The sequence below is a fragment of the Oryza glaberrima genome, chromosome 6, assembly GCF_000147395.1.
Source record: "Oryza glaberrima chromosome 6, OglaRS2, whole genome shotgun sequence".
Classification (NCBI taxonomy): Eukaryota; Viridiplantae; Streptophyta; class Magnoliopsida; order Poales; family Poaceae; genus Oryza; species Oryza glaberrima.
The window spans coordinates 18,593,828-18,665,916 of NC_068331.1; the positions used below are offsets into that span (position 1 = coordinate 18,593,828).

At 42.9% G+C, this 72,089-nt stretch overlaps 3 protein-coding genes across 3 annotated transcripts; 2 read left to right on the forward strand and 1 right to left on the reverse strand.

The window, feature by feature from the left end:
* Positions 1-20,674: 20,674 nt before the first annotated feature.
* On the forward strand, positions 20,675-25,979 carry LOC127775574 (zinc finger CCCH domain-containing protein 43-like). The gene is given in 11 exon segments (XM_052301833.1): positions 20,675-21,040; positions 21,589-21,684; positions 21,884-22,093; positions 23,000-23,071; positions 23,358-23,459; positions 23,602-23,796; positions 23,882-23,919; positions 24,030-24,110; positions 24,245-24,332; positions 24,429-24,776; positions 25,449-25,979. Coding segments are annotated over 11 exon segments (2,127 nt in total).
* Positions 25,980-56,421: 30,442 nt separating this feature from the next.
* LOC127776963 (uncharacterized) lies at positions 56,422-57,201 on the forward strand. Its single transcript, XM_052303505.1, has one exon. It carries the CDS (start codon positions 56,422-56,424, stop codon positions 57,199-57,201), a length of 780 nt encoding a protein of 259 aa, XP_052159465.1.
* Positions 57,202-61,777: 4,576 nt separating this feature from the next.
* LOC127777785 (cell number regulator 4-like) lies at positions 61,778-68,020 on the reverse strand. The gene is made up of 4 exons (XM_052304402.1): positions 67,820-68,020; positions 67,604-67,675; positions 67,238-67,459; positions 61,778-62,240 (listed from the first exon to the last, which is right to left on the reverse strand). The coding sequence occupies exons 1-4, from the start codon at positions 67,899-67,901 to the stop codon at positions 62,176-62,178; spliced, it is 441 nt and encodes a 146-aa protein (XP_052160362.1). The 5' UTR covers positions 67,902-68,020; the 3' UTR covers positions 61,778-62,175.
* Positions 68,021-72,089: the final 4,069 nt, after the last annotated feature.

The window sequence follows — 72,089 nt, forward strand, 5'->3', positions numbered from 1 at the left end:
TAGACAGTATGTCATGGTGTAGTGGAGGGACGGCGGCCTGACCCTGAGCGGTGGCGGATGTGGAGAAGCAGCCTCAGCCGTGGCGAGGTCTGACGGGATCTCCAGGGTTGGTGGGACTTTGGCCATAGACTGGAGCCAGAAGCAGCCAGTAGTGAGGAGTTGGTGGAGCGATGACCAAGCAAGCAGGTGGTTAATTAAACACTTGAACGAGATGTTTAGTCTTGCATGTTTTGTCGATTTCTCATTTTCCTCATCAGATGTGCAATTTATCTCTGATTTTCTTGTAGTATGGTTTAACAGAGAGACTAGAGGACGGGATCCCGTTGGAACAGGATACTTAAAGTGACACCTCCCCTTTCTTTTCTCTGTATAGCTGAGCTTCCACGTCTTTTCTCCTTGTCATACTAGCTAGATCAACAGAAGGAAAGGGAGGAAGCACGCTGAGGAGGGGAAGGAATGAGAGGATAGCAGATGGCAGCATGAGGTTCGTTGGCCGGGCACGACGACGATGGCATGCGCTCCCTCCTCACACCTGGTACCTATGGGTGTTCTGGCTGTCACCTGGTACCTTGGATACCGACTGGTATTTAGGTATCAGACCTTGGTACCTGGGTACCAGGCCTGATACTTGTGGGTATCAGCCATGATACCTCCCTCCTCACACCTGGTACCTATGAGTGTTCTGGCTGGTACCTGGTACCTTGGGTACCAGCTGGTACCTAGGTATCAGACCTTGGTACCTGGGTACCAGGCCTGATACTTGTGGGTATCAGCCATGATACCTCCCTCCTCACACCTGGTACCTATGAGTGTTCTGGCTGGTACCTGGTACATTGGGTACCAGCTGGTACCTAGGTATCAGACCTTGGTACCAGGCCTGATACTTGTGGGTATCAGCCATGATTCCCTAAGGTACTAGGCATGATACTTGGTATCAGCCGTGATACCTCCTGATACCAGTCAAGAATGACTTACTTCCATGGTGACCACCTCGTCTCCAATGTCGTTATCGCTCCCATCTCCCTCTTCACAACCTTGGCTCCCTTCTCCTCCTCCTCCTCCTCCGCCACCACCCCCTTAACTGGACGCTTCTCCAGGGCGCCCACGAGACCACCACAACCACCTCCGCCTCCCCCACCTTTGCCGGGAAAGACCCTCATGACCGGGGCCATTGGCGGCGACGCCGGTGAGGAAAAGGAGTACAGGCGGCGCGTGCAGGGCGCGGCCATGCGGAGTAGGAGGCGGAGCCGCCGGGGCCCTACCCCGACCCCGACGAGGAGTAGGGAGGGAGGTGGAAGATGGAGAGAAAGAATCGGAGAAAAAGGAGGAGGAGAAACTGATCTGGTGGAGAAGAAATGGATCTGGGGTGTATCCCGTCCCCACGGGATTCCGTCCACTAGTTTTTCTCATGGTTTAATCTAGTCATTTGGTTTGCATTGTTTTCTATGCCGTAATCCATCAATAGCATGCTCTTTATGTGATACCATACCAACATATGTGGATTTGTACGTTCTTTTTCTTTCTAATCTGTTAAACATTAAAAAGGCTGTGAGCTTTTGCACTCTTCATTATCTATTCAGATTCAGATGAACTTGCCTTCTCTACTCTTATGGCTCTTTGTGTCTTCAAGCTCACGAGCTAAACGAGCTAGCTTGAGCTTTCAAATGAGCCGAGCCGAGCCTGCCTTTTGGCTCGTTAGGATAACGAGCCGAGCCGAGCTAGCTTGTTATCTTAACAAGCTAGAGCGAGCCGAGCCGAGGAGCCAGCTCGCTATCCACCCCTAACATCAGTTAAATGTTGTACATAAGAGCAGGTTCAGTGCAGTTCACTGCTGCCTACATCTATCTCCATCCATGTCATTTTGCAGTTAAAATAATCAATTAGTAAAAAGGTTGGCTACTGTTGACAATCATTACTAATTCGAAAGTTGCATAAATCTACCAAAGCAAATTGGAAACCAAACACTTGTTGAATCTTGTGTCACATCCTGATTTTCGTTTTAGGATTTATAAATTATTTAATAAATTATCATTAGAATTTATATTAAATGTTCATTAATTTACTAGTGAAGTTAAATGTGGGAAATAAAATTTCCTAAATATAAAGCATGGATGGATTTAATTTTTATTGAATTCTCCATGGTTAATTATACTCTCCGGAATTTTCTCGGATTTTTCTGAGCTCAATTCTTAATTTTAATCATACAAAGAACATTTCAGTAATTACCCACATATTAAATTAATCATTAAATGGTCTTATTATAATCTTGTTAAGTACTTTGAGTGTCCAAGTATTTTCAGGATTTTTTCTTGAAATTATTTGAGCATTGGAAGTATTTTTTATAATTCAAAGATCATTTCAGTGATTAATTTAATTGGAAAAGTAAATTAAATCCCCTTTTCCTTTTCGGGCTGAAACTGGAAAAGTTCACCTTCAGTCCTCGGCCTATTCTCCCTTCCTTTCGGCTGGCCTTATCCCTCCTCCGAAGTCCATTTCAGGTCCCTGCTTCAATCCGACCGAGTAAAGGAGGCTCACAGAGAAAGTCTACTTTACGTCCCTGGTACTGTTCATCTTCAACCTCTGGCTGCCGAACTGAGACCGAGTTGGCTCGGTTTTTCCCCTCCAAATCCCACCATTTCTCTTATGTTTTCCTAAAATTAGTTGAGGGGAAATTATCTCTTCCTTATCCGCTTTCTTTCCCCTAAAGTTTCAGAGATCAATTTTGCCCGGATAAACCGAATCGAATTCGTTTTCGAGTTTATCTCTCCACCTAACTCTCAGATTTTCCGGTTAAAATCCACTCGTTTGGAGTCTGATCTCCCTCAACCATGCCTGTATAAAGCATCCCCTAGTCGTCGTCTTCCGTTTGCCCCAAGTCCCGAGCTCTACTGTTGCCCGTAGCGCCGCCACCACGTAGCCCTAGCCGTCGCCGTCGTTGTCGCCGCTTCAGCCGTGCCTCACCGCTGCTGTGGTCGTCACCGCCGCCTTCCGTCGCCACCGTCGGGTTCGTGAGGAGGAGGAGCACCCCGTCCACCCCTTCGCAGCCGCCGAAGACCGCCGGAGGGCCGCCGTCGACGTTGAGCCGAACCGTGCCGCCTTGGAACCTCGTCGCCGGCCGTCGTTTGTCGTCGTTCGTCGTTGTTCTTTGTACCAGTGAGTTCGCGTCGTCGTCCTCTTCGCATGGGAGTCCTTGGAAGACCCGGCCGAGTCCTCTAGCTCCGGCGACCTCATGGTTCAGAGCCTCTCGCCGGTGATGACATCATCGATGATGTCATAAAGCCCTTTTCCCTTCTAAAAATAAATCTTAAAATCAGATTAATTTTAGAAAATTCATAATTAATTCATATGAAGTCGGAATGAGGCCGTTCAAGTCTCTAAATTCATCTAAAATCATGATCTACATGTTTGTTTACTTTATATGTGAGATGCAGCATGTGGAGACGTGAGCGCCACATTGCCATGATGTTGATGACATGATTTGTGAAAGGAGAAATAAAATTAAACAACTGTTTTCGACTAGGGCGGACGGAGGATTTGGGTGGTATCTGGAAAAGGCTAGTACCGTCCCCGGTCAATTAAGGACCGAGCCATAAAGTTAAGCATGAAACGACCCCCGTACAACCGCACTTCTCGTATGGGTATAGACCTAGCGGATTAGATAGCCGAGCGGAGGCAGTATCCCTGCATAGATGGTTCACCCCTGAGTGAGGCAGGTGCGCTACGGTGGGACAGCCGTTGAGGTAGGGCCGAGAGGCGTGCCCTACATCGGTGTCGCCATTGGTAGGACTGCCATGAGTGTGTGAGAGAGAGAACTTAACTTGAACCATAATTTAATATGTGTGTGAGACTTCTCTTTCCCGGGAGCGCCAGAACTCCTCTCACTGCTAGAAACATGGATGCCTAGAGTGCATGAGGATTTAAGTTCATGGAGCGGGTACTGCCAATGCGAGGTTATCGAAAAGCTTTGCCGTGACGCGTCTCATGTGTTGGGACGAGGCTCATGTGTTGGGCAGTCGCGGAGTGCGGGTAAAGTGTACATCCACTGCAGTGTGAGTAAACCAAATCTATTCGAATAGCCGTGCTCGCGGTTATTGAGCACCGGGACGTGTATTACACTTGGCTAGACTCTAAATTCTTAACTTGTGTGGAGCCACTTGGCTAGATGGGATATTGCATGATGATTTTTATGCTGTTGGAGCCACTGCCTGAAAGGCGGGAAGGTGGACGTCCTCAGAAAACCATGACGACTCAATGGCGGGAAGCTATCCTTGGGATCACAATGGATGGTGGACAGAACCGTCGTTGTTTAAATGTGAACACTGGTACTAAAATTTGATTAGTCAATGCTAGGTCTTAGGTTTGTGAAAAGAATTACAAAACTGGCTTTGCGCAAAGAACCATAGCCATCCTTTGAATACCCCTATCATGTGCATTATTGCTGTGATGCCTTGCTGGGTACGGTTGGTACTCACCCTTGCAATAAATAAACTTAATCAGAGGCCGGAGATGAAGCTTCGGAGGATCCCTACGCGTACTACCAGGAGGGTGATGAAGACGATGGCGCTCAGTAGGTCTTAGTTACGGTCGTTGCCTGTGGCAATGACGTGCCGCTGTCTTAACTCCGCTGCCTTATCTACTTCTGCTTTTGGAATGTATTCCGGACCGCTCGGTCCGATGATCTAAGACTATGCCTACAGGCTTATGATGTAATAATTCGCACTAGACTCTCGTGTATGTGCATTTGGTATTTCAGCTATGTACACGTGTGTACCAGACTACTTGATCCAGGGAAATGGTACTGTTACACGATTGATTCCTGTTATAAAAACGGGGGTCCACAGACTGGTATCAGAGCCATACGACTGTAGGAAAAGACCAAATAGCGCCCCACCCCTTTTTTTTTAGTTGGCCAAGGGAGAAATTCCCACTTAGTAGTACTTTCAAAAAATAAAAACGCTATGTTTACAAAACTCTATACGATTTTCATCTTACTCTTAACTATTTTCTTCACAAAACGAGTTTTACTCTTAGCTGACTTTGGGTTTTTCTTAAAATTAGATGGCAGAACAGGATTCTCCCACTACCTGGGAGATGGGCGTACCCAGTTCAGAGGGATACGTCATTGAGCTACATCGGTTGATGAGGCGCCTATGGTACCCCAGATTTCCGATCTACCGAGTGAGACAGTGTGGACCCGTTTGGGAGGCTCGGGTTGAGGTTCATACACGAGTTCCTTCAGAGTCATACTACAGCTTTCCGACACGCCACCGCCGCGACTTACCGGAGACCACGATGCAGGACGCAGCCCGGGAGGCCTTCCTCCGACTTAGCTCTATTCACCGAGCTGAGTTGGCGAGTACCGAATTTGCTCACCACCCGTTTCGTGAGGAGAGCGACTCCGTCTACACAGTTCAGGACACACCTTGCTGCTACAACCCGATAGTGACTCGATTGTCCCGATGGTCTGAGGCAGTAGACAACTTCTACGAGGAGGCTCTGTTAGAGATTGACGACCAGTAGAGGCGTGTGGGAGAGTTAGAGACCGAGGTGACTGACCTCACAGTGCAGCAGCTTTAGCTAGAGGAGGAGCACCAGGCTTGGGGCAGTGAGATAGACTCACTGAAGGCACAGCTCCAGGTCCACGGCGACCAGTTCCAGCAGCTATCTGATCAGTACATTGATCGCCGCGGGATGATGGATACACTCGAGGAGCAGCTGAGAGAGAGCCAGGAGCACGTCAGCCAGCTTGAGGAGCAACTTCGAGCAGCTACAGTCAGCTCCACAGGAGCTTCTACTTCCACAGCGGTAGGGCGTGACCGCTACTTCTTCCTTACTCCGCCGTACCTACCAGCGTTCCACGCCCTTCTAGGAGAGGTTGGTATGCTAGCTATCGAGTCAGCACCTTACCTGGTGGACCCGACAGTGGCACAGCCACCTGCCCTAGAGATTGTGCACACTCCACTAATCCCTACCCCGTCACCGTAGCTGGGTTCCAGTATGGAGACTCCGATCCAGGTCGACTCCGAGACAGAGGGGACCGACACCGAGCCAGAGATAGAGCCGGACATCACTGATCCTTCAGAGGACGAGACTCCTGTCCCCCGCATTACCTTTATCGGAGGCCCTCGCACACTCAGCACTGCCCGCAAGAGCACACGACCCCCGGGCAAGAAGCCCAAGCCAGATCCAGAGGCCACTACTTCCGAGCCGTGGGGACTCAGGTTTGCACGAGCCAGTGACCACCCTCTTCCTGCCCCAGGATCCTGCGGATGGCTGGATGACTAGACTGGAGGACTATTGCAGTTTTGACCTTGCTTCAGATGGTTTTTGGATAGCATGCGAGACGCCCCCCCTACCTAGATTGACGAGTAGCTTGATGATTAGTTCGATGTATCTTTTGGATGAACTTTATTTGGACTGCGTATATGTGCAGTCGATTGCATCATGACTTATGTACTACCTGTAGAACTCTGTGATGTTATTTATGATATTATTACTGTTGTGTTATGAATGAGTTTATTCCACCATGCTTGCAAAACAAAGTTCACATCAAAACAACTCCTTTAGTGGGATAAAACCATAAGGGCTAGTTAGGAAATTAGGATACTTATCTAATCGGCCTACACAGATGGCAAGCTGACGTCGGGCGTCAACCAGCAATGAAGAGACCCAAGCACCCGACCTAACCACCCTAGCCGGAGTCATAGCTGCTCAAACCCAACTTCTGCAAGCCATCGCAAATAATCAAGGCAACCGTGGAGGATCAAGCTTTGGAGAATTCATGAGAACTAAGCCACCCACGTTCGCCACAGCTGAAGAACCTATGGACGCTGAAGATTGGCTAAGGATTATTGAGAAGAAGCTGACCCTTGTTCGAGTACGTGAAGCCGATAAAATGACCTTTGCGGCGAACCAACTGGAAGGACCAGCAGGAGACTGGTGGGACACCTACAAGGAAGCCCGAGAAGAAGATGCTGGAGAACCAAACTGGGAGGAATTCACTACGGCCTTCCGTGACAACTTCGTGCCTGCCGCTGTGATGCGAATGAAGAAGAATGAGTTCAGGAGACTATGACAAGGAAATACCACTATACAAGAGTACCTGAATCGTTTCACTCAACTGGCGCGTTACGCAACTGGAGATCTTGCCGATGAGGAGGAAAAGATCAACAAGTTCATCGAAGGCCTGAACGACGAGTTGCGTGAGCCCATGATTGGACCGGACCACGATAGTTTCCAGAGTTTAATCAATAAGGTCGTTAGACTGTAAAACGACCAGAAGGTTGTGGAGCACAATCGCAAAAGGAGGCTTGCCATGAACCGCCCGCCTCAGGCCGCACCCCAGCGTCCTAAAGGAACAACCTCCTCAGTATGGAAACCAACAGTGGTGACAACCAATCGTCCTGTCGTATCCAGCAATTTCCACAGGCCGGTTACCATTCAGAACCGAGCTCCTGCACCGAATCAGGCCGCTACTGGATCAGTGAGGCTAGGAAGTTGTTTCAACTGTTGAGAGTACAGGCATTTCGCCAACAAATGCCCCCATCCAAACAAGACACCCATTCGCGCCGGAGCTAATGCAACGGCTATTCATGGGACTGCTACCCCTGCTGCTGGACGAGGTCTATTCAGGACTCCGTAGACTAACAGGACCGCTACCGGATTTGGACGCGGGCAAGTGAACCACGTTCGAGCTGAAGAGGCCCAGGAAGACCAGTGCGTACTGATGGGTATGTATTCTATCAACTCCACTCCAGTCAAAGTTCTCTTCGATTCAGGAGCATCACATTCATTTATGTCTTTGAAAACAAGCCAACAACACAATTTGATCAGAGTTAAACTAAGGCAACCAATGTTAGTACATTCACCTGGCGGTGAAATAGCCGTGGATACAGCTTGCATTGACATACCTATTCGCCTTAGGGATGTGGTATTTCCCTCCAACCTTATGGTGCTGATACCTCAAACTCTTGATGTCATATTGGGTATGGATTGGTTAACAAAGCATAGAGGAGTAATCGACCGTAGACGTAGAGAAGTTACCCTGACCACACCCTGGGGATCGGATATGAGAGCAACCATGGATCAAGATCCTAGACTAACCGAACGTGCCGGAGGCATATTTACCATGCTAAGCCTAAAGGGAATGCTCGTAGTGCAGCGATTTCCCGATGTGTTCCCAGAAGATTTACCTGGAATGCCACCAGATCGTGACATAGAGTTCATTATTGACCTAATACCCGGAACTGCCCCCATATCCAAGAGACCATATCGGATGCTGGTCAATGAGTTAGAGCAACTTAAAAAGCAAATCAGAGAGTTGCAAGAGAAGGGATTTGTACGTCCCAGTTCATCACCTTGGGGAGCCCCAGTGTTATTCGTCAAGAAGAAGGATGGTAGCATGAGAATGTGTGTGGACTACCGCTCACTGAACGAAGTCACTATCAAAAACAAGTATCCACTACCACGGATCGATGATCTTTTCGATCAACTTAAAGGAGCTAAGGTGTTCTCTAAGATTGACCTTCGATCAGGATACCACCAATTGAAAATTAGGACCGGGGATATACCCAAGACCGCGTTCTCAACACGCTATGGATTGTATGAGTTCACAGTAATGTCATTTGGATTAACCAACACCTCGGCATACTTTATGAATCTTATGAACAAAGTGTTGATGGATTACTTGGACAAATTTGTGGTAGTATTCATCGATGATATTTTAATCTACTCCAAGGATGAGGAAGAGCATGCGGAGCACTTGCGATTGGTACTCGAGAAACTTCGGAAGCATAAGTTATATGCAAAATTTAGCAAGTGTGAGTTCTGGTTGAAGGAAGTCGCTTTTCTAGGCCACGTGATCTTAGCCGGTGGAGTAGTAGTGGACCCTGCTAAAGTGGAGGCTGTTACGGAATGGAAGGTACCCAAATCTATGACTGAGATTCGGAGTTTTCTAGGTTTGGCTGGATACTATCGAAGGTTCATTGAAGGATTCTCTAAGATAGCTCGACCAATGACTCAACTACTCAAGAAGGAAAAGAGGTTTGTATGGTCAGAACAGTGCCAGGAAGGTTTTGAGCAGCTCAAAGAAAAGTTGACCTCTGTGCCTATTCTAGTTCTCCCTGACAATAGGAAAGTCTTTGTTATATATTGTGATGCATCAAGGCAAGGACTAGGAGGAGTACTGATGCAGGACGGAAAGGTTGTGGCCTATGCATCGCAACAACTGCGACCGCACGAGGAAAATTACCCGACCCATGACCTAGAACTAGCAGCCGTGGTTCATGCGCTAAAGATTTGGAGACACTACTTGATTGGAAACCATTGCGATATCTACACTGACCACAAGAGTCTGAAGTATATTTTCACCCAGTCAGATCTCAACTTGAGGCAAAGGCGATGGCTGGAATTAATCAAGGACTATGATCTAGAGGTTCACTACCACCCCGGCAAAGCAAACGTTGTGGCCGACGCTTTGAGTCGTAAGAGCCATTGCAATCATCTGAGAATGGAAGGGATGGCTCCTGAGCTTAAAGAGGAAATAGCCTAGCTAAACCTACATGTAGTACCTCGTGGGCAGATAAACACCCTGGACATTCAACCTCTTTTGAGAACCCAAATAGAAGAAGCCCAGAAGGATAACGAAGAAATCCAAGAGGTAAAGGAACGCTTAGCTGCAGGGTTCGCGAAGGAATTCTCGACCGATGAGAAAGACGTCTTGTGGTATAAAAAGAGGATCTATGTACCCGAACGGGGTGGACTGAGAGGATTAATCCTAAAGGAAGCTCATGAATCGGCATATTCATTGCACCCCGGAAGTACGAAAATGTACCAGGATCTAAAGGAAGGATACTGGTGGCCCAACATAAAGAGAGATGTGGCAGAATACGTAGCGCTCTGTGACGTATGCCAGAAGGTGAAAGCTGAGCACCAGAGACCGGCAGGTTTGCTGCAACCCCTTAAGATTCCCGAGTGGAAATGGAATGAGATAGGTATGGATTTTATTGTTGGATTGCCCAAGACCGCAACGGGGTATGATTCCATTTGGGTGATCGTGGATCGACCTACCAAGACGGCGAGGTTCATTCCCATCAAGACAATTTATAGCGGTGCCAAGCTCGCCGAGTTGTACATGACCAGGATAGTATGTCTTCATGGTGTGCCTAAGAGAATTGTATCCGATCGAGGCACACAGTTTACCTCGCATTTCTGGGAAAAAGTACATGAAACCCTAGGAAGTTATCTTGCTTTTAGCACAGCTTATCATCCATAGACAGATGGCCAGACGGAGAGGACAAACCAGGTCCTGGAGGGCTGAGAGCTTATTCATTGGATTTCAGCAAAGACTAAGAGAGATGTTTGCCCTACGCCGAATTCTCCTACAACAACAGCTTTCAAGCAAGCCTAAAGATGTCACCCAATGAGGCATTGTTTGGTCGAGGATGTCGAACCCCACTGATGTGGTCCGAGACAGGTGAACAAGTGGTATTTGGACCTGACATTATCAAAGAGGCCGAAGAAAAGGTTCGCCTGATTCGAGACCGTCTAAAAGTGGCACAATCATGACAGAAGAGTTACGCCGACACCCGAAGAAGAAACCTGGAATTTAAGGAAGGAGATTACGTTTATCTAAAGGTTTCTCCGATGAGGGGAACGAAAAGGTTTAAGGTCAAAGGAAAACTAGCGCCAAGATATGTGGGACCTTTTCAAATCACGGCTAGACGAGGAGAAGTCGCATATCAGTTACAGCTACCAGAGAATAACGCTGATGTGCACCCAGTTTTCCATGTGTCTCAATTAAAGAAATGCTTACGAGTGCCGGAAGAACAAGCTCCGTTGGAAGAAATTCACATTAGCAATGATCTCACGTATCCAGAACACCCAGTCCGGATATTGGATGAAGCAGAAAAGAGGACTAGGAACAAAGTATGGCGTACGTACAAGGTACAGTGGAGTAATCACACTGAGGATGAAGCCACTTCGGAAAGCGAAGAATTCTTGAGGACGGAATACCCGCATCTATTCGAAAACTGGTAAGAAATCTCGGGACGAGCTTTATTTAAGGGCGGTAGGTTTGTAACACCATGAAAATTCGATCAACGAAAAATCAAAACTCCAAAAATATGGGCCTTCAAAAACTTTTTAAATAAATTACATCATGCCGATTCTCTTCGCCTATTTCATTGGAATTTGGTTTCGAAGTTTATCAGTCGCGAATAGGGGATAAATAATTAGGAATAAAACCTAAAATTAGATTGGCAAAAGAAATAATCAAGATATAATTTAAAATAAATATTAGGTGAGGATAGAAATAAATAAAATATTATCGCGACCATATTTGTATCAATTAAATTTAAATGCGATGGAATAAGAATTAAATATAATTAAATTCAAGTAAATTATATAAAAATAAAATATGGGTAAAATTAATCTTGAGTGAATCCATTGGTTAGAATAACACAAATATTGAGTGAACTTCATTTATGCAAAAACTAGGATTTATAGAATAAAATTCATATAGGAAATAGGCTAAAATAGGGTTAAATAGGAAAAGTCACTATTCATTGCCCCTAGGTGTTCGATTGCGGTCCCTAGCCCTAACCCCTCCTCTGTCGCGCAGTCTGGCCGCCCCGCGCCCCGCGCCCCGTGCCCTGTCGCGCGTCGCCCGTCCCGTCGCCGCGCGCCGTCCCCTCGCCGCCTCGCGCCCCGCGCCCGCCCGCCGCTCGCCCGTCCCCTCGCCGCCTCGCGCCCCGCGCCCTGCCGCGCCACTCGCCAGTCGCGTCGCCGTCTTGCGCCCCGCGCTGCTGCCGCGCCGCGTCGCCGTCGCGCCGAGCCCCGTGCCGAGCCGCGCCGAGCCCCGCGCCGCGCCGCCCGCCCGTTGCCATCGCCGCCTGCCGCGCGCCGCCCGTCGCGTCGCCATGAGGCCGCCCGCCCCTCTCCCGCGCCCTATAAAACCCCCAGCCCTCCTCTTCTTCCCCCACACCCATCCCCCTCCATCTTTCCCCTCTCCCCCGCGCCGCCGCCTTTGAGCCGCCGCGCCGCCGCCCTCGGTGCCGCCGCACCGCGCCGGGTGCCGCGCCGCGACTTGCGCCGCCGTCGCCGTCGTCACCGCCGCTGCCGCTGTCGGTAAGCCGCCGCCCCCCCCCCCCCTCGGTTCGCCGCCGTTGCCACCGGGGAGCGCAAGCCGAGAGAGAGAGGGAAGAAGAAAGAAGCCGGGGAGAGAGAAAAAGAAAGAGAGGAGAGGAAAAGAAAGAAAAGAAAAGAGAGAAAAAGAAAGAGAAAAGGAAAGAAAAGAAAAAGAGAGAAAAAGAGAGTGAAAGGGGAAATAAAAATAGGGAGATTAATAAGATAGAGAATTTAAAATAATTAGAATTTAATTATAGATTAGTTATAGTCGTAAAATTGCGAAATTTAATTATATTTTGGTAATCTCTATGAGTAATCAATTTGCGGTAGGAATTTAGATTTATTTAAGAACTAAATAAATGTGCTGAATTCTTAGGAATTTACTCAGGAGACCCAAAATATCTTACCTTGAGGAATAGTCCTATTTCGCGAATAATGTAGTTGATATAAAGTTAGCCTCTCGCGCTCGCTTTTCGATTTGGTTTTTATTTGGATTTTATTTGAATTCTAATTGAATTCAAATCATTTCATCGCACGTAATTCTAGAGCCCGAGGGAGTTGCGGATCCGAGCGAAGGTCAAGACCCACAAGACTTCGAGCAAGGCAAGTCATCACTATTCTTTGAACATGTTGATCCCAATTGCAAAATTGTTTTGTTTACAAATAAAATTGCATGCAATGATGAACATCCTACTTGTGATTATGCCATGCCTTGATTATTGTTTACCTCTTATTCCTTCGTAACCATGTTTACGTATGAGTCCCTAGTCAATTATGACAATTGCTTAGAAATGCTATTTTAGAATCATGCATACTCATATTTATCAAATGCTATATGCTTGGGCAATTACCTTTGGGAAGGTAATTGAGATGCGGCATGTGGAGACATGAGCGCCACATTACCATGATGTTGATGACATGATTTGTGAAAGGAGAAATAAAATTAAACAACTGTTTTCGACTGGGGCGGACGGAGGATTTGGGTGGTATCTGGAAAAGGCTAGTATCGTCCCCGATCAATTAAGGACCGAGCCATAAAGTTAAGCATGTACCGACCCCCGTACAACCGCACTTCTCGTATGGGTATAGACCTAGCGGATTAGATAGCTGAGCGGAGGCAGTATCCCTGCATAGATGGTTCACCCCTGAGTGAGGCAGGTGCGCTACGGTGGGACAGCCGTTGAGGTAGGGCCGAGAGACGTGCCCTACATCGGTGTCGCCATTGGTAGGACTGCCATGAGTGTCTGAGAGAGAGAACTTAACTTGAACCATAATTTACTATGTGTGTGAGACTTCTCTTTCCCGGGAGCGCCAGAACTCCTCTCACTGCTAGAAACATGGACGCCTAGAGTGCATGAGGATTTAAGTTCATGGAGCGGGTACTGCCAATGCGAGGTTATTGAAAAGCTTTGCCGTGAGGCGTCTCATGTGTTGGGACGAGGCTCATGTGTTGGGCAGTCACGGAGTGCGGGTAAAGTGTACATCCACTGCAGTATGAGTAAACCAAATCTATTCGAATAGCTGTGCTCGCGGTTATTGAGCACCGGGACGTGTATTACACTTGGCTAGACTCTAAATTCTTAACTTGTGTGGGATGGGATATTGCATGATGATTTTTATGCTGTTGGAGCCACTTCCTGAAAGGCGGGAAGGTGGACGTCCTCAGAAAACCATGAAGACTCAATGGCGGGAAGCTATCCTTGGGATCACAATGGATGGTGGACAGAACCGTCGTTGTTTAAATGTGAACACTGGTACTAAAATTTGATTAGTCAATGCTAGGTCTTAGGTTTGTGAAAGAATTACAAAACTGGCTTTGCGCAAAGAACCATAACCATCCTTTGAATACCCCTATAATGTGCATTGTTGTTGTGATGCCTTGCTGGGTACGGTTGGTACTCACCCTTGCAATAAATAAACTTAATCAGAGGCCGGAGATGAAGCTTCGGAGGATCCCTACGCGTACTACCAGGAGGGTGATGAAGACGATGGCGCTCAGTAGGTCTTAGTTACAGTCGTTGCCTGTGGCAATGACGTGCCGCTGCCTTAACTCCGCTGCCTTATCTACTTCTGCTTTTGGAATGTATTCCGGACCGCTCGGTCCGATGATCTAAGACTATGCCTGCAGGCTTATGATGTAATAATTCGCACTAGACTATCGTGTATGTGCATTTGGTATTTCAGCTATGTACTCGTGTGTACCAGACTACTTGATCCAGGGAAATGGTACTGTTACACGATTGATTCCTGTTATAAAAATGGGGGTCCACATAAACTGATTAGCTTGAACCTTATGTATTGGTTTGGTTCAGCTAAATGCTATATGTATATAATTGCTTAGCCATGCTTAGAAACATTGGCTCATTAATGGGATGAATCATACTACATTATTATTTATGATTATATTTAATGGTAGCTCACGATGGTTAATCGTGTTATAATAATTAATTGATAATTAAAACTCGTCAATGGTGGGTTGTGAGCACATGGTTTTGAAGGTCGTGCTCATGGCAATTAAGGACCGGTTCGCGAGCTATTGTTGTGAGACATTAACCGTGCCAACCAAAAGCCAGCGTGGGCAAAGGCTTTACCTTTTGTATAGCATGATTCATTGCGGGGCACCAGACTGAGAAGCGGCGAGAAGTCCGTGGTGGTCGCTGGGGAGTCCATGCCTCTGGTTATATTTATAGAGGGGGCGATTATGATCCAGGAACGGTGCACTGTGGTGAGTTGTGTTGTGCAGAGGGTATTGTCACAGCCTCTATTCGGGTACTTTCCAGTATCGCGACGCATGGTAGACATGATGTTGAGGCTGTGTCTTGTGGATACAGTGGTACACCTCTGGCCAGAGTAAAACTATTCGAATAGCCATGCCCGCGGTTATGGGTGGGTTGAGCAATGTTTTTCGTGATTAGTCTCACACCTCTCACAATATTTATTGATGCTATAATTGGTAATAATTTGTTTAGCTCCTGGTTTGGAGTTAGATCTGTACAGCCGGGTATGGTTGTTCAGGATGGTTGGGCCTAATCTTTGCTAAATGCTGCTTTTGCAAATGAGCCTATATTATGCCATCCTTTGGTATCCTTGTGCACTTGCATATTTGCTGTGTGGCTTGTTGAGTATGTCATATGCTCATTCTTGCAATAATCAATCAACCTCAGTTGAAGAAAAAGGATCCAGAAGGAGAAGACATTTGGCTTATATCCCAGTTAAGCTGCCTGTGGGAGTGGAGCTGAAGCCATCGCTAGATCGTTACTTCCGCTGCTGTTTTCTTTTCTATTGTACGTATGTAACGTTATTATTAAGATGGATTTGTATATTAAATTGTCTATTTGTGTACCTTGGCTGATTTTTGGATGAGGGTTTTATGCACAAATAAACTATGAATTTCCAGGCGTGACACCTTGTGACTCAGTTGTCAATCAAATTTAAAATTCCACTGCAAACAACGACACACATTGCTTTCTTAAAGTTCATGCCTATCATACTTTCAACATGAGGCAGCCGAGGCATTGGGACTCAATCTCGCTCTCCACCAGCAGCGATGACAATGTTTATAAATTAGAGCAAGTTTAATATTATAGCCAACTATAAACTTGAAATCATCTATAATAATTTAATAGAAAATATATATACATACAATACAACACTATTAATACCTAGTCCCACCTGTCATACGCACATCGCGTCTTGCAGTCAGTGATGTAGCTGGCTACAAATCTGCAGCCCGTTGCTCTTTTTTCTCCTTTTTTATATTCTCGATATATGTTTATAGCTAGATTATAATCTACTGTTGTACCTGCTTGCATAAGCTCCATCGTTAAATATAAACCAGAACCACGTCCATGCCCAGCTATAATTAATATTGGTACTTTTAGCTTTAGATTGTCCATTCATCTCCATAGACCAGCTGCACGATGCACGAGATTGGACACAGCGAACAGGGGCTGCTAGAGACGGAATCATGGAGATGGACATATGTGGCTAGTCGGAGGACGGAGCCTCCTAGCTCTAGCAGTTTGCTGCCTAGGGCACGAGACAACGTAGTGCAGTGCAGAGGGAAGCCCTACAACGCAAACCTTCATACGTAACAGGTGGCAACACATATCTATATCGGAAAAAAAAACCTTGCCAGTGATTATTGGTCACGGGAGAGAAAACCTCATCTGTGGATGACATGTAATCTATGACGAAGTATTGTAGTAAACGTTATAGTTCATCCGTGATGTGTTATAATTATGACCCGATATAGATGACACGATATCAGTGACTGGTTGTAGCAATGGGATACTCGATCTTCCGTCAGGTGAAGATAACTATTGATTTGTCAACAACTACGTGATCTAGTTTTTGATCAATACAATCTGAACCCTGCTATCGCAACAACACATCTCCTCAGGCTAACAACCAAACCGAAACCCCATAGACCTCTTTGAGAAGGCTAATCTCTACGTGCAAATCGAAGAACACAAGCAAAAACAAGAAATACAACAACTCATTTGCGGATGAATGATTAATCAAGAACTCGAAGTTGGCGTTCCACAAATCAATGAATGGTGAAATTGTAATGGCAAAAATAATCTAAGCAAAACACAACCTAATTCGATAACAGCTACTGATTAAATAGGTTCTACGGTCGACCTATGACCCCTAGACGCATCCCTAATGGACTCCAACATGATACACGACACAATGGGTCTTAAGACGGTAACGCAACACCCGAACAGATTTTGGATCTTTGGAAATGTGGTCTTGTTATCTTCCATACATATGTAAAGCGTCGAAAATGGAGTCTGAATGTGGTTTGGGAGGCCATTTAAGTGCGGGCTGCTCCTGGATGATGAGATGGGTTCAAACTTGGTATGAACTGGACATCCATCTCCTAGCCTCATGCTTATCGCAAGGAGTGATGTCATCATATCTTAAACATGATACTTTGCGACCTGTTAGAGATGAGTCATCCCAAACGAGTGTTGGTATTTCTTAACGATATTACTATAAATATAATTCCTAGCAATGGCGCAGAAATACTCCTGGTATATTATGGTTACAGATTTCATTCGCAAGCGCACGGATATACCATTGTAGCATTTCACCCGAGAGTATTCCAAGGGTAACGTATTTGTTTAATCCCGTTTGAAGATTATAATAGAGAGAACTGTACTAATAATTTATATATTACTTGTAGTAATCATAGTCTAAGCAGGGGTTAATATAAGCAGAGGGTAGAGTGACACACAAGCATAGGACTACTCATTCTCATATTAAATCATCTGAGCTAAGTGGAAAGAAAATAGAAAAGAATTTATTATATACTTCTAGTATACATATTATGTGTACATCCTAACTATAAGATTAAGTTAATTTCCTAGGACACGCTCGGAAGAATACCCGTACTGAGCTGTCATTATTAGCAGCCCACCTCTCTTCCGCAGCATATAACACCAAACAATGATACCCAATAATCTAAACAACACGCCTAAACTACCAGATACTACTCTAATATCATCGTCATGACATAGAGTAATTGCATAAGCAAACACTATATCCGTACCATTGCATCTCCCAGATAAGCTAGCAGTATAATCAATATAACTCAGTATAAAGTAAAGTTGGCATTTATATACTTGAAAAGTATTGCAATACCAGAATTGTATACAGAAGAATATTCTAAATAAAATACAAGTTTTACAAAAGAAGAAAGAAGAGCTGCTAGAGCCATACCCGAACTCTTTTGAAGACTTCCGGACTCTGATTTCTATTCTATTCCTATTCCACTAGCTTGAGAATACTAAACTAAGCTTGAGAGAGTATGAGAGAACTTTGTTTGAAGTGTGTGAAGAAAGTGAGGAGATGAAGGCCTTAAATAGGCAAGTAATGCCGATTATAACTGTTGGAAAAGTCGGTAATACCCTCCAACCGTCATACGGAAAGCAATCCACACCGTCCATCGCCAACCCTGGATCAATCGGCTGCACGACGGGTAGTTCGGCCGAACCAGGGGACGGCCCAATCCAGCCCATTTTCGGCTGGCGGCCTCCTCTTCTGTTGCTCACTTCAGACTTGTAAATTTTAGCCCAATTGGTCGTGTCATTTTTCTGCATTCTTGGCCCACTCATTGATAAGTCTGATTCTCGACATCATCCGATTGATTGATCGTCTGTTTTGATGTCGATTCTCCTCGACTTTCTGTTCATTCTCTGCAAGAGGTTAGTAATCCTAGTACTAGTGGAATATTTATTATTCTAACACAAATATGATGCAAGCATAACTAGTTGTCCTTTATTTTCATACTATTGGCGGTCAAAATTGATCGCTAACGACCGTCAACAACGAGTCGCATCGTCAACAAGAGCGAGAGGTCAGATTGGCAACGGCAGGCATAGACATGCAGAGAAGTGACGGTCCAATCAGCGACAACTGGCCATCAGATCGGAGGTTCAATGTTGGTCAAACCGATGACATCTGGGCGATCAGACCGAATTGTATACTCATGTCAGACCGAGCTTCATCAAGGTCAAGTTTCTTTCATTCTATAAAAAGATTTGTGTTGTGGTACTGTTTCCACCATTCACCCCCTATAATAAGTTTGATTCTCGTATTCAATCCTACAAGTAGATTGTAGGGGAAAAATGGTCATTTCATATAATTTGTTCATGTTGTCAATCCGACATGTCACATTACATGGGAAAAATGGCAAACTATTAGGAAAGCATCTCTCTCCCGTGGCAAGATATGGGGAGTACGAGTGGGCATTTGGAGAATAGCCACTAGCAAGATTGGCAAATATAGTTAATCCTATATATATATCTATCTATAGTTCATCTCACTAAAGGCTCCTTTAAATCGAAGAAATGTAAAAATGGAGGAATAGGAAAAACTCAGGATTCTAATAGGAATTTAAGTGAAAAATAGAGGCTTGCATAATGTCGTTAATACTATTTCTCTATTGTGTCATTAAGCCACATCATCTTAATTATTTTAAGCCCTTAGAAGATTGATCTATGGTCTAAACTATCTCTCTACTTTTCTTTTCTCATAAAGTTATATGATCTCAGTTTTGCATTTCTTCACAAATTAAGTTTAGTTAATACTATTTCTCTCTTCTCTAATCAAGCCATGTCACTTAAAATCTATGGTCCAAATTATCTCACTCTTTTTTTCTCTTATTCAGTCATATTACCTTATTTTTGCTTTTGAATGATTAATTTATATTTTATCTCTGCTCTCATTGAGCCATATAGTCTTAGTTTTGCTTTTGAATAATTAGTGTTTATATAATTTAAATTGTTATAAACCTTATCATCTTAATGTAAATTTTTCTTCAATGATTGGTCAAAGATGAAAATTATAAAAAGCATTATAAGCTTTTATCATCTAGCTATCATACATATTATTTCTACTATTATCATACAGAACTCTCACATGAACACGCATGGCTTCATTTAATACTCCCTCCGTTTCACAATATAAGTCATTCTAACATTTCTCATATTCATATTGATGTTAATGAATCTAGACAATATATCTATCTAGATTCATTAACATCAATATGAATGTGGAAAATGCTAGAATGACTTATATTGTGAAACGGAGAAAATATCTACTTAGTTTCTACTACTCCAGGTTGATAATACATGTCGTTTTGAAATGATTCATAATCATTATTTTAAAAATAATTCATAATCTAAATTTCTAAAGTTTGACCTCACCTTTGTTTATAACGATATACTTTCTCCGTTTCATATTATAAGACTTTCTAGCATTACCCACATTTATATACTCACGGATGTTAATGAAACTAGACATATGAATGTGGATAATGCTAGAAAATATTATAATATGAAACGGAGGGAATATTATTTTCATGCAAACGTTGGACCAGCCGGCCAGCCCTGAGCAAGGATAATAATACAGCCAGCTGCTTACTTATAGTCTATCTATCAGCTCACTCATATAGTGGTTAACTCTTCACTATAAATATATGGTCCACATATCTGTCTCACAAATTTTCTTGGTTTCTGTGCTTAAGCAGGCTGTAAACTTACAGCCCGCTTCTCATCTCTCTCCTCTTTTCTCCCATCCACCTCAGCATTCAGCTTTCTTATAGCCCACTATTATACTTGCTCTAACGAGCCCCTGGCCAACACGTAATTAAGCAACGTAATACTTGCGCCACAACTAACGAAGCGTCACCGTTGAACCCGCGCGCTTCGTTTTCCCCACAACACCCCCTCCACCCCTCGTCTCCTCCCGAAGCAAAACACCAGCGCCATAAATCACTTCGCTGCTTTCTCGCGTGGCGATTCCCAAGTGCGCGGTAGCGTTAAAATCCCTCGTTTTCCTACGGTTAAATACCGCTCCAAATACCCCCAAAAAACTCCATGGGACTAGCTGCATTTCCTTCTCTTCTAATGACCCCGTTCATGGTTGATTAGTTTGAGATTATCATCAATTCTCTGTTTCTCAGTGGAGCACCAGCACCTCCGACGAATCCGCCGCTGCTTCGCCGTCGCGCGTGGTGGAGCGGCTCGCCGCCAGCTCCATGCCTCAGGACGATGACTGGTTCTGGGGGCCTACTCCCGTCGTCGTCGGCGAGACGACGTCGAAGCCGCAGCCGCCGGTGGCGGGGAAGACGAAGAAGGTGGAGGAGCAGCACCCACGGCGACCCGGGGAGCCGGACTGCAGCTACTACGTCAAGTTCGGGAGCGGCAAGTTCGGCATCAGCTGCGTGTACAACCACCCGGATCCGAGGCGGCAGCATGGCGCCGACGACAAGAAGCCGGAGCAGTTCCCGCGGCGGCCCGGCGAGCCCGACTGCAGCTACTACGTCAAGTTCGGGAGCTGCAAGTTTGGGATGAATTGCAGGTTCAACCACCCTCCCCGCATGCCAGTGCCACCACAACAAGAGGTAATAATGTCAAACACATGCGTATTAGTAAAAACCTTTGGAAGAAAAATACTTGTTTCTTTCCGTCGTACAAAATTATTCTGAAGCAAAATCAAGATTACTTTTCTCCTAAAAAAATCAAGATTATTTTCTGGCGTCAGTGAGCAGCCAAGACCCTAGTATTTTTTCTCAGCAACAAACAAACGTAGTTACAGTGAACATTTTTCCCCCTAATAACTACTCGTATGTGGAATGTGCTAACTGTCCGGGCAGTTAGCTTTGGACTAGTTGGGCTTGGGCCATGACGAGCAATGGACTAGTAAAGCTTATGGTCCAGGAAGAGAGGAGAAGAAAAAACTAGAAAGGGGAAGAAGAGAAGCTATGAGAGTGGTTTGGACTTGAATCACAAATAGTGACCCCTAAAGAATTTTTTGTATAAAATCCTAATTTTCGATTTTACACATAACCCATTCATTAATTAAATACTTCCGCAAATCAATTTATGAATGCATCACATTAATACATTATTTGTTAGGAGTATTCTTTATCTCACAGAAAGTGTTTTTTAGTATTTCTCTGGGAATGCATGCCACTGCCACCATAGTGAAGGCAAAAGTAAAGTTAAGCAAGTAAAGCTGAACGTTCTTGGGCTTCCACTTCGTGCTGTAAGTCTTTCTAATTCTTTTCTTGTTGGGTTTATTTCTTCTGCACGCAATTATGTTAGCTAGGCCAATCATTTGTAGCAAAGCTTTCTTTTTGCCTTTTTCCATTGATCACAATATATTAGGGCATTGAATACTACTGTTTAATTCGAAAATTACTATTTTGTTGGTGAAAACATGATACATGCATGTAATCCTTCAGGGGACAGGGTTGTGCTCATACTACATGAACCGGGGAATCTGCAAATTTGGCACTAACTGCAAGTTTGACCACCCAGATCCAGGGTCAGATCATGAGAAGTGGGTCGTTTCAAGTAATGCCAATCAAGTTTCCTCTCAGGTGAACATTTACTCGGTGCTTGACCGTGGAGAATCGAATGAGCGTACTGTTACCTCCGAAGAAGTCCATCAGGTATTATCCAGTTGAAATATTCTGGGCTGTCTTTGTAGAAAAATATAGTCACACTTATAGTACTCCCTCCATCCACAAAAGTTAGAGATATTTCACATTTGAGTTTTTCCAAATAAGTTGTTTCTATTTGTAGTCTTTATGCATTTAAGACTTAATGAAGAGATAAATTAAATGTTTGATTAGAACCTAATGAGTCATCTAAATACTCATTGGTTGTATACTTGCATTCATTCCATGATTTTGTAATATCCAAGATGATTTAATTTCTTCTTAGTCTTGGTGACAAAAGTAATAGGTGTAAGTTTTGTGGATGGAGGGAGTACCACTTAGTTTTATTATATCTAACATTGGACATATTTTGGTAGTTTCTTTGTTGTGTGTTGAAACTATTACTTTATTTTTCTATAAATTTGGTAAAAATTAAATAAGTTTGACTTAGAAAAATGTCAAACTGACTTATAATATGGATCTAAGTAATACTCGCTAATTGTTCAGATTTTATGCCAATATATATTTTCCAATTCTACACATTTGATAAAACACTAACATACTAAAACATTGCTGTTGCCAATACTTGCCTGTGTTCATTTGATAGGGTACTACACCAAAATGGCCCTATTTTTTCAGCTTGGCAATCCATGCAAATTGGACAGTCTTGAAGTTTGATATGAGAATTTTCTTGGCTTAATTGAGAAATGTTGAGTGGTAAACATTAGTCAATGCCTAGCAACCATTTTAAGAGTGTAACAAGGGTAAACTTGAATCGCATTTTTTTTTTGCGGGGAACATGAAGCGGATTGTATAGGGTCAGACAGTAATGATACTGGATGCGGCAAGAGATATTTTCCCTCAAACAAATATTGTTAGTATCTTTGCTATGCTGACTTTTGCAGTAATCTGCTGCAGCCATGGAATCCAAGTTTTCACCTGACTGAACGAGTCAGTTAGACAAGGGACCAACTTCTCCAACTTGGTCAGGTATAAGTTCTGGGTGACTAATATGTTTCACTCATTGTCTCTCTTAAAATTAATTGCTGTATTGTGCAAATTATCGTAATTAAAACGGAAAACATTCTTCAAGCCATTATAAAGCAGCATAATTAGTCGTTGTGAAAATTCCCTCATAATTTTTTTATATTTATCAATAGATGACTGTTATCCCCTAAGTATTGCTGTTTTTTGCTGCAGAAATGTTCAAGTTCTTTACGAAAACGTGTACGGCCTTCTCTCACATCTTATTAATGTATGAATTATGTCTATGCAGAATGTCGATGTGCCCAAGGACATCTTAAAATGTTGTCAAGATATTAATGTTGAACTCAATGGTGAAGAAAAAATTTGGGGGTTTGGAGCAGAGAAAGATCATGTGAGCGTCCTTCCCTTCTCATATGTAGCAGATGCATCATGGCAGAAATCGTTTGTGCTGCTCTGATTAATGTTCCTCAAAGATGCAGAGTCTTGTCTGTCAAAGTAAGTAGTGTTGCGTTTTTTTTTGGTATTTCTGTTAGGTACAAACTCCATCATACAAACGGTTTGACGCGACAGACAGCCGTGACTGGCATTCACAGTCTGCACAAACTCATTGGGAACAGAAATTCTGGGACAACTTCTCTGAAGCAAAAGAACCCTATGCATTAGGTTGGAAGCAAGAGAAATTTAACAAGCATGACCAATCAAGCTTCCACTTTGATTCTAAAGATCAGGTATCTTAAAAATACAAGTGTAATAGTAAATTGTTATCAGATCTGAATTGTACAAAATGGTCTTCTCACCTTGTCTCTCAATTAGTGGTTAAAATATAGAAAGTGTACACCCTGGAAAAGCACTTCGATTTAATAGTATAATAATAATTACAACCATTATTTCGGTGTGATTGTTAAATGCCTATTTTAACATTTGGATTTTACTACAAACAACAGGATGACCCCATCTCAGTTCTTGTTAAGGCTGAAGTCCCTTTGTCAATCCAGAGAGGCATTATCTCTGGTAAAGACGAAGTTCTGAAAACATTGAAAAGGTATTATTTCATTTGGGAATTTTGTTCGTCTGTTTCTTTAGTAAAGCATTTTCCCAACAATTGCATATTCAGAAAGTGTATTTTGTTTATCTTTTTTGTTTGCATATTTTTTATTTGTTGTTTTTGTTAAACAGTACACTAAACACATTTACACCAAAGATGTTCGATCTTCAGAAGGGCCAGCTAATTGAAACAAGAATCACTAGCGCCGATATTTTGAAGGTTTGGTTTAATAGAAAGCAAAGTTATTTTTATTCAGGCAGCCTTCCTCTATGTTTTGGACTGATGTTGAGTTGTTTCTGCTATGCTTTTACTCAGGATGTTATTAATCTTATATTTGAAAAGGTTGTCGCTGAGCCAGCCTTCTATTCGACTTATGCACAAATTTGCACTTATCTAAATCAAAACCTCACACCATTCCCTCCTGAAGATTGTGGTGAAGAAATTACGTTCAAACAAGCACTGTCGAGCAAATGTCAAGAAATATTTGAAAGTGCTCGCACTGTACGTGCTGAGATTGACAAATTGATTGGACAAGACCGAGAGATGGAGCAACGGGATAAAGAAAGGGTAGTTAAACTTGAAACACTGGCAAATATTCATTTCATTCGAGCCCTGCTCAAGAAAAAGTTGATCACAAATAAGATAATAGATCACATTGTTCAGGTATTCATATGCAGCCCTCCATTGCTAGAATGTTGCCTGTTAATGATCTTTTTTTAGATACTGAAAGTTTTATTGAACTCGGCCAAACAATTTGAGGACACTCTGGGCCTCTGCACCACTACACTGCACACAACGAACACACCCTCCAACACAAAGAAAAACAGAACAAACCCAAAAATCTCTTAATGATCTGGCAATTTATGCAGTTAATTAATACTATTCTTAGCTGCTTTTAAGACGATATCGTGACCATGAAGTACATAATGTTTCAGAAAATATTTAAATCCTATTTATATGTCCATTAGAGCTATTTTCCTAAAAAAAATCTCCACAGGCCACAGATCTGTAATCCATTTGTGCCAGCTATCAAAATAAAACATATTAATTAAAGATGTTACGAAAAGATTTACCACATTATTTCAATGTGGTTGATCAGATTTCGCGGTTCTGAGTGCCTTTCATGTGAAAACCATGATTTGTGCAGAGTTTTACCTTGACAAGCACTATCATAATCTCTTAAAGTTATTAGATTTCATCAACTTATTGTAATATATATGTCTTTTCCATATGTCAAATATTTAGTTTAAGTATTACAGTTATCGATTGTATGAAAAAGTTAATTAATGGTGGAGGTGACTACTCATCCATGTAATCCTTTCAATTGTTTTGCAGGCAGTGATGGAGTGTGGTAGGTTTCGCTTTGAATCACTTGGAAAAGTTGATTTGCTAAATATAATATTTGAAGGCATGCTGGATTCAGATTCAGCAGGAGCTGAATCTAATATTTGCGTCAATGCTATGATTGGTGGCAATAAATCTTCCATTGCTGAAAATGATGTCGAGATGACTTGTAAGAATGTCAATAGGCAAAATGAAGAGGCAATATTACAAAAATCTTATAATGAAGTCCCGAATAACTCAATGGATCCTCAGAAAAATTATGCAGATGGAGCATTCAGTTATCTTGTTGGGAATGAGAAGCCGACCAACTTTGAATCATCTGTGAGGATCAGTCGAGCAGGGTGCAGTATTTCAGAGATAATGGAGTTAGTTGTTGATGCGGGAGCTGTGGAAGGCAGTGATGAGCATTTCATTGCTACCTTATTATTTATTAAACCTGAATATAGGGAAATATTTCTTACCCTTGATACGCGTCAAGGAAGACTTGGGTGGCTGAAAAGGATGTACAAAGTGAAGGAATAAGTTTTGGATCTTAGTTCATGGATTCTTGCCTATTTTCTTCTCTTATGGTGTGCCGTCTCATGAACTATTTACATGTGATTTATTGTGTAATGCTACCTAAATTTATTAACACCCTTTATTTCCATTTGAGTTTGCTTTAAGTGAGATGAGTTCCAATGTGATTGGTTTTGCATCAATTATTGAATGGTGTGGCTTGCTCAGATCTGTTGTCGTGACAGATTAATTTTACTGTACATAGGAATCAAGAGGTGCCAATTATTAATATATAAAACTTGATATCTCTGTATCTGAGGTAGTCGATTGATCAAAATGTACATATAGAAAAAAACGGTGTAGCCAGATGAGACTTAAACTGCTCTGATCCTGACTCATGCATTGATAATTCTCCCAAGTTATAGAAGTACCGTCACTACCAGACCAGGCTCTATCCTATGAGTGAAAAACCAACTGGAAAAATATGAATTCTCATCAGAAATTATTTATCTGACAGTGCCCCATCTAGCTTACTGCATGGACACGATGAAAAATAGATAGTGAAGTGTGACACAAACAAACACCAATGGACAAAACTAAAGAAGCAAAGCAATTGTACCATGCTCGGATGATATACGAAAGGATAAGCCAAATCGATGAAACTTGAAGGATAATTGACGATATAATGGGTTCTAGAAAGCTCATCTTTGCATCTCAAATAAAAAGGGGAAAACATCAAAATTTGTTCAAATTGAAATAAAAACAGTAAACTTGTTTGAATTTTCCAAAAAAAAAAAACTGCACACGAGAAAAATCTCAGAAATTCACCAAATGGAGTTCATGGTTACACTAAGCGCTAGTAAAATATGCACATATTTTAGAGCAATGTAGCTATTCGGAAAAATTCCACAAACTCTCAGCACCCCCTGTCCTCTTCATCTCTTCCCCTTGTGAGCATTTGATCGAGTAGTTGGCGTGCGAGACCGAGGTCATCGTTTCCAAGCCGACCAAGCCACATCAGCCCACGTTTCGCGCTGGCAAAAACCAAGTAAAGGCCGACGCCGCTCTGCTCAACGAACCGCCGCAACCGCTGCTGGTCTCGCCCAACCCGGAGCCGCCGTTCCTCGCCGCCAATCTCTCTCTCTCTCTCCGCGCCGACGCCCACAGCCTCCGTGCCACGACATTACGACAACCACCGCCCGACACCGATCTCCTCGCTCGCTCGCCAGCGACATCCCACTCCTCACTTGTCTTTCCCAGCCGAAGCCCAAAGCAAGAAGCCCACTGGATCGACGGGAATGGCCGCGCCATCACCGCAGCCCGAGCCGGTCGACAAAGCCGCCGCCGCCACCTACACCATCGAGCCGTCGCCTCGGTGAGCCCTCTTCCTTTTCCTTGCGCCGGCAAGACCCCGGGAGCTCCTTGAACCCATCTCATCAGCTAATTCTAGGTCCTCCACGCCGGAGCATCACCACTACCATTGCCGTCGTCCGCCGCCTCTGACTGCCTCCACTCCAACCGAGCACGGGGTAAGATTTCTAGTAGTCCTCAGGCCCTCCCCTATCGTTTAATTGAGCCGCCGTCGACTGTAGCACGCCGGCCACCGCCACCCCGGCCTCTGGACAGTAAGTATGCTTTGGCCTTTTGTTAAAGAAATTAATAAATCTAAAGTGATGTGTTCCGTTAATTATTTATGCACTATAAAATGCTAAAAATCTGGAAAATCATAGAAAATTTCATTTTAGCTCAGTTTGAGGTGAACCAAATTTTGTTAGATTCATAATAATTTCCTCTTTAATACTGTGCACTCAAATTTCACACCACTATTGTATAAATTTTGACTAATTTAAATTTGAATACCATACTTTAAATCTTAGAAACGCGATAACATCAGATTTATGCGTTTCTTGCTCTTAAATTTAATAATAAATCACCCTTTATGCACTGAACATGTTCATGCATCATGCATCATATTTCATATTGGATTTTTATTGGATGTTCTTCTGAATGTACATTTAAAATTTAAGTAGAGGGCAAATAGATTATTGCCATTGACAAGAGTGTGCAGGACCAAGAGTTATTTGAGGAACAAACTGAGCAAGGCAAGTTCTATTCAAATCTTCCTTCGATCATGTTAATTCTATATTTTTGCAAATGGTTTACTATTTACAAATTGCATGAGTTGTTTAATAAAAATGGGGTATTGGTACAGATGACCTATTTGTTGCATAACCTACCTTGTTATATTGATTACCGTCTCACTCTTAGTAGATCAAACTCAACTGATACAACACTAGGTATGAAAAAGAAGTATAAAGTCTAAATAATCAAACCTTTGACTGATTTTCAGAGTGGTAGATACCTTAGTTAATCTGAATCAACAAAACAATTTAGCTGATACCGGCAAAACTAGTTCTTATCTAACACGACTCAAACTTCCCTAAAGATAAAAAAAAATTACAAGCCCATATATACTATGAGACAAACTTTCCTAAATCATAAAAGGAAAATAATTGATTTATCCTAATAGATAAATTGTCTTGCCGTATTTTCTTCACAATCAGTCTCTCTTCAACATTTATCATTATCTTCTCTAGAACCGAGTCCGACAAGGAATCGACCTCTAGCCATCGTCCATCCTCCATCAGCTATCTGCAAAACCATGCAGCCAATACACCCATCTGATACAGCCCCTCCAACCTTAGCCAATGCAATCTTAGATCCTAAATTACCTCCATCTAACTTGCTCCTCATTTTCCTTATCTAACGGAATATACCAAATTTCACCATTAACAGTTTCGGGCGATTTTAGTTTTTGGGATTTTAATTCTTTTCACTGAAACTATTTTCACGTGCGATCAGCATAGCTGACCGCATGCGCATGTGGTTAAGCTACCCCAATAGAAATATGGTGATTTTCGCAGAGACCTGGATGTAGATGGGCCAACCAACCGCATGCAAAATAATTGTTTTGGCCGCCTGAAAAAAATCCTTTTGAGTAGTGTATAATCGTACCGAGACACCTCTTGGTTTCTGAATAACTAAGATGCACACAACCAATCACTCACACACTCTCATGTTTATATATAAAAAAAAGTACCAAGTATTACGGGCCATCAATACTAAGACTAGATTGTCACTCATGTCCCTAGATAAAACACTCCCACATCCTTCAAGCATAGACACACCGCAACAACCAAATCTTATGTACCAAGTTTCTATAGTGTAACCTAGGTGCACAACCAATGGAAATTGAGAAAATAACCTAAAAATAATAAAAAAAAACTTTTCTATCAAAAACTATATCATCCCTGCATAAACAAGGGGACCAACAAGTAGCGGCCACTCCGACGAAACATAGGGTTTGGAATTCTTGTAAACATTCCAAAGGGACCCAGTAAACACTATAGGGCTGGAGAGATTGCTGACACCTCGCTTGATAATCTTGCTTGAGCATTGCCATGTTTTTACTTGTCCAGTCTGCGCCCCAAAGGCCCGGCGGGTATTTCGGGGAATACGGGAGCACCCCGGGAGAAAAAATCTGCACCCAAATTTCTCTAAAATACTTAAAATTTCATAACTTAAGTGCAAACAATAAAATGATATGTACTGATATGCAATGTTTCATAAAAAAATATTAGTGCACACATGTTCGTAGACTGACATCATGCAATATTCTTTTTTTCCTCCTCGTGCACAATGAAAATTGTTTTAAAATATTAATTCAAGACATGTACTCCTTTCGTCCCAAAATATAAGGGATTTTGGAGGGATGTGTTATATTATGGGACGGAGGGAGTACATGCCATCATTTTGTTTATGGTACACTGTCGGGTCCCAAAACTAATGATTCGATAACCGACATATTAAAGTTGTATCAAGCCCTGGATTAGTAGATTGATACAGGTTCAATAATCTGGATCTTCATTGCATATATTTGATCAAGGCTCCAAAGGAGATGTTATTACAAAATATATGGGTATTTACAAACTTGTGGCTAACTAATACAGCAGAAGCTATAGAATGAACCAACTCTAATGTTTTGCTATAGAGTTAAACCATCTAACTATACTAGACTTGAAGACTAGGTTTAAAGGGAACTAACGTGATTGAACTCCCAGCTTCGATAAGAACTCCAAAATGACTCTGAAAAAGGTGGGGTTAAAGCAAGGGTGAGTACAACATACTCAACAAGCTATTATATTCAATATGAATGTATGAAATAGCAGTATTTGAGTAGGGCTAGATTTACTTGCAGAAAGTAGAGAATGTAGAAGAAGAAAGCCTGTAATGATTTTAATGCAACAGTATTTAGTAAAATCTTGAATTAGGTTTCTAACCAAATACCATATGAGTCCCAATGCTCACATCCGTGAGCATGGCTATTTGAATAGATTCATTTATACTTTACTGCAAATGTACGCTTTACCCACAGCCCACGACTTGCCGATAATCATCAGCTTCAGTCATGGCCAAGCATTAGGTTACTAACAATAGTAGCACCTGTTACATGAACTTTAGTCCCCATATACTCTGAACGCAACGTTATCAGCAGCGTGAGGAGTTCTGGTGTTCCCGAGGTATTTAGAGAGGACTGATTGTATGACACCATGTCATCGCAATCAGGGTTCACAAACAAGTCGACATCAATAAATCTCATATATTTACCCGCGCCTCGGTAAATATCACAATCTTGCCCTGCTCGGCGTAAGTTTGCCTCCTGCGCGAGGACTTAAACATAGAACCACTGTACATAGGTACCACATTGTTAAATAACATAATAACTAGGACTGTCCCCATGCTAGAACTGTGGTCGTACTCGTTTGTTCTTCACAAGTATTTGGGTAGTCTTATGTCGGTTGGAACAGTACTAGCCACCCGGAAATCAACCAATTCTAGCGTACCGTTCCAATCGAAGTTCATTATATTTTTATGCAGTCTAACTAGGTAGGGCTAAGCAAAACTAGCATATCTAGTTTGCTATATGTTCAGGTTATGCATTCAAAAATCATGTATGGCTAATGCATAGAATAGAGATATAGAATATATGGCATTTATGCTCAAAGGGAAAGAATAATAACTTGCCTTGCTCCAACACAAATAAATCCGAGATAGGCAACCTGATTATCCGATGCTCGAAATACCACAGGTTGCCATCCAATTATAATAGACTCTACTGAAGAAGAGGAAGAACGAAATTCAATAAAAGCCATAAAATAGCAAAAGATCGATAAGCGGCTAGGAGAGCTAGGGTTCAGGGTATAGTATCTCCTTTATAGGGTATAGGGATTATTGGACCATCATTTGTTGGCTGTAGGTTTAGGTAGTATAATAGCTACGGTTTAGTTATATGGGAGTCGATTGTGAAATAGGATAGCATATCGGTTAGGTTCTATATTTTATATGGAGGTTCTAGAGGGTTGGAGGCTAGAGGGGATTAAGCAACTACTGTCGCTTATATTTTATGTGAAGGCTCATATGGTTTGGATGATAGGAAATATACTAGATAGTTGATAGGCATGTGGCTAATATTGGTAAAGGTTGGGCTTTGGTAGAATAGTGGTTAGGGTTTAGTTGTTTATGCCGATATCGAGGCAAGATAAATATCAGCTAGGGTTTTGGGTGTTTGCTAGTCGTCATTAGAGTTGGGCAACATGACGACTAGATTTGGTATCTTCTCTAGCCGGTGTCGGTGGATAATATATCAGCTAGAGAAATAGGAGGTGGGTGCAGGTTTAGTGGGGCGGAAGTGTTACTCCGACAACCGTGAGTTTTGGCGGAGTGGCTAAGATTACACAGAGCTCGAGAGCAAATTGTGTGGCATGCAGGGGAGGTCGAGGGAATAGTGAAGCTTCGACCGTTATACGCATCGAGGTGTGGGGTGCCAGGAGCAACGCTTCGACCTTAGGTTTGGTTTTGCCGGGCTTTACAACCAATGGTTCGATGTCGAGGCCAGTAGACCGCACGAACGTCCATATAGAAGGTGTAAAGTTCTAACCGGCGGCTTTTTAGTGGCTAAAGGGAATTTTCAAAATAAAAGGAAATATTTGGAAGGTAAATATAAGTTCCAATTATAAGTTTGAATCAAATATTTACTCAAATGGTATTTGAATAAATTAAGGAAATTCAAATAAAATCTTAAAATAGCAAGTTTGGTATCAAAATGTAGATTTTGAATTTAGATGAATTTAGGTCCAAGTTTCATTAGAATCGGATCTACGGTTTAGGAGATATGGGCTTCTAAAGAATAGGATTTGAATTAAATCTAGAAAATATGAAAGGTTACTATTCATGGGCCCACCTGTCAGGAATCTTTTCTTTTTCTTTTTCTCCTCCTTCCTCCCGTCTTCTTTCTTCTTTTCTTCTGTTAACAGCCGAGAGGAGAGAGAGGAGGGGCGCCGGTGCTCCAGTGGCCGGAAGGCGGAGACGCCGGCGGCCAAGCGTGTTCTCGAGCGACGCGCACCCGGGGAAGTTGTCGGACAGCGAATGAGTTAGGGGAGGAGGCCGGAACGGCGAGCGTAAAAGCTTGCTTCAGCCGGTTAGAGGAGGTGGCGTTGGCGGCTTATTTTGGAGGGGGAAAGGAAGGGGAAGCGAGGGAATGGATTCGCCTCGATGAGAAGAAGCTAGTGGCGCGAGGACTTGGCCTACAACGCTCCGGTAAGGGAGATCGGTGGACGGCCGGCCATGCCTAGAGAGAGAAAAGTAGGGCTCGAAGCTCGGATGGGGGAAAGAAACGGGACTTCGCCGGGTATTTATAGGCGGAGAGAGGCGGTAAAGTAGGTCGGTTCCGATGGAGAACAGCGAAGGATGCACGGCAACGGCGACGTGGGGAAGAGGACGACGGCGCCGGCTTCGTTCTCCAATTGGCTGTTAGTGGCGGCGCGCGCACGCGGCGGCTGCGGGGAAGTTGGGCGGCTGGGAAGGGAGGACACGGCACGGCGTTGACGTCGGCGCCAGTTGACGGCGGCGGCGCACAAGTCGGCAGGTGGCGGCGGTCCCGTGGGCGGCGCGTGCGCCCACAGAGAGGAGGGAGGTGGGAGGATGCGGCTCAGCTGGCTGGGCCGGCTTGGGCCGCGCGAGTGAGAAGAATAATTCGGCCCAAAGTTAAAAAGGAGGAAGTCTAATTGTTCTATAGATTCAAATAATTAATTTAGAGGAATTTGGATGGCTAGATTTTAAAAAAGGATTTGAATTCGGAGATATTGATACATGGAGAGGGCTTTTAAAATAAGGATGTTCTAATTTATTTGAGTGCAATATTTTGAGAGATAGAATATAACGGAATTTATTTGATGCACTCGAATGAGAGTGAGGGGAAATAAATAGGATGTTAGCCTCAATTTATTTGACAAGGATTTTGGATTTTGGATTTTGGATGAAAAGATAAAACCTATTTTCTTAGCACAAGAGCAATTATTCACAATATTTGTAATAATATTATTCTTGCGCCGAGAAGGGTATTCTAGCCACAGGATTCAAATCGGTGGCTAAGTCAAAAGGAAGGATTTGGATATTTGAATTGAGGTTTAAGGATAGGTTTAAGATCAAAGGATGGGTTAACAATTAATTCCAATAAGATTGGAATTGCTTTGGTTTAGGTTCTAGCACAATATGGGAAGGTTTCTTGGACCATAATTCATAATAGTAAAAAGGGTTTGCAAACTAAATTTAAATAAAGGAAGTTTTAGACGAAAGAAGATTTTAGATTTGTTAACGACCAAATTTGGTAATATCAGTATCGAATATGAAGATTAGATCGAAGCGGAATCAAAGACGAAGATTGATTCGGGAATAGAGTAAGAATCGGCTGGAGTCCAAATCGGCTACGATTGGGATCGGCTAAGTCCGAATCAGACTGGGTTAGATGATGCAGCCGATTCCGACAATACGACTTGGTGTACGACATCGGGTTGAGTTGATATGCTTCAAGATGATTGCCACGCATGGATAGAGTCCTGAGAAGGTAATTGTATCTATTAATTAGGATATTTTATATAATTTCCTTAGAGATATGTTTAGGAAAAAGTCTGCCGTAAAGACTTATGATATCTTAGAGTTTGTTAGAGATAAGAGTTGTGTCCGATATAGACATAGTTTGTAATTTTCGAGTATAAATAGACCCTGAACCCCAAGTAATCAATTAACACACACGTTCAATATAATTTCGGCGCATCGCCACCCTTTTTGCTTTAGTTTTATTTCGACGAGTTCTTACTTTCGGGTTGAGCTGCATCGGTTTCGATCTTCAACAAAAGGTAAAACTTGTTATGACGGCTTGCGTTCTCAAGATTAGTGCTTCCATCTTTATGATACTGTAATCTTGTTTATGTAATTCGTCGAGTTATCGTATATCTTACATAATCTCTGGCAATATCGCTATTTAATCTACAATCGGCTAACATCTGTCAGTAGAGGGCAGCCGATTAGGTTAAACTTCGACGTTGACATGGTGAAGTCGATGGTTGATGGTTCAATAGCTGAATATCAGGCTACGGGACCGGTTTATCTGCAAGGGGGTACTTTCCCGAATTATCCGCCCTTAATTACCGATAATCAGGAAGCCGTTCAATCGGTTCCCCTTAATGCACCATCGGCTTAGCCGACGGCACTAGCATCGGCTCCTGCACCTGCTAAATCATCATTAGCACCGGGCCAGTTAGTTAATCCCCGGTTGTTGGTTAGAGAGCAACCGCAGCACAGTGGGCAGAACGTGAATCGGCTAACACAAGATCAGGTTGCAGCTATGTTCTTGCCTCCTCAACATGCTGTTAATCCAACCCTGCAACAGTCGATTCAACAAACACCCCCAATCCAACAGGTTGTGTAGCCAATTCAGCAGACGCACAGAGACGGTAGGTTTTGCAGCCAATTCAGCAGACGCCATTAAGGCAAGGTTGTTCAGCCGATTCAGCAGCAAGGCTTAATGAATGCATCGGCTGGGTTGCGACACCTGGTGGTCAGCCTGTGCAGCATGCGGCGAATCAAGTTGTCCCAGAGCACTTGGTTCATCACGTACAACCAGATGGCACGGTGATACCTCAAGTTGTTCCTGAGCATTTGGTGCGCAATATTCAGCCGGATCTTCAAAATTACTAGGGGGGCAATTTGAATTATCAGTATCAGCCTCCATCACCGCAAGTTCAATACCAGCAGGGTGGATCGGCTCAACCTCAGTTTGTTCCTCAATACAATCAATTCGAGCCCATGCCGCAACAACCTCAAGGAGCACCTTAGCAACGACCATGGGCCGATATGATTGCGGATGTCATGAAGGAGCAGTTTAGGCTTAGACCGAAAGATGCTAGAAATTTATACAGATAGCCGTATCCTGAATGGTTTGAGAGTTCCTTTATCTAACCGGTTCAAAGTTCCAGATTTTTCAAAATTCTCAGGGCAAGATAGCACGTCAACTTATGAGCACATTAGTCGGTTTTTAGCTCAATGTGGTGAAGCATCGGCTGTGTAGGCCTTAAGGGTTAGGTTGTTCCGGTTGACTTTGTCTGGATCGGCCATTACTTGGTTTTACTCTTTACCATATGGATCAATTAACAGTTGGGCCAATTTAGAGAAGAAGTTTCATAGCTATTTCTACAGTGGGATTCATGAGATGAAATTGTCCAATCTAACAGCGATCAAACAAAGATATGATGAGCCTGCGCATGAGTATATTTAGAGATTCAGAGAGATAAGGAATAAGTGTTACAGCTTGAGTTTGACTGATGCTCAATTAGCTGATTTGGCTTTTCAGGGTATGATTCCTCCGATCAGGGAGAAGTTTTCATCTGAAGACTTTGATAGCTTGTCGCATCTTACACAGAAGGTAACCTTGCATGAACAGAGGTTTACAGAAGCCATGAAGAACTCTAAAAAGGTTAGTCATGTCTGTCCTTATATATATGGATCGGATAATGATGATGATGATGATTCTGAAATAGCAGTAGCCGAGTGGGTGAGATGCAAAAAGGTTATACCATGCCAATGGGTGAAGAATTCTGGAAAAGAGGAGAGGTATGACTTTGATATTACCAAGGCTGATAAGATTTTTGATTTGCTACTCCGAGAGAAGCAGATTCAACTTCCCGCTGGTCACACAATTCCATCGGCTGAAGAGTTGGGCAAGAAGAGGTACTGCAAATGGCATAATTCCGGGTCTCATGCTACCAACGATTTCAAAGTCTTTAGGCAGCAGATTCAAGCGGATATCGAAGGAGGCAAGATCAAATTTGATGATTCTAAGAGGCCGATGATGGTTGATGGCAATCCTTTTCCTGTCAATATGGTGCATACAGCTGGCCGAACAGCCGATGGAGGTCGTGCAAGAGGTTTTCAAGGAGATTCGGCTAAGATTATCAAGAAATACCAGAGGAAGTATGACAAGCAGCAGGGAAGGCATTATGAAGAAGGTGATAACGGCTTTGATCCTCATTGGGGTTGCGAGTTCTTTAGATTTTGTTGGAATGAAGGTATGAGGCTGCCATCTATCGAGGACTGTCCTGGATGTAGTGATATTGCAGAGAGTTCAAGCTGATCATATAATAGAAACAATTGGCTAAGGCAAACAAGAATCCCCGTTCATCAAAGGTTGGCTTCAGTAAACCAAGATCGTAGCCAGGAGGATAATGAAAACAGGAAAGCTCAATGGTGTCCTTCTGGTATCTTTACAAAGAATCAGAAAAGAAGGGTTCAAAGATCAAGGAACAGGGAGCGTTTTCAAGAGGTTGAACAGGAAATCAATCATCGGCTAAGGAAAACAAAGCCGAGTCAGGAGTGGCGTGTTAAGAATCAGAATCCTGCAGCCGATGAAGCCACAGCCGATGAAGCAAAAAGATTGGCTAAAGGAAAAAGTGTTGTGACTGCGTCGGTTAACATGGTTTTCATGTTGCCTGCTCAATTCGGGATCAAGCAAGCCGATGTCGATGAAGTTGAAGAAGAATCGGCTAAATTGATTTTGTCACCGGAGCAAGCAGTCTTCGAAAAGCCAGAGGGTACAGAGAATCGGCATCTCAAACCGTTGTATATAAATGATTATGTCAATGGGAAGCCGATGTCCAAGATGATGGTCGATGGTGGGGCTGCAGTGAATTTGATGCCTTATACCACGTTCAGGAAGTTGGGCAAAAATGCCGAAGACCTCATTAAGACAAACATGGTGCTCAAAGACTTTGGCGGCAATCCATCAGAAACCAAAGGAGTTTTGAATGTAGAACTGACAGTTGGCAACAAAAGTATCCCTACGACGTTTTTTGTCATCGATGGGAAGGGTTCCTACAGCTTGTTGCTTGGAAGGGATTGGATCCATGCCAATTGTTATATTCCTTCAACCATGCACCAATGCTTGATTCAGTGGCAAGGCGACAAGATTGAAATTGTGCCAGCCGACAGGTCAGTTAATGTTGCCAGTGCCGATTTAGCTCTTTGGGAGATGGATGGTCTTGATTGTTTATCTGGAAAAGTTTGGGATGGAGATTTTCTAAAAGTGTCCGATTCTGATATACAACCAATTGAAGATGGAGAACCCAAGCTATTATTTTGAGGGCGTCGTGGAGGGTTCGAATGTCTACACCAAGGACACAGTAGATGATCTCGATGACAAACAAGGGCAGGGTTTCATGTCGGCTGATGATTTGGAAGAAATTGATATAGGTCCAGGTGATCGACGAAGGCCGACATTTATTAGTAAGAATTTATCTTCGGAATTCAGAACCAAGTTGATAGAGCTGTTGAAAGAATTCAGAGATTGCTTCGCTTGGGAGTATTATGAAATGCCTGGACTCAGCCGATCGATTGTTGAACATCGACTACCTATCAAACCAGGAGTTAGGCCACACCAACAACATCCGAGAAGATGCAAAGCCGATATGCTTGAACCCGTAAAGGCTGAGATTAAGCGATTATATGATACTGGTTTTATTCGTCCTTGCCGATATGCTGAGTGGGTTTCTAGTATAGTTCCTGTTATAAAAAAGAATGGCAAGGTCAGGGTTTGCATTGATTTCCGAAACTTGAATAAGGCCACCCCAAAAGATGAATATCCAATGCCGGTAGCCCATCAGCTGGTTGATGCCGCCTCAGGACACAAGATTTTAAGTTTTATGGATGGTAATGCAGGTTATAATCAAATCTTTATGGCTGAAGAAGATATCCATAAGACAACTATTTGGTGTCCTGGCGCAATCGGTTTGTTTGAGTGGGTTGTAATGACTTTTTTTTTGACCGGGAAACTGCCAGGGCTTTGCCTAGCAGTGTAATTTAAAGAGTGCTGGAGCTACATATCAAAGAGCCATGAATTATATATATTATGATCTGATCGGCTGGTTGGTTGAGGTCTACATTGATGATGTGGTTGTTAAGTCTAAGGAGATAATGGACCACAAAGCCGATTTGAGGAAGGTTTTTGAGAGGACCAGGAAATATGGCTTGAAGATGAACCCGACAAAGTGTGCTTTTGGCGTATCGGCTGGCCAGTTTTTGGGATTTCTTGTTCATGAAAGGGGGATCGAAATAACTCAAAGGAGTGTTAATGCAATCAAGAAGATTCAGCCTCCAGAGAACAAAACAGAACTGCAAGAGATGATCGGCAAGATAAATTTTGTTAGATGGTCTATTTCTAATTTATCTGGAAGGTTAAAGCCTTTTACACCATTGTTGAGGTTGAAAGCCGATCAACAGTTTACTTGGGGGGCAGAGCAGCAGAAAGCTTTGGATAGCATTAAGGAGTATCTTAGCTCTCCTCCAGTTTTGGTTCCTCCACAGAAGGGGATTCCTTTTCGGTTATATCTGTCGGCCGGTGAGAAGTCAATCGGCTCGGTCTTGATTCAGGAGCTTGAAGGGAAAGAAAGAGTTGTCTTTTATCTAAGTCGTCGGCTCTTGGATGCAGAAACTAGATATTCCCCTATGGAGAAATTATGCTTGTGCTTATATTTTTCATGTACAAGGTTGAGGCATTATCTATTGTCCAATGAATGCACTGTCATATGCAAGGCCGATGTTGTCAAGTACATGTTATCGGCTCCAATTTTGAAAGGAAGGATTGGGTAGTGGATATTTTCTTTAACTGAGTTTGATCTTCGGTATGAGTCACCGAAGGCGGTCAAAGGACAAGCTATAGCCGATTTTATTGTAGAACATCGTGATGATTCAATCGGCTTGGTTGAGATTGTGCCATGGACTTTATTCTTTGATGGATCAGTGTGTACTCATGGCTGCGGTATCGGCTTAGTTATTATTTCCCCTCGGGGGACATGTTTTGAGTTTGCTTATACTATCAAACCTTATGCAACCAATAATCAAGCTGAGTATGAGGCAGTTCTCAAAGGGTTGCAGTTACTCAAAGAAGTCGAAGCCGATGCTATTGAAATCATGGGGGATTCTTTGCTGGTAATAAGTCAATTGGCAGGAGAATATGAATGTAAGAATGACACATTAATGGTTTATAATGAGAAGTGCCAAGAACTGATGAAGGAATTTCGGCTGGTTACTTTGAAGCATGTATCTCGAGAACAAAATATTGAAGCTACTGATTTGGCCCAAGGGGCATCAGGGTATAAGCCGATGATTAAAGATGTTAAGGTCGAAGTTGCTGCAATAACAGCCGATGATTGGAGATATGATGTACATCAATACTTACAGAATCCATCTCAATCGGCCTCTCGGAAATTAAGATATAAAGCATTGAAGTATACTTTATTGGATGATGAACTTTATTATCGGACGATTGATGGGGTGTTGCTCAAATGTTTGAGTGCCGACCAGGCCAAGGTTGCAATCGGCGAAGTTCATGAGGGGGATTTGTGGTACTCATCAATCGGCTCATAAGATGAAGTGGTTGCTTCGGCGTGCAGGGTATTTTTGGCTGACAATGCTGGAGGATTGTTTTAGATATTACAAAGGATGTGAAGATTATCAGAAGTTTGGAGCAATTCAGCGAGCACCGGCGTCGGCTTTGAATCCTGTTATTAAACCATGGCCATTTAGAGGTTGGGGAATTGATATGATTGGCATGATTAATCCACCATCGAGTAAAGGGCATAAGTTTATATTGGTGGCGACCGATTATTTTACCAAATGGGTAGAGGCGATTCCTTTGAAGAAGGTTGATTCTGGGGATGCGATACAATTTGTTCAGGAGAATATAATTTATCGGTTTGGTATTCCTCAAACCATTACAACCGATCAAGGTTCAATTTTCGTGCCCGATGAGTTTGTTCAGTTTGCCGATAGCATGGGAATCAAATTGTTGAATTCTTCACCGTATTACGCACAAGCTAATGGGCAGGCTAAGGCATCTAACAAAAGCTTGATCAAATTGATTAAGAGGAAGATTGCTGATTATCCTCAGCAATGGCATACTCGGTTGGCCGAAGCATTGTGGTCTTATCGGATGGCTTGTCATGGATCGATCCAGGTCCCTCCTTATAAACTTGTTTATGGCCATGAGGCTGTTCTGCCATGGGAAGTGAGAATCGGCTCCATGAGAACGGAGTTGCAAAATGATTTAACAACCGATGAGTATTATAACCTTATGGCCGATGAGAGGGAAGATCTGGTTCAATCGCGGTTACTGTCACACCCTAAAAATCCCAAAATGTACAAATTGTTGTTCAAATGGAATTATTAGAAATGATTTTAAAAGCCTTGAAGAAAAGATCTAATTTTAAGTGCTAAATTCCAATATAAAAGTGGGCCAGATAAAATTTTATTAAATACTTCACTTGATTCTATAGTTCCTAGATTTTTGTGGGATTTATTTGTGTAACATACTGAAAATTTGCTATTTTCTAAATATGCATCATGCCGATTCTTATGTTTTTAATAACTTCCTAAACCTAAGAAATTATAATTAGAGGGACCTCCTAAAACTAACATACATAAAATCCCTGTCTATTATTTAAAATCTTTCGTGGGTTTATTCTAAAAATTGATCTTGTTAAATCGAGGTATTCTCTTTGATTTGATTTTGCATCTTAAACCTTCTTTTGACCAAAATTTCCTTTATTCAAATTTAGTTTAAAAATCCTTTTTACCTTTATGAACTATGGTCCAAGAAAATCCTCCCTTGAACCTAATCCCTTGCAATTCCAATTTTTATTAGATTGTCGACCCATCCTTTAAATTCTCGATCCAAATAGTTTCTTTAAATCTAACCACCGATTTAATTTCCGTGGCTTGATTTCTTTCTCGGCACGAGAATAATATTATTATGAATAATTGCTCTTGTGCTAAGAGAACATACTTTATCCCTCCACCCGAAATCCAAAACCTCATTTAGCCCATATCTAATTCTTTAAATTCCATGCCATATATTTTGGGCTAAAATTATATTTACTCTACTCCCTCCATATTCCCTCCACATACTCAAAAATATTCAAATCTAGAGCCATATTATTTATGGTGTTGAATATTTTGAATTTCCTATTTGAGTGCTCCCAAATAAATTCCCTCAAACTTCACCTCTAAAGATATTGCACTCAAATAAACCAGAAAATATCTCTTCTGGAAATTATATTTGGATATAATTTCCTTTCAAACCTTCCTATTCAAATATTTTCCGAATTCGAATCCGTTGTAAAACTTAGCCATTCAAATTTCCTTTGAATCAATTATTCAAACCTATATGAAAATTAGACTTCTTCCTTTTGACATTGGGCCGAATTCTCCTTTTCCTCCTCTATTTCACTCGGCCCAAGTCGGCCCAACCACACAGCCGAGCCGCCCTTCTTCCTCCCGCAAACGCACGTGCCGTGCACGCGCACGCCGCCGCAACGCCTTCCGTCGTCACGAAGTAATCGGCCGCCATCATCCTCCTCCCCACGCCACTGCCGTCGCCGTGTCCTCCTTTTCCTCTTCCTCCGCGAACCGACCTCCGAACCCTATAAATAGCCGGCCATCTTCCTCCCTCCCCCCCCCTCTCTGCATACAACTCGATTCCTCTCTCCTTGCCATGTCCGGCTACAGCCACCACCACTCGATCTCCTCCTCTGTAGCTCCTCTTCCAATTCCCTCTCACCACCAGCCTCGCCTCGTCGAGCAGAATCCATTTTTCCCCTTTCCCCCATCTCTTCCACCTTGAGCTAAGCCACCACCGCCACCTCCCAAATTGGCCGAGCCAAGCTCCTGCCGTCGCCGTTCCGGCCTCCTCCCCTAACTCCTTCGCTGGGCGACCACTTCCCCGGGTGCGTGTCGCTCGGGAACACACTTGGCCGCCGCCGTTGAGGCCGTTCCACCATCGGAGCACCGGCGCCCCTTCTCTCTCTCTCTCTGCTGTTCACGGGAAGAAGAGAAGGAAGAAGAAGACGAGAGGAAGAAGAAGGAGAAAAGAAAAAGAAAAAGATAAAGAGGTACTGACAGGTGGGCCCCTACAGTACTATTTCGCAATTTCTAGAATTAATTCAAAATCCAATCTTTAGAAGCCCATATCTCCTAAACCGTAGATCCGATTCCGGTAAAACTTGGACCTAAATTCATCTAAATTCAAACCCTACATTTTGGTACCAAATTTGCTATTTAAATATTTTATTTGAATTTCCTTAATTTATTCAAATACCATTTGAATAAATATTTGATCTTATAATCGAATTTACAATTTAAACTTATATTTGCTTTTCGAATATTTCCGTTTATTTCCAAAATACCTTTTTAGCCACTAAAAAGCCGCCGGTTGGAACTTTACGCCTTCCATGGGGACGTTCGTGCGGTCTATCGACCCCGACGTCGGACCATTGTAAAGCCCGTCAAAACCAAACCTAAGGTTGAAGTGCTGCTCCTGGCACCCCACGCCTTGATGCGTACAGCGGTCGGAGCTTCACTATTCCCTCGACCTCTACAGCACGCCGCACAGTTAGCTCTTGGGCTCTGTGTGATCCTAGCCGCTCCGCCGCCACTCACGGTTGTCGGAGTAACACCTCTGCCCCACTAAACCCACACAAACCTCCTATCCCTCTAGCCATTATGCTGTCTGTTGACACCGGCTAGAGAAGATACCAATTCTAGTCGTTATATTGTCCAACTCTAGCAACGACTAGCAAACAACCAAACCCTAGCCGATGCCTTCCTAATTAAATTCCAACTACCATCCAAATTCCATACCCACCTATCCACCATACTATTAGCTACCTACTCTTCTAGAACCTATACATAAAATATAGAACCTAGCCGATATGTTGGCCTACTCTACAATCGGCTTAAATATAACCAAACCCTAGGTATTATACTACCCAAACCTACCACCAGCCAATACTAGCCACATACTCATTTAACCAGTTATATATCCCTTACTCTCCAAGCAACCAAAACCCACACATAAAATATAAACGACATGAGTTGCTTGATCCCCTCTCCACCTCAACCTCCAACCCTCTAGAACCTCCACATAAAATATTAACCCAATAATCCCTATACCCTTTAAAGGAGATAGATTATACCCTAAACCCTAGCTCTCATAGCCGCTTATCGATCTTTTGTTATTTTATGGCTTTTATTGAATTTGGCTCTTCCTCTTCTTCAGTAGAGTTTATTTTATTTTGGATGGCAACCTGTGGTATTTCAAGGATCGGATAATCAGGTTGCCTACCTTGGATTTATTCGCATTGGAGCAAGGCAAGTTATTATTCCTCCCCTTGAACATAATTACCCTATATTCTATATCTCTATTCTATGCATTAGTCATTCATGATTTTGAATGCATAACCTGAACATATAGCAAACCAGATATATGCTAGATTTGCTTAGCCCTGCCTAGTTAGTCTGCATAAAAATATAATGAACTTAGATTGGGACAGTACGTAGGAATTGGTTGATTTCCGGGTGGCTAGTACTGTCTCAGTTGATATAGTTATTACCAAGTACTTATGTCAAACGAACGAGTACGGCCGCAATTCTAGAATGGGGACAGACCTTGCAAAGTAGGTTGTCTAGCAAAGGTGGTACCTCTGTACAGTGGTTCTTATTTAAGTCCTCGCGCAGGAGGCAAACTTATGCCGCGAAGGGCAAATATAACATTTACTGAGGCGCAGGTAAATGATTTGTTGAGCTCAAGTGTGTGTGTATTGTGAAAACCTAGTTGAGATGACGGGGGTCTCTCAATCAGTTCCCTCTCTAAACACCCCGGGAACGCCAAAACTCCTCTAGCTGCTGATAATGTTATGTTCAGAGCGCATGAGGATGAGAGTTCATGGAACAGGTGCCACTGATGTTAGTAACCGAAAAGCTTTTCCATGACTAAGCTAATGAATATTGGCATATCATGGATTGCGGGTAAAGCGTACATTTACTGCAATAAAATAAACATGAATCTATTCGAATAGCCGTGCTCACGGAATTGAGTATCGGGACTCATATGGTACTTTGGTTAGAAACCTAATTCAAGATTTTACTAAATGCTGCTGCATTTAAAACATCAGGCTTTCTATTTCTATATCCTCTGCCTTCTGCAAGTAATCGTAATCCTACTCAAATATTACCTTTTCATACATTCATTATTGAATATAATAGCTTGTTGAGTACGTTGTACTCACCCTTGCTTCAACCCCCCCTTTTTCCAGAGTTAAATTGAAGTTCTTGCGGAAGCCAGGAGTTCAATCATATAAGTTAATCTTATTTCAACCTAGTTTTCAAATCTAGATTAGTTAGATGGTTTAAGTCTAGCAAAACATTAGAGTTGAGTCATTCTATAGCTTCTGCTGTAATAGTTAGCTACAATCTTGTAAATTCCCCTATTATTTTATGTAATAACACCTCCTTTGGAGCCTTGTTCAAATGTACGCAATGAAGATCCAGATTGTTGAAGCTGTATCAATCTACTGATCCAGGGCTTGATACAGTTAAACATGTCGGTTTCCAAATCATTAGTTTTGGGACCCGACAATTTGAGCCAAGAAAGTATTTTTAATAAATGGAATTACATTTCATGAATAATTTTAATAGAAAAAGGTTTTAAAATCTCCCTTTTGGCTTTGGGCCGAAAGTCGGCCCAATTCTCTCCCTCTCTCTCGGCCTGCTAGTGCCCGGCCCATCCAGCCCGCCGAGCCGAGCCGCCCGCTCTCCCTCCTCTCTCCCGCTAACAGGTGGGGCCCACCTGTCAGGGCCGTCGTCTTCCTCCTCGCGCCGCAGCTGCGCCCTAGCGTGCAAGCCGCCGCCGTCCCCTTCCAAATTCCGTCGCCCCTTTCCCGATCCGGTCAAATTGGTAGAGGGGAAATAATCCTCTTGATCTCCTCTATCTTTTCTCCTATAGAAACTTCATCTAATTTCGTTTGGAAATTGTTGGATTCGAGCTCGATTCAGATTCGTTTTACCCTCCTAACCCTAAACCTTCCTTCTCGCCGCCGGCCGCCGTGGACCTCCATCGCCGCCCTCTAGCCCCTATATAAGGACCCCCGAGACCTCCTCCGTCCGTCGCCACCCTCGTCTTAGCTCGCCGCCGCTTGTAGCGCCGCCTCCGCGTTAGCCTTTGCGCCGCCATCGCCGCCGCAAGTCCAGCTGTGCACCGGCACTGCTCCGGTCGTCGTCGTCGCTCGGGAAGGCCACCATCGGGTTCGCCAAGTCGTCGCCGTTCTTGTCCCATCCTCCGTTTTCACCGAAGACCGCCGGAGCATCACCGTCATTGTCGACCCGTGCGCCTCCGCCGGTTCGACCTCCCAGCGGTCGCCGTCCGTTGCCGTCCGTCGTCGTCCGAGCCCTCGGTGAGTTCGCCGCGTCGCCCTCTTCGCGTAGGTGTCCTCCGTTTGCGCCGTCGCGCCGTCGTTCGCTAGCGAGCGTGAGTTGCCGAGCCGTCGCCGGTGATGACGTCATCGCCGACGTCGGCGCCGCGTCATCCGTAGACCCGCGCTAGATTGATTAGATCCCGGCCGTTCGTTTTGGGTTAGATTAGATCTCGGCTGTTCGTTCCGTAGACCGTCTCCGTGCACCCGGTCCACTGTGAACCCGAGCCCGCTGACGCAATAAATCCTTTTTCCTTTTCAAAAATAATTCTTTATTGCGTCATAATTCCATTAAAATCTATACAAATGATTTAATCCGGTTTAATCTTTAAAAATTCATAACTAATTCATCTTAGCTCGGATTTAGTTGGTTCAAGTCTCTAAATTTTTCTAAAATTGAGATCTACATGTTAAAAATATCGACATGTGCTGTTTATGATTGTTTATGTACTGTTTTGGTGATTTTGCTCTTTTATGCTTAGATTCCGACGTTCCCGGAGAGTCTGAGTTTGCAGGAGAAGACTTTGAAGAGTTCCAAAGCCAGCAAGGCAAGTCACACAGATCCCAAATAACCCTTTGAGCATGTTGATCCCGTTTAAAGCTTTTGTTTCTATTCAACTATTGCATTTATTTTTGAATGTCATTGGGTGGGAATAACCTATTGCTTTTGTTATAGCCCTTTGATATTGATTACCTATACACCTGGTTAATAATTGGATTAGCCAGAACATTATATGATTTTAGCTAAAGTAATTAGGATGCTTAGCCATGCTTACAGACTCTAGCTCATATGAATGGGATAATTAATGATTCACTATTACTTAATGATGGCTTAATGATAGCTCATGATGGTTAATCATGATAGGATGATTAATTAAGATGCCAACTAAAATATGATAATGGTGGGTTGTGAGCACATGGTTTTGATGGTCGTGCTCATGACAATTAAGGACCGGTTCACGATTTTCGGTTGTAAAACATTAACCGTGCCAACTACAAGCCAGCGTGGGCAACGGCTTTACCTTTTGTATAGTGTGGTTCATTGTAGAGCACCAGACTGTGAAGTGGCGGAGATAAGCCCATGGGGGTGATTATGATACAGGAATGGTGCACTGCTTTGAATTGTGTTATGCGAAGGGTATTATCACAATCTCTATTCGGGTACTTGTTAAGTATCGCGACGCATGGTTGACATGATGTTGAGGTTGTGTCTTGTGGGTACAGTGGTACACCTCTGGCTAGAGTAAAACTATTCGAATAGCCGTGCCCGCGGTTATGGGCGGGTCGAACAATGTCTTTCGTGATTAGTCTTACACCTCTCACCATAATAAATGATGTTGTAATTGGTAATAACTTGTTTAGCTCCTGGTTTGGAATGGTATATTCCTGGTTTGGAGATAAAACTGTGCAGCCGGGAATGGTTGTTCAGAATGGTTGGGCCTATGCAACGGATATGTTGTATAGCGTTGGATTAATATTGTTTAATTAAATATTTTACTGTTTTATTAAATTCTGAAGTATTTGTTAAATGCCATTTATGCAAAATGAGACTATATTATGCCATCCTTTGTTATCCCTTGCATTTGCATATTTGCTGCGTGGCTTGTTGAGTATGTCATATACTCACCTTGCAATCATTCATCAGAGGAGGAGTTCTACAGTGATGCTGAAGGTGTGGAGGATTAGGCGTAGTCCTGGTCAAGCTGCTTGTGGAATGGAGTCGCCTGCGCCGTTTATCTTATTTTCCGCTGCTTAGAACGTTATTGTTTGAGAGGAACTATCTACCTCTGTAATGACTTTATATTCGCTTATTAATTAGAGTAATAATTGTACTCTATTATCAATTTGTTATTGTGTGCCTCGGCTGATTCCTGGACGAGGGTTTACACACATGTAAGCGTTTGGAATTTTGGATAGAAATTCCGGGCGTGACAGTTACGAGCCCTTGCAAAGGTTACTAGGGATAAGGATCGAATTGCTCGACACTATAACAAGAAAGTGGTGCCTAAGGATTTTTCGGAAGGTGAACTTGTATGGAAGTTGATTTTGCCGATTGGGACTCGGGATAGCAAATTCGGCAAGTGGTCGCCGAATTGGGAAGGACCGTTCCAAATTCATAAAGTAATGTCTAAAGGAGCTTACATGTTGCAAGGACTTGATGGGGAAGTCTATGGAAGAGCACTGAATGGCAAATACTTGAAGAAATATTACCCAAGTGTTTGGGTTAATGCATGATCGGCTGATGTTGCCGATACATGATAGCCGATGTATTTGCATCGCCTTGAGATGGGCGATATTATTATATCGCCCTTAGTTGGTTTTTTTACTGTAATCGGTTGTGATTTGCCGATGTACAATGGCCGATATTGTTATATCGCCCTTAGTGGTTTTTCTATTGTAATCGGTTGTGGTTTGCCGATGTACAATAGCCGATATAGTTATATCGCCCTTAGTCGTTTTTATAATTTTGTCATTGTTTTTTGACATTGAAAAATTAGGGGGGCACATATATGAAAATTGCAAGTTTTTTGGGCAAATTACGGAGTTATATTGAATCGGCATAAAGGTCGTCAAGGTAGCACAGAGCTAAAGTTTCTTGACCAATTACAAAAATTCCTAGAATCTATTACATAACAAGTCATCGAGACAGATAGCGTTGGATAGCTGATATGGCCTGTTGCCTAATTTGATCTATTTCTTCGATGGCTCGGATATCTTGGGCATCGGTTCTAGAGATGACTTTGAGAGATTTAATCATGTCGGCCACATTCTTGATAGCCGATCTCAATCTGGACTTCTGTTCTTCGATGGCACTTGGAAGATTTGCTAGTTTTTGTTTTTCCAGATCCAGCTCGGCGTTGCACTCTTCAAGTTGAGCTAGCAAATCGATTATGCGATCTTCAAGTTGATCTATATTCGACTGAATCGGCCCAACGGAGCGTTGATCTAATTTAGCCTTCTCTTCATGCACGAGCTGCCGTTTGGCTTGGATAGTAGCTTCAATGCTCTTCTGCTGTCGCCGATCGGCTATCCGTTGCTTGGCCTTCTCTAGCTTGAATTGGTGTTGTTCAAGGTACACGGCTGGAGTAATGGTGTTTGCCGGGTCATCCGGAATTAGGGCTTGGAATTCAACGAATCATGCCCGAATCGAACCACAATCAGCCACCAGACTATCCAGTGAAGAGCCTAGCCGAAGGGATATGTCTTCAAGTGTCTTTTTGACAGTGTCGTCTAAGAGGGCTAGAGCCTTGCTCGTGGTTTCTTCTTCTGTCTCATCAAAGTAATCTTTTGATATCAAAAGAGAATAGATTGGCTAGAGCCTACAAAAGAGAAATTTGAAGACAGTTAGATATCAAACAAATATAGCCGATTTAAGATTTGGTATTTTGGGACTTATTGGAATAGTAGGAGCAGCTGGTTGTATTTCTTCTTCAACATGATGACTCCCCATAGCCGATGGAGTTTGGTCACTAGATGATTGTTGTACAGGAGGAAGAGGAGGCTGTAAAAAAAACAAGTGTTAGACAAAATCGGCTGAGATAGACCAATAAGAGAATTAAAATATCTTACCGGTGGAGCTGGTTTAGGAATTGTTGCTGCTGGTTTCTTTTTCACAGCAGTTTTCTTCTTCTGCAACTATGAAGTCTGTAAATAATTGGCCGAAAAGTGAAGTGATTACAAGAAGGGTCAAAGAGAGCTACTTACTCTTGAAAAACGAGTTGGGGCAGAAGCAGCTGGAGGGATCTGTTTAGGCGAAGCCGATGGAGCTCTCTCGGTATCGCTTATTTTATCTGCGGCTTGATCAACACCCTCGCCAATTTCTTCTTCATCCAGAGCTTGTTCAATGGATGGATCTAGGGTAGGCAGGTCATCGGTTGGTTTAGGCTTCTTTGATTTGGCCTTCTTCTTTGGAGCAGGAGGCGATGTGTCCACAGCCGATGATCTGGTTCTTCTCTTCTTGCCTGCATCGGCTAGTTCTCTGATTAGGCCTTGGAGAAGAGTCGAAGTCTTGGGAGCACGATAGCCGATGACAGGACGAGATGGTCCACCTCCATTGGGAATCAGACCTGGAGCATATTCAATGTCTCTGCCACTGTTGCTTTGACGTGGAGGGGAAGAGTTGATTGTCTGCAGAACAGAAACAGAAGATTAATCAAGTAATGAATCGGCTAAACAATTGTTCAGGTTAATAATGACAAGGTTTACCTGAGGTATGACATCAGGGAATAGATCTGTCATATACATCGAGGCCGATTGATGGAATAGATGCAGCTTCCGTTCAACCCACCATCTATCAAAATTTCTGCTCTTGAATCCTGCCAACTCAATATTTTCAATACTGCCTAGAGGAGGTCCTTGGAGGTTAAGCAGCCGATCCATCATCAAAGTTGATGAGATTTCTCCTCGGCACTGGATCTTATCGGCAAAGAATAAACCGATTGGGAGTTGGTCCATTCCAAGTTGTCTAGCTGAACTCATTGGGTGATAGAATTCATAAGAGACTTGGATGTTTCTTCCTTGGTGAATGCCGATAGGTAAGATGCATGGGCTGATTGCAGCTGAGAAGACTTCCCTGGTCTTTTGGTATCTTTCATGATTAATATCCTCAAACCTAAAGTCTGACGGGAGATCAAGGTCTGCTGAGTCCTTATAGGGAAACCAGACTCGGGCATCTTTCTGAAAACCCTCATAAAAACTGCAAAACCAATCCTTGAGCAGTTCAGCCGATAGTTTTGCTCCGGCATCGGTTAGTGTGGATGCATATTCTCCATAAGACATGCACCTACGATGGGTGCGTTCTTCTCCATCATCTTCTACAACCGGCTCCAGCATTGGGAATTCAGCTTCTGTCACTGATGGCCGATTGACAACTTTCATGACCATTAAATTGAGCCAAGATTGTAGCAGCCACCATGGTCCACCTGCTCCAACCACCGAGCCGACGACTATTTTGGCTGATGCATTGTTCAGCATTTGGTATAAGTAGCCGAGGAGGATTTTGCCTAGGGGAAGTTTTCTTTTTGATTCAAGAGCTTCAGCTACAAACTACCAGTTGGTTGTAGGGCCACAGCTAGATCCACAGAAAAGAAACTTTTCCAGCCACATGAGTAAAAAGGCCACATGTTCTCGACGAGTAACGGATCCTTGGCCCATATATGCTGCCACATAACCAGACCAACCACCTATGCTTTTGGTCCTGAAATCGTATTGGTTCTTGGTGTTCAAGTTCATGGGATTAGCCGATGAAGATACATCTAGACCAGTAATCATGGTAATATCTATCAGAGTTGGTGTCATCGGCCCGGTTGAACATAAAGGCGTTGATAGTATCGGACCAGAAGTAGGTGGCGGCAGCCATTAAGGGTTCATCTTTGGCTGAATTTGCTATGGTGAGGGCAAGTGCTTGGCCAATTCCAATTTCATCCCAATGTGTTTGCTTACTAGCCGATACACGCTTGTACCATGTGGTCCACCTCTTCTCAGGGGTGGTTTTCTCGAGAGATGGCCAAGACTTAAAAGTGTTCTTCCAGTGACCTAGATTAGGGTTGGCTAATCTAAAGGGGATTCTGTTGGTTTCGCCGATGATGAAATCAGTGGTGTCTTGGTTGCCGATCGGGCCGAGAAAATAATGTCCCTCATGCGATAGACTTGGAATCGCAATCAGATTGGATAGGTGCTACAAATGCGAACAAGGATAGAAAAGAAGAAAACAAGATGAGGAAGAGGGAAATCAATCTCATGCGAAGAAAAGGGGATCTAGCCGATGAGAACTTACCTCAGCGTACTCGGCCGACGGTGCGGTAGATGGGCTGGCGGAGGACGACATCACCACGGGCGGAGATCTGGCCAGAGTTGGAATTGCCTGGGGTCGCCTTGAGCGTCGGAGAAATCGCCGGAGAGAAAGTGGACAAGGTTGGCTTTGGCGGTGAAAACGGAAGTAACGGGGTGAAGATTTTTCAGGGCGGCGGTTAGTATTTAAAGCACTGAGGATAACGGTCGGAAAACGGCAGAGTGCGAAACGCTCGGAGTCGATATACGGCAAATCCGAAACAATACCAAATATTCTGGACTTGGGGGGCATGTGTTAACGACCAAATTTGGTATTATCAGTATCGAAGATGAAGATTAGATCGAAGTGGAATCAAAGACGAAGATTGATTCGGGAACAGAGTAAGAATCGGCTGGAGTCCAAATCGGCTACGATTGGGATTGGCTAAGTCCGAATCAGACTGGGTTAGATGATGCAGCCGATTCCGACAATACGACTTGGTGTACGACATCGGGTTGAGTTGATATGCTTCAAGATGATTGCCACGCATGGATAGAGTCCTGAGAAGGCAATTGTATCTATTAATTAGGATATTTTATGTAATTTTCTTAGAGATACGTTTAGGCAAAAGTCTGCCGTAAAGACATATGGTATCTTAGAGTTTGTTAGAGATAAGAGTCGTGTCCGATATGGACATAGTTTGTAATTTTCGGGTATAAATAGACCCCGAACTACATGTAATCAATTAACATACACGTTCAATACAATTTCGGCGCATCGCCACCCTTTTTGCTTTAGTTTTATTTCCACGAGTTCTTCCTTTCGGATTGAGCTGCATCTGTTTCGATCTTCAACAAAAGTTAAAACTTGTATGACGGCTTGCGTTCTCGGGATTAGTGCTTCCATCTTTATGATACTGTAATCTTGTTTATGTAATTCGTCGAGTTATCGTATATCTTACATAATCTCTGGCAATATCGCTATTTAATCTACAATCGGCTAACATCTGTCAGTAGAGGGCAGCCGATTAGGTTAAACTTTGACGTTGACTTAATTATATAAGATATCTACCACTTTATGAAGCTCCTAGTGGCTTGATTGTCTAGATATTGTTCTTCTTTTTATACTTAATGCTGCATCAGTTGAGTTTGACCTATTCAGTCGTGCTTAGAATATCAATCTCTAGCCTGCTTCCTGGTTGCCGATTGGAGTAGTATCGGGGTTTCAGCCGATCTTATTTTATTTAACCATATTTACTCTGTATGCTTCATTGATATGTTAAATCTGCCCTTTATGTTAAAATCTTGTTGCATTTCAGTATATTAGACTTTTGGTTTGATATATTTTACTTGTTTTAATATCTTAGTATAGAGTGGTATCGAAGTATTAGCCGGTACATGCTAGATCTATCTGATCGGCTATACTATGAACATATATAATTCCACTATTAATATATATTTCGATCTAAGTGATTTATACTGTCTCGGCATGGTGACCAATCTATCCTAATCACTTGATTTAAGTATATATCGATACAAGTAGTATATATATTGTTTATATCTACAGCCGATAGAGTAGATTTAGTCTTTTATTATTTACTCATGTCTACCGATCGATACATATATGACATCGCCTCAAAGATAAATGATATGTCATCGGCACTTAGCCGATCGGCTATCGTTTATAGGTTTAACTGCGGTTTCTTAGTTTTATTTCTTGTTGATTGCAGGATCAAATCAACTGGCACGCTAGCATACCCGAAGGTGAGTTTTGGACCTGCACTAGAGTTAAGCAGATTTCCCAGGCCTCGTGCTTTTCATCAACAAGATTAAAACCAAATCAAGAAATACCTCAAGATAAATTTTAAATGAAAATCACAAAAGCTTTTAAATATTAAAGAAGGATTTTATTCAAGTTAGTCTTAGGAGGTCTCTCTAATTATAATGTCCAAGGTTTAAAAAGGTTATTAAGAACATAAGTACCGGCATGATGCATAATTAGAAAATTGTTAATTTTGAGGATACACTGAGAGTCGAAGCTAAAAGATAGAAGACAGTTGATCAGGCTGACAAACATGTTGCACTACGATATTTAGTTTAGTGGTGAATGCGAACAAATGTGGCATTAACCAGGGAAGGAGCCAAGATTTTAGATCGATGCTGTCATTCGTCAACTATAATAGATCACGATTCAAGTGAAACAATACTACATATGAAAAATACAAGAAATTCCTCACAATAGTAGTGGTTTCTTATGTTTCACCTAATCACTCAAGAAAACTTATGATGCATGAACTTTATTTAGCCGTTGTGCATGGTCTAGTTGAATTAGACGTTGTGCATGGTCAAATAACTATAAATTATAGTTTGCTAGTAGTTAATTTGCTGCTGTTGTCTAGTTGTCCATGTTCACATAAGCTAACTTGTCTAACGAAAGTGCGAAATTATTCACACGCTGGTGTCACAAAGCAAGATTTACTGGTGTCACTCATTGGAAAATTAGAAGGGTACCACACAGTGTATGCTAGTCCCTGGCATTAACTACTCTCCGAACATTCGACCTTCCCATTTCCCCTTTCTATTTTATATTATATGTTGTTTTGGTCTCTCCGTCTCTCATGAAGATTCATTACCATTCATATATTTGGACACATATATAAAGCAAATATGTAGATTCATTCATGAATGTACTCAAAACCCAAAATGGTTTACAATGTGAAACAGATAAAATATCATTAAAGAGAAATAGAGTATTAATTTCCTCTACTAGTTGACAAATTGCTATATGGTTTCAAATATCTCCAGAACTTTCATATTATCTTATTCCACGAAAACGATCTAACTGTTATCATGATCTAACTTTAATAGGAGATTTACCCATGGGACTATTCTAAGTTAAGATTGAGTACTCCGAATCCATCATTTCGTTTTGGTTGACAGACATTGTCCTAAGCAATTATTGATGGCCCATGCTTGTCAACATCGGAACCTGATCTCGACAAGCATCTATTTGTATATTATCCTACTGGCAGCATGAAAGTACACGTACGTGTAGAAGGTTGGTAATAGGATGATAGTGTTGGATAGATCTCCCTCCCCTTGAGCCCAACGGCTCAAGGGGGCCTGGACCCGCGCCCAGATCGGGGGTGCCCAGCCCAATGGCTGGTGGGCCCCCGTCACATTGTGCCATATAAAGAGCGGTGGAGGACGGGACGGCACAAGACACAAGGTTCGTCGCCGCCGCCACTCCACCCCATAAACCCTAAACCGATCTCGAGGGGGCGCAGCCAGTGACGGGAAGTCCACCGCCGCGCCACGCCTCGTCGTCGACACCATCGCTGCCACAATTGCGTCACTGCCTGCGACAGCCGCTGCATCACCGCCATCGGCACCAAGCACACCGTCGTCGCCGTCCACGTCGAGCCGCAACGACAACGACGATGTCCGGCGCTCCTTCCTCCACAAACACCTCAACCGGTCGGTATCTAAACCCTCTCACTTTCATCTACAATATCGTTCATCAACCCAATAGAGACAACCCGACTAGATCTAAACCTAGGTGATCCAATAGACAACCCTAACAATGGTATCAGAGCAATCCTAGCGTTTAGATCGGTTCGGGGAAAGAAACCCACAAAGAAAAAGAAAGAATAGCAATGATCCGCTCGGATCAAAAGATCGAAACCCCAACCCTAATCTTACCTCGTCGCCGACCATCGTTGACGCCGGCAACGCAGGGGGGGAGGGGCAAAGAGGCACCGCCAAGGAGCTCCTCGACGGCCGCGCGCACACCCGCGGGTGCACGCGCGCGCCGGCAAGGAGGTCCGCGGTGGCGCCGCCATCTCCGTCGTCTCCTACTCGATCTCACTCGATGGGGCTAGTGGCGCGGGGGGGGGGGGGGGGGAGAAAAGAATAGAGGGCGTGGCGGCGCGAAGGCGTCGACCATGGCGTGGCGGCGCGAAGGCCGCCGGCATCGGCGAAGCCGCTCCGCACGGCGCACGCCCGCAAGAGAAAGAAGGAGGGGGCGCCGCGGCACAACCGCTCGACGGCGGCGCACTCACCCTCGAGTGAGTGCGCGCACCGGCGAAAGGGAGTGCGACGGCGCCGCTGTGTCGCCGTGCCGCCGCCGGCGCTGTGCTAGGGTTTTGGCGACGGCGACGCCGCTCCGTACACCCGCAAGAGAAAGAAGAGAAGAGTGGCTAGGGTTCGGCCGGCGGCTGGGGGGCTCGGGTTTTGCTCTCCCGATCTCCATGGTCGGCCGTCCGATCGAAGCCCTAGCAATCGGACGGCCGGCGGCAGTCGGGCCGAAAGTGGCCCAAGAAGGGAGCGCGCGGCGGCGGCTTTCCCGGCCCAAGCCCAGGTTGCGGCCTGGGGAGGGGAGGGGGCGCCCGCCCGCGCGCAAGGCGGCCGTGGGCCGACCGGCCAGGCCGGCCAAAAGTTCATTTTTGGTCCCTCGGGGCCCAAAGGAAAAGGAAAAGAGTCTATTTTAAGTCCCCGTTTCAGAAACATTTACAATTATAGTTTAAATGTGTTTATTTCTAAGCAATTTGTACCAACGTGAAAATTGTTTAGAGAATAGATAAATGTGAGAAATGCTTCTGAACATGTATTTTGTATATTTTCATGCAAATTACCATAGAATTTGAATTGTTTTTCATGTTTTACCTCTGTTTAAATTTGAACCAAAGGGAGAATTTTTACTGAGAGTAAATAACAGAGTCATATGAATTGTATATAGATCTTCCGCTGCAAATAGATGAAATTGATGAAAATTAGTGTTTCTAAAATTAAATTTCGAACCAACGGGAGATTTTAATTTTAGGAACATTAATTATGTGCTATGATGTTGTAATTTTCGGACCACCGTTGATAATTGCAATGTTATAGTTATGGCTCTATGTGTTATGTCTATTTTCTGCCCAACGGTGATGTAGACTTAATACGTAATATTTTTAATGTTAATTTTGTTCTCACAATACATGATTATCTCAGGTGGCTACTCCTTGATGGGTTACATTAAAGATATTCCAACCCTGAAAGGAGATAACTACGAAGAATGGAAAAGAGAACTCGACCTTGCTTTTACCTTGGGAGAGGTTGACTGGGTGTTGACTATCCCATGTCCTATAGAACCTGCTGAAATTTTCAGAGGTGAAAAAGAGTCAGATGTTGAATGGCAAAAGAGAGAGAGGGACAATGCTTCCCTCATCATGTCGTATGACATTGAGCATGCGAAATGGTCCTTAGCCAACAAGAACTGTTTGGCTACGGTAAAGAACACGATTGAGTCAACCATATTGGGCTCAATCCCAGAGTATGACACCGTCTCTAAGTACCTCGAAAGTATAAAGAGCCAGTTTACTGGTTCTTCAAAGTTTTATGCGACACAACTGATAAAGCAGCTTGTGACAGAGAGGTACTATGGACGTGGTGTAAAAGACCACATTCTTAGGATGAGCAACATGACTTCCAAGTTGAAGCAAAAAGATTTGGGCATCTCAGATGACTTTCTAGTCCATCTGGTTTTGTCCTCATTGCCAAAGAACTTTAACAACTTTGTTGTCAACTACAAAATAAGTCCAGAGAAATGGAATATTGAAGAGCTCATCTCTAATTGTGTGCAAGAGGAGGAAAGAATCAAAGAGACCAATAGTGGCTTCATTAACCTTGTTAAAGATAACAAGGAAAAGAGCCACAGGTCACCCTCCTCAAAGGCAAAACAGCCTCAGCATCTGCCTCAGCAACAACAGTTCACAGTTGAGACAGGATCAATGTCTCCACTGTAAGAAGACAAGACATTCCAAAAAAAAAATGATCGTCCTGACTTCTTGACAGTGATCATTGCAAAGAAAGGTGAGAACATTATTACATTTGTAAATGAATCTCATTATGGTTAGTTATTCTAGATCCACATGGTGGATTGATTCTAGAGCAACTATTCATATATGCAATTGTTTAAAGAGATTCCGTTCAATGAGGACTACGCAAAGAAGCGAAAGATCCATCAGAGTTGCCAATGGAGTTGAAGCAAAAGTTGAAGCTGTTGGAGATATTTGCCTAGAGCTCGTGAATGGCTTCATACTTTTACTTCGAGATGTTTTTATGTCCCTTCTTTGCAAAGAAATAAGTGTATCCAAATTGGATTTTGATAGATATGATTGCCATTTTGGAAATGGCAAATGTGAACTATGGTATAATAATGCATGTATTGGTCTTGTTGTGTTGCAAGATCAGCTTTATTTGTTATCTCTTTCTGAGAATGTGAATGTTGTGTCCTCGTTGATAAAAGAAAAGAAAGCGAACTCCTGATGTCTCGTCAAAATTATGGCACTGTCGTTTAGGCCATATTTCGAGGGGGAGAATTGAGACACTAGTTAAGAATGTAAAATGTAATTCTTCCTCCATTGGAGTTCTCAGTTTTAGAACAATGCATACAATGCATAGAATGCATCGGTGCCCAAAACACCGTATGAGCTATGGATCCTTTGTGTGTGGGGGAGTCCTGCAAAGGATAAAGTATTTAACCCAAAATTGTAAGCTGCCATTTTATTGGCTATTCTGAAAGATCAAAGGGTCATCGTTTCTAATGTCCAAACAGTTATACAAAGTTTGTAGAAACGAGACACACCGTCTTCTTGGAAGACGAAATGATTAGGGGGAGCTTGGTAGTTCGAGAAATTGATCTTGAGGAGAGGCGGGTGTCTGTACCTGCTCCGTCGACTCAGGAACCTTTCTTCTCTCTACCTGCTGATGTTGTGCCAGCAATGCATGCCGTTGCGGTACCAACACCTGTTGTTATCTCTCCTGTGGCAACAATGAATAAAAGTGAGGAACCTGTTTTACAGGATTCAACAGAAATTATTGCCACACCAGAGGAGGAGCTGCAACAGCCTCAAACAGATAATGTGCCAAATGTGGAGGCCCCTAGAAGGTATGAAAGAGTCAAAAGATCGGCTATCCGTGATGACTATCATGTTTATAATATAGAAGAGTCGCATATGGAGGATGATCCCACCTCATATGAAGAGGCCATGAGAAGCGCTCGCTCATCTGAATGGTTGGAAGCCATGAAAGATGGAATGAAATCAATGAAATTAAATGATGTCTGGTATTTAGAAGAAATTCCTAAAGGAGCCAAACCAGTAGGATGTAAATGGGTCTACAAAACCAAATATGACTCCAGAGGGAATATAGAAAAGTTTAAAGCGCGACTTGTGGCAAAAGGCTTCATGCAAAGAGAAGGCATTGATTACAATTAGACATTTTCTCCAGTCTCTTGTAAAGATTCCTTCAGAATTATAATGTCACTAGTGGCACATTATGATTTGGAATTACATCAGTTGGATGTAAAAACGGCACTTCTAAATGGAGATTTGGGGGAAAAGTATACATGGCACAACCGAAAGGTTTCGTCATGAAAAGAAACGAAAATACGGGATGCCGTCTAAAGAGAGCCATTTATGGATTAGAACAAGCTTCGAGACAGTAGTACTTGAAGTTTGATGGGACAATAAAGAAATTTTGGGTTTTCAAGAGAATATATAGAAAAGGTGTTGAAGAAATTCGACGTATACAGATGTAGTGCTACACCTGCTCCTATAGTCAAAGGCGAAAAGTATGGGGCATCGCAATGTCCCAGAAATCAGTATGAGCTCAATGAAATGAAAACAAAGCCATATGCGTTAGCTGTAGGAAGCCTACAGTACGCGCAAGTGTGCACACAACCTGACTTGGCATTTGTTACCGGGTTACTTGGTAGATTTCAAAGTAATCCAGGCCTAGAGCACTGGAAATTGGTATAGAAAGTCTTGCATTATCTGCAAGGAACAAAAGGCCTCATGCAGTCTTACAGAAAGTCAGAATCACTCCAGATAGTGGGGTATTCAGATTCTGACTTTGCAAAAGATAATACAAAGTCAACATCGGGATATGTGTTCACCCTAACAGTAGGAGCTATTTGATGGAAAAGCTCAAAACAGATCATGACTGCAGGGTCTACTATGTATGCCAAGTTTATAGCATGCTATGAGGCAACGGGGCAGGTGAACTGGCTAAAGAAATTCATACCCGGTTTTAAAGGTGGTTGACAGTATTGAGAAACCACTAAAGTTATACTGCAACAACGAATCCGTAGTAATGTACTCTCACAACAATCAGTCAAGTGGTGCTGCCAAACACATTGACATAAAGTACTATGTTGTGAAAGACAAAGTCCGGGATCAAACAATTAGTCTCGAGCACATTAGAACAGAAAGGATGCTCGCGGATCCGCTCATGAAAGGCCTACCTCCCAACATGTTCAAGGAACATGTAGCATGCATGGGTTTAAGGGAAGCCTTATGAATAATGGACTATAGGGCCCAAAAGTTAAAGTATCTGTTTCTGAATAGAGATGTGTATAGTGGCTATCGAATCTATCGGTAATTAACCGTGACGATGAAACATGCTCTATATGCAAATCTGTGATGGAATAGAAAAAGCTAAAAGAAATAGTGAGATCAAGGGGGAGAATGTTGGATATATCTCCCTCCCCTCGAGCCCAACGGCTCAAGGGGGCCTTGACCCGCGCCCTGATCGGGGGCGCCCAGCCCAATGGCTGGTGGGCCCCCGTCACACTGTGCCATATAAAGAGGGGTGGAGGACGGGACGGCACAAGACACAAGGTTCGTCGCCGCCGCCACTCCACCCCATAAACCCTAAACCGATCTCGAGGGGGCGCAGCCAGTGACGGGAAGTCCACCGCCGCGCCACGCCTCGTCGTCGACACCATCGCTGCCACAACCGCGTCACTGCCTACGACAGCCGCTGCATCACCGCCATCGGCACCAAGCACACCGTCGCCGCCGTCCACGTCGAGCCGCAACGACAACGACGATGTCCGGCGCCCCTTCCTCCACGAACACCTCAACCGGTCGGTATCTAAACCCTCTCACTTTCATCTACAATGTCGTTCATCAACCCAATAGAGACAACCCGACTAGATCTAAACCTAGGTGATCCAATAGACAACCCTAACAGAGAGCACTGAAGAAACCAATTATGTCTTTCAATTCTCTGACATTGGTAGTAATTTGGTGCTGCCGGTGATGTTCCCATATCACCCGATCGAAACACATTAGCCCAATTCACATGGGCCATCGACATATTTTTTGAACGACGGGGGCCATGGATATGTTAGGGCATAATAATCGTTCATTTATATAAAGATGAGATAATCATTCATTCAACATAAGAAACGCGACGGTGCTCACTAAAGATAATATTATACTACCAGTAGATCAATATGAATGCCAGTTTACAAGAGCATATCACTAATTTATTAACTTAATGATTAGGGTTATCTTGTATCTAGTCTAGTTTTTTATCCATCCATCCGTTCGGTATTTCCTGATTTTCCTCCACGGTAAGATATGGACAGATGATTTCACATTTTTGGTGTTTGCTTTGCTGCATTGCAGACATACAGATAGAATTGATTATTTTCCTTTTTCTGCGAGATAGGGATATATTTTTTCCACCCAATTTCTATTTCCATGTTTCCTTACTTCACATCTTTACCGTTCTGTTAGTTTCATCATCTATATATATGCCGTTCGGCAAAACTAATTTCGTGATCTTTTTTATATGCCCCTTCGTGTGGTCATTTTATACACATATTTTTATAATTATGCCTCTCTACATTTCCAGTAGAGTAAAGTGAGATGATAACATAAATAGATTTGAGCTCTTAGATAAAACTAGATCCACGATTTATATTATTTTCTAGAGAGAATCTATTCTATACCACTGAGTTTGATCGAGTTCAACGATTTGCCATCAATATTGTCTCCTTCTATAATATACCGACGACTTTATCAATTGTTCTACAATACACCATTGGACTGGGTATTCTTTTCAAAAATACCCAAAATACCCTTAGAGACATACAAAATTAACAATTGATTTATCTCATTAGAAGTTTCAAAAAAATATAAAATTTTTTATGTGGCCTCGTTACACAAAATGGAAGTTTGTATACATGTTTCAAGTTTTTTCTGGTATATTTAGATTTTAGAAAATAATATTTTTATGTGGTATATGAGAGAAAATTTGTTTATACGAGAGATAATAGCACAAAAATATCTTATTTAGTGTATGAAAGATGTTTTATATTAAAAACATCAATAAAATGTATTTTATATAGCATATAACAAATGAGTTATATATTTTTTTACAAAAAATATAAATGTAAAAAACTTGAAACTTCTATACAAACTTCCATGTTGTGTAAGTAGGCCATATAATTTTTTTTTTGAAACTTCTAATAGGATAAATTAATTGGTAACCTTGTATGTATATAAGGGTATTTTGGGTATTTTTGAAAATAGTGTCTAGCCCAATGACGTATTGTAGAACAATTGATAAAGTCATTGGTATATTATAGAAGGAGACAATGTCGATGGCAAATCATTCAACTCGAACAAACTCAGTGGTATAGAATAGATTCTCTCTATTTTCTATTATCAATAGTACCAATAGAGAGCACCATATTAGGACCCCTCAGCTTACATATCGAGTAGTGGGGATTGGGACAAAGCATACATACACATACGTAGCATATAACAGGGAGCGAACGTCAAATGTCTATGTCCTCCTTTTTATTTTGGTTTGCTCTTGTGCAAGCTCCAAAAAGCAGCCACAAAATATTATTTGGAGAGCTTTTTAAGCCTTCATGCAAAGTTCAACACGTAGAGCCGGTTGAACCAATATATTATTGACTGTCAACGCCTCATGTCTTGCAAAGGTATCGGCGCAGAAGTCATCTTCTGGGAGTTCACTACCCATCCTTGAAAAACAAAAACACAAAGAATGGATCCCCATCAATATTAACTACAAGATTTTATATACATGGATGTCAAAAACGTATCAAGTAGTAGTGTTTTTCTCAAATTATCCAATATAACTATAAGATATTATTTAGAAAAAAAATATTTTGAATTTTGACACTGTAGTATTGAGTTATTTTTTTTTAAAAAAAAGTTAACATAGATTTTGGAATAATCTAAAAAAAATCCGAAGAATATATTTGTCAGCTGCTAATTAGTCCTAAATCCGTGCGTTAATTTCTTTTAAAAAAAACTCCACACAATTACGAAAAATATACTTTATCTTTTTTTCGTGTGTACATCAATTTTGAATGACTTTTGATGGAAGTGACAGATGATAATATCATGTATGTACATTTTGGATATGTTTTGAAGAGAAATTACATTGAGGGTATATGAACTTTTATGGTTGATATAATTAAATAGGTAAAATAACATGTTAGATTACTCCATTTGATATAATAATTATGTTAGTCTATGTGAATCAGGGCCAAAACATTCCATGAACGAAAATTAATTCCGAGATCTGTGTGATCATGGTGGCGACCTTAGCAACGATAAGGGTAACGGATGTAGCGAATGAGGGCCTCTAGCATCGGAAAAGAAATGTACCAGGTTGGGCCAGCACCTCGGCCTCCACAGCCCAAGCCACGGCCCAAACCGTGCACTAGGACACCCACTAAGAACGCAACAGGCTACCAGCCCAGCAGGCCAAATCTTCGGCGAAACAAATTTTTAAAACATCGATGATTCCCTCGCCCGATTCCTAGGGTTCTACAAACTTGATCACTTTGTCTTCAAGCCAGTCGGAGGGATAAAAGGAGGAATCCTACTACTCTGGGACATCAACACGATCAATGTCCAAGATGTCCACGTAGGATGCTTCCCTACCTCAGTGTATGTCCCAATCATCCAAACTTCCATCATGCTCACAGAAGTGTACGCCCCCACAAGACAACGGCTTAAACATGCCTCCCTGAGGTATGTTAGCAGACTAATGCCAAGCTTAGGAGAGAGTTGGTCACTCCTGGGGGCTTTCAATATGATATACAGGGCTAGAGACAAGAGTAACACGAACATAAGCCTCACGTTTATGAGTTGTTTCCTCTTAGCCCTCGACCATTGTGAGCTATAAGAAGTCAACCTGCAAAACAAGAAGTACTCCTGGAGCAATTAGAGACAACCGACCATTTGTAAAACTAGACAAATGTTTATGTAATGAGGCCTAGATTTAGCCTTTCCTCAGTACGTCCTGCATGCGTAACCAATAGGCCCATCAAACCACTGCCCTCTGCTTCTCTCCAATGTATCAAAGTTTGAGAACTTGTGGACAAAGATCCCAGGTTTCAAAGACATCATCACTACTGCATGAAACATACAAACGACACACACACAACCCATTCATCAACTGAACTACAAGCTACAAACCACGGGAAAGTGTCTGAGAGAGTGGTCTATGGGAATCTGCACAGAGGCAAAATTGCAATTCCACATGGCCCTTGATGTTATACAATGCCTACACACAAGAGCAAATAGAACTTACAGCGCTAAAGCACCTCCTAAGAATATGTCTCAAACGCCGTCTACTTGGCCTAGCAATGATCGAGCGTGTGAGGAAAAGGCAGGCCTCCCGCATAGCGAATATAAGAGAGGAACACAAACACAAAATTTTTTCATCTCAAAATTAACGCGCGAAGAAGAAAGAACAACATTAAAAGATTGCACAAGGAAGGCGGCTAGGTTGTGACCCACGATGGCAAGGAGATCGTAATCTGCGAGCACTTTGGAAGGATAATGGGCTAGCCAAAGCCAAGAACGTGTGAGCTCAATTGGCAGGCACTACATGTTCCGACAGTGGACCTCTCACACCTAAACGAACCTTTAATGGAGCAGGAAATCTACCGGGTAATTAAGGAGATGCCAATTGATAAGGCACTAGGGCTAGACGGCTACACTGGAAACTTCTTCAAGGTCTGCTAGGACATCATCAAAGTAGAAAATATTGTTGCAGTCTTCAACTCGACCAACAACCTATGATGCGCAAACATGAGTCTTTTGAACTCGGCCAACACTGACCTAATTCCTCACAAGAAGGGTGCATAAGAAGTGACAGATTATTGACCCATCAACCTAATGCACAGCATAGCAAAGATCCTCTCTAAGCTGTTGGCGCTGCGCCTAAGACCCCATATGTGGACCCTCATCTCAGTCAATCCGAGTACCTTTATCAAAGGCAGGAGGATCCATGACAAGAAGGTACCATAGAATGAGGCAGTCAATGCTACTTTTCAAACTTGACATAACCAAGGCATTCGACTCAGTGCGCTGGGATTAGCTATTGGCTATGCTACAGCACGATGGATTCCCGTAGAAATGGACATATTGGGTGACAACCATATATTGCACCTCCACATCGCAAGCAATCCTCAATGGGATCCCGGGTGGCAAAATCCTACATGATAGAGGCCTAAGGCAAGGCAACCCACTATCACCGCTTCTTTTCATCCTGGCAATCAATCCCCCTTATAATAGTTCCTTTCCAAAGCAACAAATCTAAAGGCCATACCAAGCTACAGGGCAGAGCAACCCGCCTAAGAATCTCCATGTACCCCGATGATGAAGTGGTCTTCATCAATCCCATCAGGAAGGATGTCTTGACCTTCATTGACATCCTTATGTGTTTCCAGCATTAGACATGGCCTAGCCACAAACAAGCAAAAATCTCAGGTAGCCACAATCAGATGCGAGAACATAGATCTGGACTCCATTCTAAACGGTGTGCCATTGGTGCGGGCACACTTCCCTATAAAATACATAGGACTGCCACAACTCCTTGGAAGGATGGGCAAGATGGATATAAAACCGACCTTCCACAATACTGCAACGCGGGTCATTGGCTGGAGGGGGAAAAACATGGGACCAGCCAGGTGCTCAACACTAGTCAAGTCGACACTGATAGTGCAGCCCATCTACCTTCTCACGCCCTCAAGGAGACCAAAGAAGCCCTAGGTCTCCTTGACATGAAGATAAGGAAGCACCTATGGGCGGGGACAAGGGCCATCACAGGGGGGAAATGCATGATTAACTGGAAAAAGAAGTGCATCCCAACCGCACAAGGAGGACTGGGAGTTCTCAATATGTAGAAGTTCATGAGGGCCCTACGACTAAGATGGCTCTGGCACGAATGGAAAGACCCCACCAAGCCGTAGGTGGGCCTTGAAACGCCACCTTATGAAACAGACAAATTGCTCTTCGCCGCGGCCACTAAAATAACCATCGGGGATATCAACACAATTCGCTTCTAGGACTCTGCCTAGCTAGATGGGCAAAGGCCAAAAGACATTATGCCACTAGCCTATGTAGTGTCCAAAAAAAGAGGAAATTCCTTGCCTGAAGGCGTTGAGAACATGGTATATCTGATCAACGAACTCGTGTCCCTGTGGGACGCAACCCAGGGCATCCTTCTCGACCAAAATGAGCCTGACCAAATCACTTGGAAGCTATCGAACCATGAAAAATACTCAGCCTCACCAGCATATACTGCACACAATACCTAAGAACCAAAGGTACCAATAAAAATGACTTAATTTGGAGAGCACGGGCCCTGCAAAGTGCAAATTTTACGCGTGGCTAGTGATACACAATAGCACAATAGAGTATGGACATCCAATCAACTCGTTGCTAGAGGCTAGCCAAACAATGAGATATGTCCCCTCCGCCACACGATGAACAAGTTGGCAAGCCACCTAATCACCCACTGTAGATACAACAAGATGATTTGGAGCCTAACTGCCTCCTGGGTGGCATGCCGGCAACGGGACACGAGCCACTGGGATCCAAGCCAGAGCGTCCAAAACTGATAGGAAATACTAGCCAACAAAAAGGAAGTACCCAAATGAGGCCTACGGACCATAATACTATTCGTCGACTGAGAAATCTGGAAGGAAAGAAACCAACGGGTTTTCGAGCACTAGGAGACCGTGGCTCCTAGCGTCCTGACAAAAAACAGAGGCAAGAACTTGGGCTATGGCAGGAGCAAAGGCGGCTTAGGGAATTTCTACTAGACCAATCAAAGGCTGCGCATAGCACTGTATAGTCTTTTGTTTCCTTACCCCAAGGAGTTCTAATTTTTACCTCTATATTCAATGAAATAGAACAATCTCGTGCTGATTTCTTTCAAAAGAAGATTGATTTGGTGTGACGCGCACTGACAACACTTCTGCACACTAGCGGTTCTTTTTAGTTTTGCTAAAAATCCCAGGACTCTACCTTTTTCTATGATACACACAACCGTTTGAGAAAAGTATGTAATAAGCTTTTCCTATGGCGGTCAATTTATTCTCAGGTTCAATTCTATGTGGGCCTAAATTATTTATGTGGGTCTAAATTAAATAATTAAAGGCAAAATTACATAAACCACCTCAATTATCAACTTTTTTCTATATTTCGCCCGATAACATACATTGTTGCAAAACCACAGATACCCACCCAACTCTTCTAGACCAAAATTGGCTACTTCCCACCCACACTTGAGCATTGGGCCATATCACCATACCAGCCAGGTCAGGCTTCTCCAGAGTGGTGTGATGAGTTTGACTCAAATTAACTCGTCCTTAGCTAAAGAATGGTGTTGCTTCCAGCTCACAGTAAACATGCCCTTCACCCGACCTCGAGTCGAGAAAATATAGGTCTAATAACGAGCTTGAGCTGGATTCAGCTCTTAGCCATGCTGGGGCGATATGGCCATGGTGAATTCATGTTGGATGAAATGGGCTGAATCAGTTACTCATGTACGCAGAGCAACTTTGGATGATTGAGATTTTACAATAAAATGGGTTATGTGGTGGAATATTAATTAAAACAAGGACGAGATCAATGTAACAGTTCACATAATTCTATCATTATTAAAAATATAATTAATGTAGAATATGGTAAGGCGTGAGCCGGGTTTAATTACCATTGGCAGGGTTGACGCCACGGTTCTTGAGCTCGCGGTACATCTGGCTGAGGGAACATCTGTCACAGAAGAGCTGCAGACAGCAGTCGGCGCAGGGCTCCGGCGCCATGCCGAACGTGGCGCGGAGCTTCTGGCGGTAGGACCAAGAGTACATGGTGTGCATGCCTGGGAGCACCGTGCTCGGCCGCATCCAGCAGTAGGTGATGCCTGCTATGGCGCAAGCTGCACACGTCCGTACACAAGCAAACATATAATTTAATTATGTCACATAACTAAAGTCATAGTAGTCAATATTTTTGTTAAATATATATAAGAGAGTATAGCTAGCTAGCTAGCATATGTAATTAATTGATGCCAGTTCGTTACAGATGCTGCCCCTGTCGAGGGTCTCGGCGATAAGGCCGAAGGCAACGCACGGGCAGAAGAACGTCAGGCAACCTGCACATACAATATTGTGCACCAACCATCAGATTGCTTAATTAGTAGCTAGCCATATTATTATTAATTAACCCTTCAATTCAGTTCATATATGGAGTACTACAACTAGCCACAGTGTACAAAACTAGCTCTAGCTGAGCTCACAGCTGTTGCAGTCGTCGCAGCAGTCGCAGAGGCCGGTGGTCCATGCCTGCCCGACCGGCGCCTCCGGCGAATCTCCGGCCATCTTATAATTAATTACCTAATTTTCAAGATATAGCGCTACTACCTAACTTGCTTGCTCGCTCAAAACTTACTTGATCTAGCTAGAAAGCTATATATGCATATGTATATAGTAGCATTAGCAATGCAATGGCGACATTGCCTGCATGAATATGTATTACAGTGTATTTATAGAGCACACCAGCCAATAGCAAAGAGTCTTCGTGAGGCTGGGAAGAGTCGACGACAACGTTGACGCCGCACAATACTATATCAAAGTCACGTATATCAGACATATGCAGAAAAAGCGTGGCACTGACATGTACACATCATGAGATATTGATCTCTCCATCACTCGTTTAGATTTTCACTATTATCTATATAAATTTAGACACAAATATATAAAACAGATACAGGAAAACATGCTTGAATCTATTAAAAATCCAAAATATCTTATAATGTGAAATAGTGTCATGTACTCGTAATATCATTGTGAACCGGACCCAAATTTACCGTACCTCGAGGGCTAGGTTATCATGCCCCGGCGGTAAAGCACGATAATCGTGATAACCATGGCAAACGAGAGTTTCATGAGTTCCTGCACAGCTATCATTATTGTACCTGGCGGTAAGACCAATTATCGCGATAACTAACACGGTTGGGGAGTTCATTTTTGCTCCCGGTTCACAACCCAACTTAGTCTCGGTTGTACAACCAAGACGCACAATCCGGGACTAGAGATAACTATTTTTAGTCCCGGTTAAAATAACCGGGATTAAAAATACATCTTTAGTACTGATTGGTGGTGTTGATCTGTAGTACCGGTTGTTGCTACCAACCGGTACTAAAAATCTCGGGGAGCCTCACATGCTCCGACAAAGAGTGAACCGGGACTAAAAATAATCTTTAGTATCGGTTGGTGTTACTAACCGATACTAAAAATTACAATATGCCGTTGGGTGTATTAACCGGTGCTAAAGACCTTCTTTAGCACTGGTTCGTTATACATTCGAGTTATTTGCTGTTTTTGCCGATCGAGCAAAGATCGATTCTCTCCAGTAGTGTAATTAGTAATCCAATAGCCAACAGTATTGTCGAGACTTTCAGTTTAACCAGTTTCATACTTCTATCGATAGAACACAGCAGCACATACATATAAATTACTACTCCGTATGTGGCCTGTTCTTTTTGCTATCGGATAAAGGTTGATAATTTTTTTCCCTGAGGTTTACAGAGATATGGACTAGAACTTTATACGGACTGAATTATATATCACAAAGTTTGATAGACAATTTACCTCAAAAAAAAAGTTGATGGACAATATCAACATAGTTAATTATGTAAACAAACGTACATGTAAAAAAGTATCGGATAAATTAAATCATGTCGAACGCGTGATGAATAGACCGGTGAGTAAGGTGCCGAATATTGAGAGCACTCACTCCTCAAAAGTATAACTAGGATCGATCAAGTGCGATGAGTTGGTTGTTGAAAAGGACTCTCCGTATTTCTGAATGGGTCCATATGCTTAACGGCCACGGGGCTAATTAACTTGTATAGTCGATGTATGTGGGGGAATTAAAATACTGCATTCATCTATTTTCGACACATGGCACCTAGCTACGTCTGCACAGGAAATGAATAAAAGATGGTTAATTACCTTATTATCCGAAACTTCAAAACGATATAGGATGTAAACGGCCGAATTTGAATATATTATAGAAACCATATCCGTTTTCAAGGGGCCAGTACTAGTCTATTACAAAATGAATTTTCTTGGCGTCACCCTTTTATTTTTACTGGCGGACTAACAAAACAAACGCTAGTAAAAATCTACTGGCGGATTCTGGGTCACAAGCCGACAGCGAAAATCGATTTTCACTGATAGACGGTTAGGAGATCCGCCACGAAAAATAACTCTATTTTTTTAGGCGGACCCCTTAAGGGTGCGCCAGCGAAATTTGGGTTTTCGCTGGCAGTATGTAAAGAGCACCGCTAGCAAAAACAATTTAGTAGTTAAAAACCCAACCTCCCACCGCCCTCCTTCCTCTCCTCGGCTCCCTCCTTTTCCTTAGCCTTACCCTTGGCTTCTCCACCACCACGGTGCTCTCAGAGACGATGACAGCATCCGTGGTGGCAAAGGCGGCTGCAGCAGTAACAACGACGAATCCGGTGGCACGCAGGCATGCGGGTGGCTGGAAGGTACCCGAGCAGCAGATCTGGCGACAGGGAGGAGCACGGGGTGGTGAGAATGCGCCCGGGCAGCAGATCCAGCGACGGGGAGGAGCGCGGGCAATTGATCAGGCAGTGGGGAGGCGCCTGGCGGCACGTATGGTGACGGGGAGGACCGGAGGAGCGCGGGCAGTGGATCCGGCAGCGGGGAGGAACCCAGGCGGCAGATCAAGTGGTGGGGAGGAGCACGGATAGGCCAGTGGAGCTTGGACAAGGGAGTCTCACGGCGGTGAGCGGGCCAGCGGAGTTCCGGCATGGCTTCGGCTACGGGCGGGCGGCAATGGCGAGGCTATTGATAGTCCTTAAGTACCAAATCCGACTGTCAATTCCTGCACACAAAAGCAAACGAAAGAATATAAAATGGAATATCATAGTTGGAGGAACTAACCATTTCCACATGTCTTGGTGAATATTTGTATGATGTTGAATTATGGATGAAAACCACCCGCCATGCGACAAAACAAGCATCCGGCTAATCAGACGCGAGTACCCACAAACCACAGAAAAACCAACAAATTTGAGGACAACCCCCATGTACTATCATGAGGGCCCACTGGATAGTGACCTGGCAAAAGGGGAGGCCGAGAGGAGCCACGAACCACTTTTGTGGCCTCTTAGGCTCAACCTTGGCAGGGAGGTTCCCACCGACCCGGGAGTCCATTCAGGCCTGCACGACTGAATACAGTGGATCCAAGGGTGTTAACAACAGAATTTTGCATTGGATTCGGAGAAGAAGGAAGAAGATCAAAGCGGATTTGGTGTGGAATCGAGTTGAATTTGGAGTCGGACTGCGCATCAGCTGGATATCATATCGGCTAGAAAATAGAGTGTGAGTTGATCAAGGTTGATAAGGATGATAACCGATACAACCGATATGGTATACCTTGGGCTCGGTTTGGGCCTAAATCATGATAACCGTCATTGTCAATTAGAGATAGAGCTCAATTAAGGCAATTGTATCTATTAATTAGGATAGTTATGTCAGTTGTGATTAGTTTTGGTAAGAGACCACCGTATATGCTCTTGCTTGTATTTTATCTTTAGAAAGGTTTCAGTCGTGTCCATAATGGACTAGTTTGTACTCAGGGTATAACTATGAACCCCCTAGCACTGTAAAATGGGGGACAATTCAATACAACTTCGGGGCATCGCTACCATCTTCGTTTTTACTTTTCGACGAGTTCGCTTCGCAAGAGGTAACACGTCTCGATGTCTTGTACTATCGGGGCTATTATGTCGCTTTAGATGTTTTAGTCCTTTTATCATGGTCATCTGCTATCATATGTCTTAGCTAATCTAGCCTTAGTATCTAGATTTATCTCTATCGGCTAGTTCTCGCTTTAGGGTTCTTACCGGTATCGGCTACATCTTCCTACTAGATTACATTAATTAAGGCATCTACCATCCTGAAAAGTAATTGTTTACTTGATTGTTTAGACTCTAGGTTTCTTTATCTACTTTGCGATGCATCATCCCCAGTCTTTTATTCGAGCCCTAGAAACTAACCTGGAAACAATCATAATTAAGTATAGTATCAGAGTTTCAGCCGATCTTACCTAATATACATGCTTATTTACTAAGTTTTATGTATATTTACCACTTATATAGACAAATCATCCTATATAATCATATCAAGCTAGATCGGTATCGGCTGGGCTATCTAAATTACTAACTGATCATGATTTGATATGTTTATATAGATTGATCTGCTTATATAAGTCTGTACTAGAGTATTAGCTAGTACTTTATTATTATCTATATATTCTACTTTAAGCATTATTCTATCAGCTATTTTCATAATATTGCCTTAAGCTTCTTTTTCAAACTTGATAGGCAATATGACAGCCGATGAGGCCTGTTTAGGGTCTATTATTCAATGATCTATCCAGTCCATAGCCGATTTGGTCTAACTACATCGGCTATGACCACCAATGATACCCTATCGGCCTATCAGCCAATCGGCTATTTACTGACTAACTTT

Bases quoted from the DNA above. Each gene is read 5' to 3' on its own strand.
- LOC127777785 (XM_052304402.1), bottom strand. From the start codon at position 67,901: ATGGCCGGAGATTCGCCGGAGGCGCCGGTCGGGCAGGCATGGACCACC. The intron at 67,676-67,819 runs GTGAGCTCAGCT...TTGTATGTGCAG, and splicing joins CTGCGACGACTGCAACAGCT to GTTGCCTGACGTTCTTCTGC. The intron at 62,241-67,237 runs GTAATTAAACCC...TTGTTTTTCAAG, and splicing joins TGGCGTCAACCCTGCCAATG to GATGGGTAGTGAACTCCCAG.
- LOC127776963 (XM_052303505.1), top strand. From the start codon at position 56,422: ATGGGTTACATTAAAGATATTCCAACCCTGAAAGGAGATAACTACGAA.